A 72,089-nucleotide genomic window follows, 5' to 3' on the forward strand; every position below is an offset into this window, starting at 1 on the left:
TCCAAGGGTACATGCCTGTATCTGCTGGGTAGTTTCAAACTAGAAAAATCTGTGAGGACTACTCAGCAATCCTTCCGGTCTGGAAAGAATGTGGCAGAGGACTGGCAGTTTGCCCAGGCCGTTGGTAGAAACCTAGAGGCAGCTGGGCTTAGCAAAAGCTCTCCTGCAAGCTTAGAACAATGCCTGTAACGTGTGACCATGAAATTGTAACATCCCCCCTGGAGCCTGTGTGTCACTGGAAATCTCATTTAGAATGAAGTTGCATCTCCATCTAAGCCACAGAGAGACGGATGAATTGCTCAGCTGCCCTTTCATGCAGTTCCGGTTTCAGTAGCAACTGGGGGAGGAAAAAAAAAAACAAAACAAAACAGATTTTTCAGAGTGATTAAATGTTCAGTCCAGAATAAAGGAACCTAAAAGAGCAGCCAAAGAACAAGATTACAGAACAATGAGGCTACATGCTCCCAGATCTATTCTTTTTTTCCCGTGACCATCTTACTCCAAGTTCTAGTTGAGTTTTGAAACATCTCCCTCCCAAGGTAGATTCATTCAACCAACATGGTGCATTTTCTGTGAGCCAGGTGCCATGCCAAATACTTGGAATGAAAAAAAAAAAAAAAAAGCCAGATCCTACTCCTTGAGAATCACAATTGGGTGGAAGCTAGGCTATTGTCACAGTCAACTAATTTGATCCTTACAACCTCTCTGAGAGATAGGTGAATCAGGGACCATCACAACTCTCATCTCTCAAACTGGAAACTGGGATTCAGGAGAAGTTGAAAGAGATGCCCAAGGCCATATTGCCAGTAGGAAAGCTAAGATTTGAGTTCAGGTGTTATTTTGAGTTTCGTGCTCTTTCCAATATATGTTAAAGATGTATGTAAAATCGATATGATCCTTTCTCCACTGTCAATTCTTTAAGGTCTTGGGTCTGAAGAATGTTGGGAACTTGTAAACACAGAACTGACATGGAAAGAAAAGAACCAGGACCAGGCTGTACCTAGTCCTCAGGAAGATAAGTAGGCTTGTACACTCTGCATAGACATGGAGAGCTCAGGCTTGGCTCATCAGGTGTTCCATGTCCATAGACAAGTGACCAGATGAATGGAAGGTGCAGGTATTCACCCACTCGCACAAGCCCTTTGTGGAGCATTGACTCATTCACAGGGGCAGAATCTCATGACCTTAACAACATCCACAAGACCCATGTCCCAATACTGTTGCATTGGGAATTATATTTTAAATTCATGAATTTTGGGAAGGCACATTCAGACAACAGTACCAGGTATGTTAGCCAAGTTAATTAATTCCATGTATTATTGTCCACCAACAATGTCATCCTTAAGTCCCTGTGGGAGGCACATGAGGTTTGGCATGACAAGAAAAGCATCAGACTTCCAGTCATGTGGGAGAGCACTCAGGCTGGTTTCCATATCTATCTATCCAAGACCTTGGTTAAAAGCAACAGAATCAGACTCTGGCTCCATTAAGCAAATAATAATTTATGAAGGACATAGATGGCTCACAGATCTAATGAGAAGTTAAACAACCAGAAGGGGCAGGAACTAGTACAATTCTGAAGATTCCTATAATAAGGACACATGAAAAAATCTCTTCCAAGGGTCAGCTTCAACATTTTCTATCCTTTCCTCTTTCAACTAAGGTTTAATTTCCAAGGGAGAGAGAACCTGGTGAGCTTGATCCTCTTGCCTTCACTTTGGCAGGTAATGGAGAAGGTACCTGCAATAACAGTCACCAGAAAACTGCACTGAGTGAAGGCTTGATTCCTCAAAGGACAATCAGAATGCCATCAATGCTGCTTCCAGAAGAAGCAGTATGAATACTATGCCAGCAAAAAACTTGCAGGTCCAAGACAGGATCCAGAGGAAACTGAAAGCTCAGCCAGAGAAACAACCAGGAGGTATGGTCAAAGAATGAACAAGAGAAACAGTTCCTCATATCCCAGAACTCCCCACCTTACTCCAAACTCCAGGCAAATGACAGCAAATGCCTTCCTAAACTGTCATACGGTGCTGGGGGAAATGGAAAATTGTCCTGCTGCTTTCAGAAATAGTTTGGCAGTTCCTCAAAACATTAAGCAGAACTACCATGTGACCTCGAAGTTCCATTTCTAGGAATGTAATCAAAAGAACCAAGAACAGGTGTTCAAACAAAAACTTGCACATGAATGTCCATGACAGAACTATTCACAACAGCAAGAGGTAGAAACAATTCAAATGTCCATCAATGGATGAACAGGTAAAAAGGAGTGTGGTGTCTCTATGTAATGGAATATTATCCAGTCTTAAAGAGAATGAAGTACTGATACATGTCCCTGCATAAAATGAACCTCGAAAACATGATGGTAAGTGAAAGAAACAGATTCAAAGGATCACTTACTGTATGCTACTACTTACATGAAATGTCCAGAATGGGCAAATTCATAAAGGCAAGCAGATTAGTAGTTGTTGGTCCTGGGGAAGGGGGAATGGGGAGTGACTGCTTAACGGGGACGGGGTTTTCTTTTAAGATGATGAAAATAGCTTGGAACTGGATAGTGGTGATGGTCTCAGAGCATTGTGAATGTACAAAAGGCTTTTGAATTGTATGTTTTAAAACAGTAAATGTTATTTTATGTAATTTTCACCACTATTCAAAATAAAAACAATAGCTGGGGATATAGCTCAGTTGACAGAGTGCTTGCTTTGCATGCACAAGGTCCTGGGTTCAGTCCCCAGCACCAAAAAAAAAAAAAAAAAAACCTGGAGTGGTGGTGCATGCCTGCATGCCTGTAATTCCAGTGACTTGGGAAGCTGAGGCAGGAGTATCAAAAATTCAAGGCCAGCCTCCTCAATTTAGTGAGGCCCTAAGCAACTTAGTGAGACCCTATCTCAAAACAAAAATAGAAAGGATTGGGGATGGGCTCAGAGGTAAAGTGCCTCTGGATTCAATGCCTGGTACCAAAAAACAAAAACCAAGAAGACTACTTTAGTTTGTGTGACAACAAATCTTGGCACATGAACTCTCCCAGTGGTGAAAGTCTAAACTTTGCAACTACTTTAGAGAACAACCATCACACCAGGCAGAAGATTCCAACAAAACAGGCAAACAATACTCTGTCCCAGAGGCAAGGATTTTACTTTATCAACTGATAAAGCCTTTGGACTACCTGATATAGCTGCCTCCATGGTAACATGCAAAAATAATTACTGACTAAATGAGAAAATATGCCACTCTGGAAAAGGAGACAGTGAATCAAAGCACCTTCAGCCCTGGTTGTCACATTTGAACAACATCTTTATTTTTTTTTTTATTATTTTTATTTAGTTGTAGTTGGACACAATACCTTTATTTTATTTTTATGTGGTGATGAGAATCGAACCCAGGGCCTCGCACGTCCTAGGAGAGCACTCTACCACTGAACCACACCCCAGCCCAGAAAGACATCTTTAAAGTAGTATTATTTCAGGGTCTTCAACAATAGGAAATTCCAGAAAAGTCATGACTTGCTTAAAGTCACAAAACTAGTTAGTGGCAGAACATGTCCCAGAAGAGTCAATGTTCTGTTTCTTTTCACCACACCATGTTCGTAGTCAAGGAAATCCCATAAACATCTTTCAGGGCAGTTGAAACCTGAACATTTGCTAATTCAGGGAAGATTATATTTCCTCTGCCTATCCCCTAGGCTGCTCAAACACATGTACTGGAGAAACCTGCTATCTTCACTTTTAAAATCGCTTCTTCTGTATGCTCCAAATCTTGGTTTGTGTCACCACCCAAATTAGAAAGCTGGATTCTCAGGCACTCTCTCTCTACTTCACCCTCTGTGTTCCAGAAACCAGTGCCCCAACACGCCAATCCTAACTTGGGGGCAGTGAGCAAATTTGTCTTCACTGGTGTTCTCATTGTGGCTTCCTAATCTTTAATTTGGATTCTATAGATAATTTGGAAATATAGATAATTCTACATACTGTGACGGCCACTGTCCCCTTCAAGGACATGTTCACAGAGACCAGAAGACCTCCAATAGGCTATACTCCTTAAAAGTTTCATGACCTTCTGAGAGCGCCCCCTAAAGACCAAACTCTGAGCACGTGAACTCTTCTGGGACATGGAAGATCTGAACTGTAACAGGGAACACAGCTCTGGGTAATTTCCAGATGGTCTGCCAACCTCCATCTAAGATTAGCTATCACGCAGGTGAAGTGAAATCTGCCAAGCAAACACACTTCTAGGTGGTGGCCTCTCGCTGGTCCCAATGAAGATTGAAGAAAGACAAAAACAAACCCTGCCTCATTCATGCTGAGGACATGCTGGATATCTACTTCACTCATTTAGGGTATATCTTTATCACAGGGACAAAATCTGGGGGTAATAGCATTCTCTTCCTAAGGTCCAGTTTCAGATTAACAATAGAAGTAAAAAATGAGCTATAAAGGGTGAAAACATTTATAGGCTCTGAAGAGCAAGCAGAATATGAAATAAGCTATAAATAAGTTTAAAATACTCTTGACCTCCGCCACAGCAACTACAACCAAGTCTTGACCTTGTTTCTTCATATGCACAAAAAGCACTTTTGACTTAGTATTACAAATAACACTGGACTATTTGGTTTCCTTGGAAACCTGAAGTTCTGCCCTGTAGGTGACAATCTGAGACTGCAAAGGCATCAATTTCTTTCCAGCTCTAACAGTTCTCATTGTATGAATATCTGGAGCTGTAGAAAGCCTACTAAAGGGATATTGGTACAAAAAGTAAAACTATTGAACTATCAAACTTTAAGAAATAGAAGCAGAGTAAAAATGGATGTCAGGCTGGCAATGTTGCAGAACTCAGAGGAAAAAGACAGGTCAAGTTTTTTCCATGGGCATAATGTGCTCTCAGAAGTCCAAATTAATACTGTAAGAAGTCTAAGTGACGGTCGGGCCCACCTCGGTTAACCAAGGCAGAGTCATAAAAACATTTTGTTGAAAGCCTTTTTTTAAGGTGACTATGACCTATAAATTTCAAGGATGATCCACTTGTCATGTTTCTAAGAGCACATTCTTATCTAGAATTATTCTCTGATAAAGCATGATGAACTATTTTGCTGTACTGTTCAGGGCTTTGAGCACAGATATTGAGATGACAGGGCAGACATTTATGTCTGATCAATCCATCACCAACTGAAAGGACAGGAGAGAAATAAGAAAATTATTCAATTGGGCCTGAATGCCCTAGACACTGCCATGTCAGAGGTTGTTCTTCGTGAAGAACAAAGTGCACAATTACTGTGACAAATATTCTTGGGCAAGATAGGTTAAATGGTTGCTCCTGTTTCAATAAGATGTGTGCAGTTTCTTGCTATGAACGAATAAATGACATCCACCACCTCCTTGCTCACCTTTTTGTCCCTGTTAGTTTCTCTTTTGATACAAATGTCTCTATAAAGAATTTTGGAGAGATTTGTCCATCTATATCACAAATAAACCAAGAGACATTTGGGGTATATCTCTGCATGATCCTGGGTCAGGACATTGTCTTCCTTTGATAGAGACCGAACCTTGTCTATGGAGGGTTGGCCACACAGCATTGCACAGGGATTCCCATGAAGAGCAAGCCCCCAAGTTCTGAATAGAGAAGATACCAGACAGCTTTCTAAAAGTTACCTTTACTGCTGATGAAAGCTATTAATGTGTTAGCTTTTCATTATTCTAACAAATGCCTGAGGTTGTCAACTGACAAAGTGAAAAGGTTTATTTTGGCTCAGAGTTTTAGAGGTTTCCTTCCATAATTGGGCGTTGGTCCCATTGCTGGTGGCAAGGCAGCATATCATGGTGGGAGTGTATGGTGTAGCAAAGTGGCTCAGCTCATGACTGGGAAGTGAAAGAAAGCAAGAGTAAGGAGCTGGAGTTCCACTGTCCCCTTCAAGAACATGTCCACAGAGACCAGAAGACCTCCCACTAGGCTCCACTTCTTAAAAGTTCCACGATCTCCTGAGAGCACCCCCTAAGGACCAAATCCTGAGAATGTGGCTTCTTCTGGGACATGGAAGATCTGAACTGTAACAGGGAACACAGCTCTGGGTAATTTCCAGATGGTCTGCCAACCTCCATCTAAGATTAGCTATCACGCAGGTGAAGTGAAATCTGCCAAGCAAACACACTTCTAGGTGGTGGCCTCTCGCTGGTCCCAATGAAGATTGAAGAAAGACAAAAACAAACCCTGCCTCATCCATGCTGAGGATATGTTGGAGATCCAATGCACCCAATAAATGAGCATAGACCACAAATGTTACCCACCATCCAAGGACTCCGTCCCCCTTACACCAAAGAGGAAGGACTAGAGTGGGAGGTGGCTGTATGTAGGGGAATCCCTCACATCACTGCCTGGCTCACAGAGGAGAGGCAGCCCCTTGTTTTCCCAATCCTAAAATAAATGATGGTCATGAATCCTCATTAACTCTTGCCAGTTTAGAAAATAGGAATGTCTCAAATATTGGTAACCTGCCTGGCACACTTCAAGTTCTAAAGAATATTCACTTGCAAGATCCACTTCACCAAGACCCTAATCCCAAAAGTATGATGGGGATGGTAGTGCTAGGAACAAGAGGGAGCTCCCACACCTGGAGCACAGCATGTGCTTGGGTTTGGCTAGCTGCGCCTTTCCTTGTGCCGGTGTCCACTACAGCCTTGAGCGGTGGGCATTCTATTAAACACCACTCAGATGTGCCAGGGATAATGGTCTTCTTCCCAGTGTCCTGGCACTTGCTCCCATTCCAGCTCTTTCTGGGAGAGCACTGGTCCCTGAATCATTTCCCAGTGGGCTGGAGGTTCTCCCTCCCTCAGCCTGACTCCTTCCAGATCTTTTCCTGTCTATATTTCACCTCCCCTGCATTGTCCAGTACTCCTTAAATACCCAAAGACCCTGAGAACTACTGTTGCTGACCTTCCCTGCATCCCTCCCTTCCTCCTTGGATCTGTTGTTGAGACCAGGGTTCTCCCCCCGCCCCCCCCAGTACTGTTGGCACATTGCCTGTTGAGGCAAAGAAAACTGGCAGGAAATGGGCAAACCCCTTTCAGCAGGCATTGGCTTGGCATGGCTAGTTAGAATCAGTGGTGAAAACCTTTCAGGCCCTTTGTGCTCTGTCCCCTCTCTGTCGGTATTCCTCAGCATCCTCCTCCTTTAGACATCTTCCTTCATCTTCCTCTGACTCATTGCTTTTCTTTGTTCTCTCTCACTGTCTGCTTTCCTTCCAGTTTTTCTAGTTGGACTTCCCCCCTGCCTTTAGTTTTCTTCCACTTGTAGTTTCTTACCCTTTCCCACACACAGGGATAATCTAGTTGCTTCAGTTTGTAAAATAGCCTCCCCAAAATCTCTCTGCAGATGCAACTACCCCCTCTACTTCTTCCTCTCTGCTTTAGGCAGAGTAACCTCTTTATGTCCCTTTCTGATCAAAGAAATTGCACTTAGTTCCAAACACCCATAGAATAGAGCACAAACTCTAATATGGTGGACAGTACTCTGCATTGTTGCCTTGATGCCTGCCTTTCTTTCTTCCACTCAATATTGGTATCTTGATTCAACAAGTGAATTTATTTATTGGTTGTTTACCATGAGAAGGTATTACACAGGAATGAAGTTAAAATAAATGGAGAATGAATGCAAAAAAAAATTACTTTTGAAATGATAAGATATGTAGGATTTGTTCCCAAATAATCCAGGGGGTGAGGGCAGGGGAGTTGGCACAATGATAGAAATGTAGACAAAACATGACCATGAGTTGATGATTTTGGGATCTGGGTGACAGGTATGGGGGTTCTTTATATTAATTTCTCCTGTCAGTATGTTTGAAATTTTCCTGTTGAAAACATGATGGACGAACAGAACAAATTGCCTCTGGATCCCCTTCTCTTCACTGCTCTCCATGCCCTCTATGTCTCAGCTACATATGCCTTCGGTTCCTCTAAGAGTTCAGCATTTGACCCTCCAGGCTTTGCATACTCCTGCTGCTAAGAACCCTATTTCTTCCACTCTACCTACTCCTTCCTGCTCCCCCCCCCCCCCCCCCCCCCCCGTGCCTACCCCACTTCACCACCTCAACCCACCTCAGCCTCTCAGCCCAGTTCAAACAAACAGCCTTTTCTCTGGGAAACCCTTCCTGGCACCTCCAGACCAAGTGAAGGGTCCCTGCTTTGTGTCCCCACTGCGCCTTTACATAACACTGCTGTAATTTTCTGCAGTTGCTCGTGTTTATAGTCTGCCTTTCCCACTAGGCTATAAGCACACTGCAATCTCCAGAGCCTAGCCCATGGCAGGAGCTCAGGAAATTATTGCCAAATGAATGAATAGAATGAACTATGTGGTCTCTAGCAGAGCAGCCACCACCTTGCTCTATGGTCTGGTGCAGGATGGTGAGGAAGGGCAGGCACCACCTTGGCAGTAGCCAGGTGAGTACTGATGACATGGCCCATCACTCCTGGGGGTGTCAGGCACCCCCCATTCCCGCCCCAGGGCAGCAAGTTTGACACTCAGTCCACTTAGAGAACAATTCTAGAACTTTCCTGAGCATAGAAATTTTGAAGAAATTTATAAAATCTAAACTGATGACCTGATAATATTTTTTTTTCTGGGTTTTCAGTAATGCAGGTTCCAGAGTCAAGAATAACATTTATTGAAAGTTCCTTCTAAATAATACAACACCTGCATCCCTCCGTACTTAACACAGAGCATATAATTATAAATTATATGACTAGCATGGTTTATTATTTAACAAGAGAATGAAGGATAAGATTGGACCCTGTACCTCCTCTTTGTCTGCTGAACATGTATGGCTGGTCATACACAATTTTTTTGTCAGAGAGCATCCTTTCCTGGCCATTCTACCTTTAGCAGCCACATCCATCCAGTTTAGCTCTCTCCTGTTCAATTTTTGATTAACACTTATTATTACCTACAATCATGTATGGTTTACTTATGGATGGTCTGCCCCACCTTCATTCTTTAAAATATAGGCTTGTTTAATGTTAGCTTACCAACACAGAAAGCAAAGCTGAGTTACGTGGTAGGTGGTCAGTGGATGGATGGATGGATGGATGGATGGAGAATTTAGTACTATATAGCCCCCTCTGCAATAATAAAAGCAAACAACTTCTTCTTCTTCTTTTTTTTAATTTTGCAGTACTAGGGATTGAACCCAGGGGTACTGTACTACTGAGTCACATCTCAACGCTTCTTATTTTTTATTTTGAGACAGCCTATTATTATGTTTCTGAGGCTGACCTCAAATTTATAATCCTCCTGCCTCAACCTCTCAAGTCACGGGAATTATAGGCAAACACCACCATGTCCAGCTAAAAGCAAAAATTTAAAAAAACAGTCTTTGACCTCTGAATTCAGGCAATGAAAGAATCCTTTCTGAAAATATCTAAAGGTAATAAAACACTTCAGCAACATGAGATGAAATAAGAAAGAAAAAGACCTCTGTTACCCCACAATTTCACTCTGCAACCAAAAGAAGTTCTGAGTAACCCAGATAGCTTTAGACAGAAAATGTTGACAATGAAATCTCCTTTTATTTTTTAGTGGAGTATTTACGTAAGCAGGAATAAGACTCAAGTACTGTCAAACCAAGGAATAGTCTATACTATTTGTAAAAACAGAAATATCTTTGTGTGCCTTTCCAAATCCTCCACAACATATTTAATTACTTTGTTATGTTACTGTAGGATTTTTTTTTATTGTTGAACATTTATCACAATGTTGCATTATTTTAAGGACTCTTGCTATAAAAAATATTTGTATTAAGTTACATCTTCATGCAAATGATGATGTCTTTAGAACAAATCCCTTGAAAACATATTGTTAGACTGGAGGATATGAATATCCTTTTGTCACAGATTTATTTATCTGGAGAAGTTTATTTAGGAAAAGCAGATACATGACAGATTTATTTAGGAAAGCAGATACACATTCAAGGGAGAATGCAGGCTGTCTCCAGTGACGCATCTTTTGGGTTAAAGTAATAAATACACGTTCAGGTGAACATGTAGGTATCTTGACAGTGAGAAGCTTTTAGGGTAAAGCAAGGAATGTACATATTCAGGGGGAAATACAGCCCTCAATCAGATGGAGAGACAGCAGCCCCTTGACACGGGCATTAATATATATAAAGGGACAGTAGTTAGGGGCTGGGCTAGAGGTGGAGTCAGAGCAGAGAAATTCAATTTTGTGCAGGTTTTTCTAGCATTTGCACTTTGTCCTCCAGCTCCTTTTTGCACACAAGGGCTTGGATCAAGGGCTAAGGATCAGAGCGAAGGACATGGGCTAAGTTGCTCATGTAATGCTTGCTTTGCATTTCAAAAGTTCATGGGTGTTTCCTGCATTCCAATGGCTTGCGGGAACTTCTCTTTTCAGACTCAATCTTTCCTTTTCAGTATCCCCAAATGCCTAACTCATTTCAGATGTGAATATTTGTAGGGGATTGATAACTTCCCCCAGACGTCCTATTTCTGAGTCCTTGACCTATGAAATGGCCATGATCTTCAACTTCACTCTGCCTGGAGTTTGGAGTGCTGCCCTTTGCCCTGCCCAGTGGGTGGGGCTCTGACTCCGGAGAGCCTCCCATCCACCCACTTCCTCCCTGCCTCTGGCCTTGGCTTCCTCCACAGATTCCCTGTGCCACTGCTCCGCCCCTGAGATGGACTGTTTGGGGCCTTGTTCAGCCTTTTGCACAATAGACAGGTTCACTCCTGCCTATCCGGTGTCCAGAGTCCAGTCCTTCCTTTCCCTACTGCCTTCTGGTTTTGTGATTATTGTGGGACACACGCAGAGTAATTTTTATAATGACTCAGTTCTTATGGGCTATTTTTGGTCACCTCTGCAATTTACATAATATTGCTTCCTTGGTCAAATACTCTTTAAGTGTGACTCCCAATTCTAACATGTCCTTTAACATGATCTTCTTTATAATGATCAACTATATAGCATGGGTTCTAGGATGTCCTCGGAAAAAAACTAAAGAGACAACTACTACAACTCATTAAGACTAGCAATGCTAATTATCTAAATCACAAAATAATGGCATTTAACTTGTTTTTAAATTTTTTTTATTGTGCAAAAATATGCATAACTGGAAATTTGCCATTTTTAACTAATTTTTACTGAAAATTGAGTGGCATAAAGAAAATTTACAATGTCGTATAACCATCATTGCTGTTCATTTCCAAAACTCTTTCAACCTCAAACAGAAATTATAACCATTAAGCAATAACTTAATCTCTCAAACGTGGTAATGTCTATTTTGCTTTCTGTCTCTATGAACTCATGTGTTCTAAATACCTCATATAAGTGGAATTATACAATATCATCTTTTTGTGACTGGCTTATTTTACTTAACATAATGTTTTTAATGTTCATCCATGTTGTAGTATGTATCAAAATTTCATTGCTCTTTATGGCTGAATAATACTCCATTATAGGTATATGCCACCATTTATTTATCCATTCATTTATTGATGGACATTTGGCTTATTTCCTCCTTTTGGCTATTGTGAATAATGTTGCTTTTATTAAATGACTAGCGATTCTAATTACCCTAATTATAAAAGAATGGTATTTAACCTGTTCTTATGATTCATCTATTCTAAACATTTCCATTCTGAATAATCAGTGCTTTAAACAGCATACCAAACTAGTCGAATTTTTATTTGTGAGCTAGTCTCAGTGTGAGAATCATTTTAGGAGGTTTATAAAATACAAGAGAATCTGGGCTGGGGATGTGGCTCAAGTGGTAGCGCACTCACCTGGCATGCGTGCGGCCCGGGTTCGATCCTCAGCACCACATACAAACAAAGATGTTGTGTCCCCCGAAAACTAAAAAATAAATAAAAAAATAAAATACAAGAGAATCAAAATAGGTAAAGAGAGGGAAATGAAGAGAAAAACCAAGAGTAGCATTGTAGAACAAAGCCAAAGTTAACATATACAATAATGTTTAATGTACCAGAAATTCTTGAAAAGGAAATAGGTCACAATTTCTAGGCCTCCTAGTGATTGAATGGGGAGAAGATTAGCCACAAGTCACAGGGTTTATAAGACAAGCAAACAAGAAACTTTCAGTAGCTCAGGAGAAATAAGCAAAGATGCTCCCCACACTGAATTACAAGAGACTGGAGAGAACTATTTACTGTAATAGATTACAACTTTATTAGCTTTCTTACATGAATACAAACTAAGTTTCCTATGGCTATTTCTGATAGTGCTGCTCATGGGAAGGTAAAAGTGTAACATGAAGTAGAGTTCAAAAGAAACAGTTACCAAAAAGTGGCAAATGAAAGCTTTTCAGAAATTCAGCTCTCTATCCAGGGATAGAATCTGGATCTTAACAGAAATGAATAGGCTACATATTATCAAAGATGATTTCTTATTTATTTCTGGGGGTTTTTTTGTTATTGTTTTGTACCATAAACCCCCACCCCACCCCTGCCTTTTGAGACAGGGTGTCATTAAGTTGCTTAAGGCCTTGCTAAATTACTGAGGTGGCTTTGAACTTGCCATTGTCCTGCCTCCTCAGCCTGCCAAGCTGCTGGGATTACAGGTGTGCACCACTGCACCCTGTTCTTAAATATTTCTTAAAACAAAAATTTTTATGAATTGAGTAGTAGTGAAATTTAGATTTAGATTTCCTGAGAAGAACCTAGAAACCTTTTGCCCATGATATTTATTACGGAAAAATTGGTACATGGAGAAATCCTGTAAGTAGAAAATAGGCCTGGCACTCCTTTATTAAAATTAAAAGGACTAGACAATATCAAATGTAGGTAAGAATGAGGAGCAACAGGAATTTTTACACACTGGTATTAGGATGTACAACCACTTTGAAAAAAAAAGTTAGGGCATTTCTCAGAAACTAGACATTCATAAACCATATGACCTATGTATTTCACTCTTATTTATTTACCCAAGATAAATAAATATAGATACTCAAAAATGGACTCGCACAAAAAGTGCATAGCATCATTATCGTAGTAATTAAAAAATGGAAAAAATTTGTTTTCCATCAATAGGATCCTAGGTAAATAAACTATGGTATAGCTATACAACAGAAATCTATTTAACAATAAAAAGACTAACCAACACAACCTCAAAATGTAAATATGAATCTCAAAAACATTATGCTGATAAAAATTTGGTAGAGTAGGGAAATAACAGGAAAATTTAAAAGCTGGAGTTAAGTCAGGATGTGTATTCTTGTCCAGTTTCATAGCCCAAGACATGCTACCTCAGCTTCGCCTCAAGGAAAATGAGAATAATAATCCTTGCTGTGAGAGTCAAAAATGCATAGATGTGATTTTATTTAGAATTTTTCATCTAGATTATCATGTATGTCTTTCTGTAACTTTTGTTGGTTTGAGAGCGTTTGGTAAAGATCACTGTGGAACAAATACTATCATTTGTCAAAACAAAAAAGATAACAGTTGGCAAAAGGTGAGAAAATATGATTTAAAGAGGGTATTGTGTAAAAAATGTTTTATGTTGTTCCAAAAAAAAAAAAGATTTTGCTGAGTGAAAGAAGCCTTACCAAAGAGTTCATGTTATAGGATTTCATGTAGAGACATTTCAAGGAGAGACAAAGCCAATCAACAAAGAATAAACTAGAATGATGGGTCCCTTTGGTGGGGGTGGGGTAAAGATGAATTGTGCAGGGAAAGGCAAGCTTGCTGGGATAATGCTAACATACTATATTTCATAGGCTGTTAAAAGAGACCAAAATTCATCAAATGGTACTTAAGATCTGAGCATCTCACTGTATGAATATTTTAGCTCAAAAGATAGTACAAATAAATATCAAGCTCTTATTACTGAAGGGCATTTAGAGGGAAATACACTAATGTCTATAAATTTAAAACTCATTAAAAACATAAAGGCGTGGGCTGGGGATGTGGCTCAAGCCGTAGCGCGCTCACCTGGCATGGTGCGGCCAGGGTTCAATCCTCAGCACCACATACAAACAAAGATGTTGTGTCCGCCGAAAACTAAAAAATAAATATTAAAAAATTTTCTCTCTTTCTCTCTCTCTCTCTCTCTCTCTCTCTCTCTCTCTCTCTCTCTCTCTCTGTCTCTCTTCCCTCTTTAAAAAAAAAAAAGGCGAACAGAGGGATAAGTATGTGGGTAACTGATAATAAAGCAAGTAAAGTGCAATGCTAATTGTAGAATCTAGGGGTGAATTTATGGCCACGTACTCTAAAATTCTTCCAACTTTCCTGAATGCTTCAAAGTTTTTGCATTTAACAAATCCAAAAGAAATTAGAAGTCTTAATCAAAATTCCTGTCCAAAATATAGAAATGGACATAAGTATGCCCATAGATATGTACATAGAAATGGGTATAATTTTTAAAATAATTTAATAATAAAAACTGTTTTTGAAAAATTGTAAAAGTGACCTAGATGTCCTTGATAATAATAATGTCCTAATAATAATTTTTATTATTAACCTATGGTGGACTTTAAAAGTGTTTGTTAATAGTGTGTGCCAATTCTTTGAAAAAATTCAAAAGAGGTAATTCCAAACCATATAAACATCGGCTGATCTATTCAACTCAGGACATCACTACTGCAATTTTAAGTAAAATCCACAGGGTGGCAGAGAAAAGGAATCACAGAAGATGTGCACATTTCTAAAATGAATAATAGAAAATATTTTATTGACTCTGTTAACAGATTTTCAGACTTTAACATGAAATTCACTATACAGAACACACGAACAAAATTTGCCATCCAAGTCTCAACTCCGATTTTAACCTAGGATTTTTGTTTATATGAAAAATGATGAAGGGCTGGGTATGTTATAGCTCAGTTGGTAGAGTGCTTTTCTTGCATGCACAAAGCCCTGGGTTCAAACCCCAGTACCACCAAAAAAAAAAAAAAAGAAAGAAAGAAAGAAAGAAAAAAAATGAGGAGGATGACGACCTGCTATGCTTGTCCACTCAATTCTATTCCCTTTTGAAGGTTAGATGAGTGACTGACTTTCAGTGACCCCTCTCATTGCTCACATGATGCATCTATCACCCTCCATAGTTCTCAGTGATCCCAGTCTCTCCAGCTCCTGTGGGAACCAGAAGCCACCAAGCTTCTAAACCCTTGGTCAAGCACTTGCTTCACACTGTTAACAGATATAATAGCACCCTTCCTCTCACTTTAAGCAAATGCTTTTCTGACTTGATAAAGATTGAAAGCATCAGTAGAAGTAAATGATGTAAAGAAAAAAAAAATCCCTACAATGTAATTACAAAGAGGCTAGCTAATAAATGATTAGGCTAGACATATTTGAGTTATTCATAGAAATCAACATATGTTTTATACATAAGATTAACCTCATGATTATTCTGTTTGAGCAGGCCTTGATTTGTCTCCTCTCATTAAAGCCAGAATTAAAGACAGGTAATCAGAACAGAGGCCAATTTGGGTCTGGGAAGTTGGAGAGGGATTGCAATGCTAATACCTTCAGAGCCCTTCCTCCACCCTTATCAAGATAACCTGTCCCTGCTCCAACCTGTGGTTAAGGTATCCTGTCCCAGGGATTGTCCCTCCCTACAGGGAGTTATAAAAGTTGTTAATTATGTCCCCTTCCTCCCCAGATCACTCTACCATGGCCCCTCCAGCCCATCTGCTTCTCACCTTTTGGCCATCCCACTGAGCATCCCCTTTTTAAATAAACCCAGCTTTATATTCTTGCCTCTACCTGATTCTCTAATGTTATACTTGACATGTGAGGGAGCAGAACTTGTCACTGGTAACCAGTGGTATCATCATTTTCCAAAGTGATTCCTAAATTAAGCCAGTCCCTCTCTAGTTCCCTTCTTTGATATGTGCTTTGGGATGGCAATCAAGCAATGATGATTTAAGAAAATATCAGTAGTTATCTGGTTTATTTTGTTTGGAAGGAGGAAGAAGATGAATGAGAAAATAAATATCAAATCTTTGAAGGCAGAGTTTCTCTTGCCAATAGAGGGCATATTTTTGGGCCATTGGAAATGACTGTCCATGTAGTAATTCTGCAGGTGCATCATGCTATTGGAACTCTCCAGAGGTGATTAATGCAAAGGAATCAGGGACATGACACATACAGCATTCAGGTATGAGAGAGAGAAAAAAAAAAAAAAAAGCGGATGGCTGTTCTCAGACACTAACCACTGAAAATACCAACCCCTGATTTAACATGAAGATCCCATGGTCTGTGTTACATTGTGCTGAAAAGCAAATTCCTTGACGATTCCCTCCCTTCCTCCTTCCTTGCTTCTCTTCTTTCTCCCCTTAACCTGACAAATGCCACCCTATGGGAACATGACATGAGAACTCTCACAATTTCAGACTCTTCATGTTTGTCTCTGCTGGACTTGTCTAGCAAGTTGACTCACCCTTTTGCTACTAGGCAGCACAGATAAACTGGTGTCATTTAGAAGCACACCCTTCTCTAAATGCTTATTCAGCTGCATTTCCAATAATTTGGACCTGCTGCCTTCATTACATTTCAATACCTATTTATGACCTGAAGTTTTCATTTTGCCACTTTGTGATCACAATTCAAGTCAGCACTTTATATTATGAAAGCGGGAAATGCTGTGCCAGCTGAAAGATACACTCTCTTAATTGTAATAATAATAAAACCAGATAGTTTGTCTGAAAGAACTCAGAATCCATCATGTTATAACAAATATGTGTTTTACTGAATAGCAAGAAAAATCATAATAAAATATGTATTTCCCCAAAATCTTTTTGGTCAAAAATAGGGAAAATCTCTATTTCTCTTTCTTTTCCCCATGTTAAATTGTTCCTCAAAGTGAAAAAATACAATTTTTCAATTAATTATAGTTACTTTGTAGTTGATATCATAGTTCTTAATGTTGTATACTGTCTTTCCCTCCAATTAATTGGGTTATTTCAGAAATAAGTCAACTACTTGCAGGCAGTCCTCTACACGGTAAAATATACTATTGGGCAAAATGTTGGCTTAGATTATCCCCGTGGGTAAATGTCAAAGCTGAGACACAGTAAGATAGCATGACTTGCCCAGATGATGCAAAAATTTCACATCTCCTGGACTGAATGGTCGGTTAGGATAGCTGAGCAGACTCTAGGGCTAATTGGTCAAATGCTTGGGGTCTAACTCCCAATGGAACAGATAATAACACACTATTATGGTCACAGATTCTAGCAAGTCAAACATTTGATGCATTTAAGCCAGGGGTCAAAAGATGGATCTGTTGAGAGGATCTGTGTATATCTATTCATCCCCACAAACAGACTTGGCTGAAGCACAAGTCCAGCAGAGGCCAATCAATGGTGAAATTAACCACTCAGATTGGCATACATACACACATCTATCTTGGGAATTTTAACTATACCAAGTATGTAGGAACATCCTGATGGCTATATTGGATGAATCCATACGTCATGCTACATTTCCCCCAAATGACACATCACCTGTTTATTAAAGACATCCTTCATTTATTCATACTTTAAATTCCAAGCCACTAAAAATAGTTCTCTTTAAGGTTAAACAATTCATGTTTACTGTTGACTTTCTGAAATCATATAAAAAAAGGATAAAATGTCAGTTAAATAAAACTCACATTTAGGTATTTGAGGACTCTGGTTAAGAAGAAATAAGAAGGGTATAAACAATAAATTTCTCATACATTATACTTAGCAAAGTTAAGATAATTCAAATTGTTGTAAAAGAAATTTACTGCAAAACCTTAATTTTATGATTAAGAAACAAGAGCCAGAGGTAATGAGATTTCCTTGTACAGCCCAGAAAGGTAGCTGGGTGTGTTTATGACAATAAAAAGAAATTTGGCACCCATGGTTGATCATCTTAAGTCTGATACCTAGTATCAGCCATTCACAGCCAAAGACTGTGAAGACTCCACATTGGCATTCATTTCCAGGCAGCATGCCATGGGGGGAAAGAAATCAGGATTTAGAATCAGACAGTTCTGAATTCTCAATACTGGCTCCTTTACTTACTGGCCACCTATCTTGTAGTTATATGACAAGAAAACTCTTGTAATTGTAGTTTCTTTATCAATAAATTGGGAGTCATCAGACCTGTTCTGATGTAAGGGTTAGGGATACCAACAAGTGCACCAATAAATTGTAGCTGTTACTATTATCCTAAAGAGGCTTTTATATAGAAAGAGGCTATTAAGGACTTAGCCTCAGAAAAGCATGTTCTATGACTAATTATTTTAGAAGAAACAAGTAATAGCTACAGTGGCTATCTCTCATTCTCCATCTTTATCCCCAGATACCTTTGGCACCTTATCTTTAGGATTGAAGTCATTTATTTTGAGGCATCTGGCCTAGTCTAGAGGTTTCATGTGTGATCATGAAATATTGGAAAGCAGCATGGCCTTCACAGGGCCTGAGTTGAATGATTGGGATATCAGAAGATGTCCTGAGCAAGAGAACCAACCCTCTGTAACTGTAAAAATAATAGGAAACAGTCTACACAGACAACTGAAACTGAGCACAGGTCATTGTTCCATTGTACTCATGGGATTTTATATTGTGGAGGTGACTGAGTGATGACACAAGAAGGCCAATGCCATTGAAAGAATTTATTGCTTGTATTTCCTAGAGAAGGAGGCATGCCAAGCCACACAGGGCCATATGGGGAGCACTAAGTCTGGTCAGGAGGCAGAAGCAGGAAAGAGGAGTCTAGGCCAGAGCCTTTGCCAGGGCTTCCCAGAGAAGGCCAGGGAAGTCCGGGTAAACAGCTTAGGGCTGGCCAGTGTGAATAACTTCAGGAGGCTTGGGGCAATCAGAGTGGTCTCTATTGCTGGATATCTGGCCCTGGGATGACTTAGCAGGTTAGAAATATTGACATGGGTGCTTTGGCTCTCTGGGTAAAGATGTCAGAACACGGTTATAGCTTTTCGCTGACTATATTCAGTTGAGGTGAAACATCGTACCCAATGTAAGAAAATCATCATTGAAGAATTTTTTTTTTAATTATTAAAAAAAAATAAGGGAAGAATTCTGGTTTGGCCACTTTCTTAAGGATCAGTAATACCCCATTTAGTTGTCCTATCTGACTATTGAGGGGAGCCCATCTGATAAACTTGTCCAAATTGAATATGCTTTGGCTACTGTAACTGGAGGAGCCCCTTCAGTGGGAATTAAAGCTGCAAACTGTGTGGTATTAGCAACTGAGAAGAAACAGAAATCCATTCTGTATAATAAGTGAAGTGCTTACAAGCTGGAACCAATTACCAAACATAGAGCTTTGGTCTATAGTGCCACAGGCCCAGATTACAGAATGTTTGTGCACAGAGCTCGAAAACTTGCTCAGCAATACTATCTTGTTTTCTAAGAATCCATTCCCACAGTTAGCTGGTACAGAAAGCAGCTTCTGTGATGCAAGAAAATACCCAGACATGTGGTGTTTGTCCATTTGGAGTTTCTTATTTGTGGATGGAAGGAGGGACAACCATATTTATTTCAGTCAGATCCATCTAGAGCTCACTTTTCCTAAAAAGAAAGAACTATGTGAATGAGAAAATATTGCTTAAGAAAAGATATAATGAAGATTTGGAAGTTGAAGATGCCATTCATACAGCCATCTTAACCCTAAAGGAAAGTCTTGAAGGGCAGATGACAGAAGATAACATAAAAGTTGGAATCTGCAATGAAGCTGGATTTAGGCAGTTTACTCCAACTGAAGTTAAGGATTACTTGGTCGCCATAGCAGAATAACGAAATGACTGAACAATCCAGAATTTCAGATAATCTATCTACCAAAACATGTTTAAAAAATGTTTTGTTTTTCAGACTTTTGCATACTTATTTCTACATGGTTTACTAGACTGATGTTTTTAAAAATGACACTTATAAATCATAAAAACTATTATATAAAAATGTTGACATGGCATATAGATATAGGAGGTGGTTGTGAGTAGACTTCGACTTGGTTGATTGGGATATGAAAGTTATCCTTAAGCAATTTGTTTTATCTTTAGGAATTAGCTAGCCCCAGGAGCGAGAGTCTCTCTTGAGGGCTATAAGCACCGACCCCCATGGCAGATCATAAGATATAGAAAAAATGTCATGATTAGCATCAGAGTTCCAACAAGTATTTCCCCTTAGTTCATGTTATTTTCTATTTATCCCTCAACTGTCTAGTCCTCCTCTGTGGAATACAGAAATTTCTTTCTTTTTAACTATGTAAAAATAAGCAGCTTTGTTTTAAATTTCCATTCAGATGGAGTTTGGAGTGACTTTTACTCTGCCTAAATAAGGTTCACTTAAAATCTGTGAATTCTGTTGAGTCATCAAGTCACAGAAGTTCAAGGACTAAAGGGGTCTTGGAAGTCACTCAGTTCAACTCTTTCATTTTCCATCTGGGGAATCAGTCATTAAACATTCTTTTGAGGTTTAATGGCTTCAGTACTATTAAAAATCACACTTAAAATATAATTAAGCATGTGATTAAAAGAACTAATAACCACACCCTGCCAAAAAGTGCAACTAAAATTTTTTTCTTTTATTGCCTTCCCTTCTCCAAAGTTATACTTCAAAGTGGAAATATTTTTGTCAAGTCTTTGCAAATCAGTGGAAGTGAGGAAAAACTACAGGAGCCATTTTCAGGTCATACTTCCTGCTGTCATCGATGCAATAAACAGACCTCAAACAGTCGAGAACACCCATCAGACCAAGATAGCTGCATGGCTAAAAGATACAAGCCCTCTCCCAGTAGACACCTATTTGAATTCTTGCCTGGAGAAGAATGAATAACACCAATCTTGATTTTCTTGTTTACTTCTGTTCCCTATCTGCCTGCTTCAAAGTAATAATGGAAAGAAAGCAAGAATGGCTTCATTAAATTTGTACTCTCTTCTTCCTAGAGCATTCAGCTGCCTGAAAGTCTAATAATAAGGATCGTATGCAGGGAACTAGAAAAACAGAATGAAGGAACATGAAGCATGTCTTTCTGGAATGAAAAATAGAAACTCTAATTGCAGGGAGATGCCAAGGGTACCAATAATACCTGGTCTGATTAAAATACCTGAACTTAGATACCCTTCTGAAGTCCAGAGTACTGTGAAGACATACATACTACCAAAAACAAAACAAAAATATGGTGAGAAGTCTATTAAAAATAAAACTCATGGGGCTGGGGATGTGGCTCAAGTGGTAGCGCGCTCGCCTGGCATGCATGCGGCCCAGGTTCAATCCTCAGCACCATACAATCAAAGATGTTGTGTCCACCGAAAACTAAAAAATAAATATTACAATTCTCTCTCTCTAAAAAAAAAAAAATCCCCCTGTTCTTCTGGACAGGCAGAATCACACCTCTGGGATGGGAGTCCCCTATGTTTCTCCTTTGCTAGCAAAGCAATAAAACTTCTTTAAAAAAATAAAACTCATGTCTTTAGTTTTTGTAAAAATATCTATAGGTTAAAAATTCAAGTAGTCCTAATAATGTTATGAAAAAAAAAAAAAAAAAGCAGTTTCCCACCTGCCAAATTTCCTCTTCTCAGCAGCTACTTACAATTTCGGTCTTTAGATATTTACGTGTCTAAATCTATACTGTATTTCTTGAATTCCACCCCAGCCCCAATTTTAGGCATTTTCTATAGACTTCCCACTACAACAAATGACAATGTAGCTCTCTTTCAGCTCCTCCCCGCTAAGACACATGCTAGGCCCCACCACATGTACAGACTTTATCTTCCTTTATACTCTCAATAAATTTTTATTCCTAGGTAGAAATGTGGTTAGATCTGTATTTACATTATTCTCACTATGTTAATGCTATTCATTGCTGAGTTATGGGATACACTATGATGAACTTGTCTTTCTTGCATAACTTTTAATCTTCCAAGTAAATGATCATTGTCTTGCTTATTCTTGGCTTTTTTGCCCAATGTGCTTATTACAATGAAATCCAAGTTGTGCAATCTCTCTATAAGTTCACACTCATAAGGCAATCTATTAATTTCATTTGCTTAAAGTTTCTCCTGCACTGAACTATACTGGTTGGTCTGTAGGATTCTGCAGGCTGCCATCTTGAGCTCTTCATTCTCTTCTTGCATGTTTCCTTCATCTTACCAGTGAGCTGGACTCCTATTTCCCGGATCCTACATCACTTGCTTTCCCTGTTTACTCCCTTACTTTGGTTGAACTCTCCTGCTTATAAACTCAGCAAGGAAACATGCATACAAGGGAAATATGTTGTATTTCTTTCTCTATTGTTTTCTAATGTTCAATATGACTGTTAAGAAGTCCAATACCTTTCTGTTTTGTTTGTTTTGGCAGTGCTGGGGACTGAATCCAGGGCTTTGTTTAGGCTAGACAAGCACTCTACCACTGACCTATGTCCCCAGCTCACCATTCTTGTTCTTAATTCTTTGAAGAAACTATTTTACTTTTCCCTTTCTGGAATTTTAGAGACTTTTCTCTTTGTTCCCAGTGTTGTGAAATTTCATTTTATGTGCCTTGGTGTGGGTTTTCCCTATCCATTGTGCCAGCACTTGTTGTAAAGATTTTGGTCATGCAGATTTATTCCTATTTTTTCCTCTAAGGATTTTTAGTTTTAGGACTTTGACCCATTTTGAGCTTTTTTTTTTTTTTTTTTTACATGACATACAGTTGGGATCCGACTTCATTTTTTTTTTTTTTAACATGTGGATATACAGTTGTCCCAGCACCATTTATTGAAAATATTATTCCTTACCCTTATTGAAATTTTTGACGCTTATATACAAACCAACTGACTAGATGTGAAGGTTTATTTGTAGATTCTCAATTCTATTCCACTAATGTATATGTCTATTCTTATGCCAATACCCACAGTCTTAATTACTTACTATAGTTTTGTAGTAGTTTTGAAATTTGAAAGTGTCTTTCAACGTTGTTCTTCATTTCAAGATTATTTTTGGCTATTCTGAGTTCCTTGAATTTCCATATGAATTTTAGAATAGGTTTGTTGATTTGTATAAAGATGCCATCTGGAATTTTGATAGGGATTTCACAAAATCTATAGGTAAATTTGGGGATGTTTTCATCTTTATAATAGTAAGTCTTCTGATCCTTTGAAGTTAGGATGTCTTTTCATTTACTTAAGTTTTCTTTAATATCTTCCAGGAATGTTGTTTAGTGTTCAGAATAAAAATTTTGCACTTCTCTGGTAAAGCCATTTCTAATTATTTTATTCTTATGGATGCTATTCCAATAAATCACATCAGTTTTTAAACCTACATTGACTTCTCTGAAACCTATAGTGTTTTAGTATTATAGTTTAGTTTTTTAATTTTAGTGGACATACATGTGACTTACAATCAACATCTTCTTCAATTCAATACAATATGGTATTAGATGTGAAATGTCTATAAAACATCAAAGTGGAGATGAGCACTAGGCACTTGGATATATCAATAGGGAACCCAGAAGAACTACAGGCAGAAATGTGGGGGTCATCTTAAGTTTGATATATATATTTTTTTTAATATTTATTTTTTTAGTTCTCAGCGGACATAACATCTTTGGTTGTATGTGGTGCTAAGGATCGAACCCGGGCCGCACGCATGCCAGGTGAGCGCGCTACCGCTTGAGCCACATCCCCAGCCCTTAAGTTTGATATTTAAAGCCACAACAATTAAGACTCTTTGAGGGAAAAGAGCACAGAGAAGACAAGAGGACCCAACCCCAAGGTTGCAGCCCAAGAAATTTATCTCAGCAAACAGAAGCTTAGTAGAAGAGAAGTAACCAGCAAAGGAAATGTTTTTGGGCTTATTGTCCTTATTGACAGAAGGCTCTACAGGGACAGGAGAGCCTTTTGCTCTCTAATAAACCCTCAAGTTGAATAGCTCACTACATTTAGATATTAACCTACATGCCAAAGATAAAGTAGAAAAAGTCATTCAGAATATGTTTACTTGGAAAATGATATATTGATTCCTCACCAGCTCTTTTACCTCAGAAAATCCTACATGAATACAAATAAATAAAGCAACCTTTCAGGTCTTTAGAGAAGCATTTTAATCTGATTTTGATTGTGGACAGAAACTAAGCAAGTGCTTATTGCTCAATAACTTAGAGTAATTATATAAAGGCGGAAGAGAAAAACCAGTTAGAAGTACTGTGGCACTCACAATTAAAACCAGAAATGTGTACAAAAATCTCCTAAGGCATTCATATTCCATTTGCTGTCACGTTTCTATAACATAAGCAGGCAACATAAGCAGGAAGGACATCAACTTGTAGTCATGCTAATTCATCTGCCTTTCATTTACCATTCATCACTTCACAGATGTGGAATTTTACCATTTCTATCCATCATTTAAAGTACCATATCCTCTAGGCAGTGGTTTTCAACCAGGGGAAATTCTAACCCCAGAGAACATTTGAAAACATCTAAAGACATATTTTTAGTCACAACTGAAGATGGGATGATACCAGCATCCAGTGGGTAGAAAGTAGGGATGTTGCTAAACATCCAACCATCCCCAGAACAGACTCCCACAACAAAGCATCATCCAACCCAAGTATCTGTGGTAACCCCACCTATAGGGGTAAGACTGTGAAAACCCACCTATAGGGGTAAGTTTTAATGTATATTTATATGTACATGAACTTTCTGGGGGCAAAGTCTATAACTTGTACTAAGTTCTCAAAGGAGATATAACTTATACACTGACTTTTATGACTACTTCATCTTGGCCATGGTTAAAAAAAATGACATATTAATCCCACTTTAAAAACAGAAGTCACCTAATTAACAGAATTGACAGAAGGCTCTACAGGGATAGAATCTTGTCCCTTTTGCTCGCTAATAAACCCTCAAGTTGAATAGTTCACTACATTTAGATATTAACCTACATGCCAGAGATAAATTAGAAATTAAGACATTTATGCCAGCCAGATTTCACTGTCCCTTTCCACTGTCCACTGTTATTCATGATTTCCTATCTCTAGGTCCTCCAAGTAACCCATCCCTCAATTAGTAGGACCAAAACAACGATTGTGATTATGGTGACTAATGACTAAGCTACAGCTTCATGATATGACATAATTCATTCAATCAAAATCCATTTATTCAACCACACTGCTAGTCACTGGGCATATGGTGATGAAAATGGATTTACAACTTAGTACCAGAAAGATATTAACAAAACTAAAACGAATAATTTAAAGCCAATAAGGCAGAATGTGAAAAGTGAGGGCGAGAGGCTGAATGGATGAGCAGAGGGGACTGCACATTCAAGATCACCGCGTACCATATTTCATTCAGTATTTTATCCACTTAAAATTCAATAGGCAACTAATTCCTTCCTGGCTAGTTTAAACAAGTCTGTGGCATCTATATGCCACTCCAGGTAATTTATAATATACTCTTATTCAACTAACATTTCCTAAATACTGACATATTTGGGAGACTCAAGACTAGGGACCAAGTGAGAACATCAAAAGCAAAAGCTTCCTTTGGGGAGAAGGCCTATTTATGAATCTAATTAGAAACCAAAGTGGTAAAGGGTTAAGACTAAAGTACATTTCAAAAATGCCATTCTGATCATCAGCAGATGTAAATAATTACAATTGCTACCAATAAGATATTCGAAATGTACTGTCATTGCTTGTAAATCAGGGCGGGGGCAGGTAAACTTTCCTCTCTACTCTCCTCCAACTCCAAATTAGCTACTCAGTAAATTTTAGGAATCAGTCTAAATCGGCCAAGGAGGCCTGGCTAGCAATTTTTAACGCGGCTGTCAGTCTTAAATCTCGAACTCACTAAAAGCCCCAGGTTGGTAAAAATACTGGGGGTTTCCGTGGGAATGAGGTAAAAGGCGACTGGTGAGAGAACAAAGGCGGCGCGTCCCCGTAAAAGGCCGTCCGGCCCCGGCCTTACGAAAGACGGGGGCCGCGGGTGGAGGGTGTCCGGGTGGGTGCCCTATGCCGCGCGGCCCCGGCGCTCTTCTGCGGGGCCCGCCCCGGCCAGGCACCTCAGCTGGTGCACGGGAGGGTGCAACCGAGTCGGGCACGCCAGACGGGAAGGCGCATGAGAAGGGACGCGGGGGCCGAGGCCGGGCTGCTGGCCGAGTGAGTGAGCGGGTGGGAGACTTGCGAAACACGCTGCGGCCTCGTCCCCGGACAGGACCGAAATCACGTGGCTGCCAGGGCCAGGAGTAGAAGCCGCCCAGAAAGAGCACGCGGGAAGGGAGGAGCGCCTAGGGACAGCGGGCGACATCCCCTGCAGTTCCCTTCCGCGAGGCCCCGCCCCTCTCGCTTATGTAATAGGGGCGCGCTGCCATTGGCCCTCGCGACCGGAAGGGTGCAGGCGTGCGAGAGGGGTGGAGCGGGAGGCCGCCGCAGGAAGGCGAGGGGGCGGGGCCGCAAGGCGCTGGCGGCGCTGGGGTGACTGGGAGCGCGGCGCGGCGTGCGCGGGCACGAGGCCGAGTGGCCTGCCTAAGGCTCAGGCGGCTTCGGGCGCGCGCGGCGGCGGGTGTGCGAGGCGCGGGCTGTTGTGTTCCCGGCTCTCCTCTTTCCCCTCTTTGGCGGGTGGAGGAGGCCGAAGCGGTGCTGGGTGCGCTCCCCCTTCCTTCCCTCCGCGACTTTCCCCGGCCCTCTCGCGCTGCGCGGTCTCTCCGACGCAAGACTGTCCCGGCCCGGGTGAGCGGCGGCAGGGGCGGCGCTGACGCCGCAGGACGCCCGGGAATCAGGGTGGGGGAAGCCGGCGAGGGGCGGCTGGGACCGTGGGGCGCGTGGGGCGCGGGGGCGCCGGCCTCCCGGGAGGCGGCGGGGCCCGTCCCGGCGCGGGCCCCGGAAAGGAAGGGAAGCTCGGGTGCCTGCCAGGCCCTGCAGGTGGCCGGGTCGCAGGCCGGCCGCGGGAGCAGCGGTAACTTTACCCGCTGGCGACAGCAGCTGGTCGGTATCTCGAGGCCGGGCTCTCGGCGACCCAAGGGGCCGGGTTTCGTACAACCAAGGCCTCCAGCTGACAAATCTCGGGCCAGGGTCCTTGAGGACTGGCGGGTAGGTGAGGGTTATGTGGTCTTTGGTGGCTGGAAGGAGGAGGGGGCTCACTGAGGCGGGAGAAGACCTGGGAAAGGTGCTGCAGGCTGCAGCTGGGTTATTGGAGTGTTGAGTGAAGGCGCCCTTACTCTAGTGATTTCTCCCGCCCTTCTCCCCAGATGGTTGTAGTTTAAAAAGCTAGGGTCAGGATGTTGAACACTACTGCCTGGGCTTCTTCCTTTCAGATGGTTACGGATAATCAGCCTACTTCCTGAATCCAGAATCTTTTTCTTAATTCTTGGTTTGCTTTTAAAAGGATCTTTGGAACAGGGCTTACTTGTTGCCTCCTGCGAAAGCTCCTCATTTTAAAAGAACTCGTCCGTTCTACACTTCCCTTTTTGCAGTCCCCTCGGAAAAGCACACTAAATAAGAGTTACATTAAAAACCAGCTTTTAGGTTATTTGTAAACGATTTCTTGCCCTTCCATTTGTCATATTTAATCAGGGAGAAGTTATGCATACGATTTTGCAGAAAATTCGATTGGTTTGAGAACAAATCTTAAGTTGAGCTGTCCAAAAGCAGGTGGTTTGTTCGTTTGCATTTTGGCTTTCAGAAAGGAAATCAATGCAGTGTGCTGTCAGAAGTTAGGGGCCTACCCCATGCTGTTAGCCTGTTTGATAAAATTTCTTTTGCCTAGTTTTCTGTCTCAAAAATAAGAACAAAGGACAACTCCCTTTTTTTAAAGTTCTTATGACTTTTTGTTACTGTTGCTAGGTGGCAATGAAAAATGGGTTAATCTGTCATATAATTTTTATTTTGTTCATCTTATGATATTGTACAGATCACTGCATGAACATGTCATCAAAATAGTTAATAGCTTCTAGATAGCAAGGAAACTTATGGAATTAGTGGTCTGCCATTGTGTAAGATTTTTCTTCAGTGTTAACGATTAGGATTTTAATTGTTAAGAATTGTTTAAAACAATTTTATCCACAAAAGCAGTGTATTAACATACATAAAATACATTATGTTTAAGAGTTAAGATTAAGATAAAAGAGATAACTGGAGTATTCTAACATAGGTTCTGATACTAAGACATTGAGAATGTTACAAAACATTGGTGTACATAAATATTGAACACCTGACTGCTCTCATCCGAATATACTTTAAGTATTCTTTTGAAAAAAATGATGCATTTGGCTTAAAATTAATAAGGTTTAATAAAAAATTGAAGCATAGTTGTAGGAACTAACAGCTGGTAGTAGCCACCATTATTTGGTAGGAATTGGGTTCTGGTATTAAGCTGGCATACTAAACATTTTTATAATTGGTAAGATCTTCAGCTGGCTTTGAAGAAGAAAAAAAGAAAACCATTGATCCTCTTCTGAAATTATGACTTTAAATTCACAATGCTAGTGGGAGCTTGTCCATCAGTGTATTTACTTATTGTGTCCCCACATCCCCTTTTTTGGAGGTGGGACGGGGAGTTAGTTGTTTTTATGAAATGCTTAGACTTTACAATCATTATCTAATTAGGGTTCCCATCAGAAAAACCAGCACTCTTGAACATTTTTAACTTGTTTAATAGAAGTCTTTAATTTTAATGAGAAAGTAAAAGTAACTTTTCTCAATGACAATTATTTTTAATTAACTCACATATGTTCACTTTTGACCACCAATAACAAAAAAAGTGGTACCTTTCAACTTTGTAAGGGTGTCCCTACCCTTAAATTAGGTTCATTCTCTCAACTGGGAACTAATTAAATCTCATAATGACCATTTAGAAAAAATTAGAATGGCACAGTAATTTCATGAAACCTAAGTATTTAAGAGAATAATTCCCCTTTGGTGGCATAATCTCCTTTAGAAGGACTAGTTAATAGCTCTTACTTGTCTTAAACGGTTAAGAATTGCAAGTCACAACTGTAAATACCAGAAAGGGAAAGTTACTTTGCAAAGTAACCAAATAAATGTTAGGGGGAAGCTAAACTTTTGGGGAAAGCTTTTGAAGATTATATAAAGTGAACAATCTTAGGTATATAGCTCAGAACCAAGGGGAACCATTCCTGACTTAAATGATTATAATTGCTGGGCACACTGGCACATTCTTATAATTCCAGTGATGTGGAAGGCTGAGACAGGAGGATCTCAAGTTCCAGACCACCCTGGGTAACTTAGTGGGGCCCTATCTCAAAATAAAATATAAACTTACATCCAGTGAGGTTAAAGCGCTCCTAGCAATAATTCCTTACAGTATAGGAAAAAAAAAAAAGTTAAAAAAATTAGGTATATAGCTCAATGAATTTTTACAAATAAACATACTGTGTAACCATTACCTCGTTCAAGATACAGAACATTTTTAGCACCCCATAATTTCCTCTCTTGTCCTCTCTTCCCAAATCATTGCTCCATAAACCCCAATGTCACCTCTTTCACTTTAGAGCGTTGCTCTGGCCCCCACAGTGCTAGGTTTGGAACCCAGGACCTAGCACCGGTTAGGTTGATGCTCAAGCACAGCTTCATACCCCAGCCTCCTTTGCCTCTTTTGAATTTTATATAATGTATATTCTTTGTAACTGATTTATTTAACATTCAGATACAAACTTGGTGTCACTTGAAACAATAATTATTTTAGAATGCTGCTTAGTATTTCATTGTATGTATTGTGTTTGTGTGCACATTGATGTATCCATTTTACAGTTGTTGAGCAGTTGGATTGTTCCTAGTTTTGAAACAGGTTTTCTGAACTTTCTTGTATTTATCTTGTGTGTATATATTTTTATTTTTGTTGAATATATACCAACAGAGGTCATAGACAACTGCCAACCAGTTTTATTTCCTCCTCAGTGGTTGATTCTACCAGTTTATAATCCAGTAGCATTGTCTGTGAGAGTTTAAAACCCATACATTTTGATTGCCTAAAGTTTCTATAAAATTTAAGGCTTTAACTCTGAGATGGTTATTTAGATTACTCAATATTAGAATAATTAAGTCACTCTAATGCCTTAACTTCTGTTTTTAGATATGGCTCGTGGACAGCAGAAGATTCAGTCTCAGCAAAAAAATGCCAAAAAGCAGGCTGGACAAAAGAAGAAACAAGGACACGACCAAAAGGCTGCTGCCAAAGCTGCCTTAATATATACCTGCACTGTCTGTAGGGTAAGAGGGCTTGAAAAACGTTGCTTGGTGGACAATTCTTTCATTGTAAATTGATTTGTATAGGTTAATATTTTGTAACGCTAGCAAAATAGATGGTTTGTTTGAAATAGTAGATTTGACAGCTGGTTGTTTTAGGAATTTGTCTTCATGTACCCATTTACAAAGCTTTGTGCATGGCTTCTTTGGCCAGATGCAGATTTCTATGATCTGAGGAACAAAGAATGAAACAAGACTTTTTCTTTATGTAGGATAAAGATGTTTTTATGAGGGAATGTAATATACCTTGAACTTTGTAAGAAACTTAGGTCTACATTCTTGATATAGATTTGACTAAACTTTGTTACTATGCTAGTAAAAATACTTCTGATTATGAATATGTCTTTTAATTTGTTTTCTTTCACTAAAATCCAGAGTTAGAGTGTATAGTAAAACCATATAGAATGTATTCATGTTGAAGGCTATTATTAGAATTAATTTGTTTTTATAAATTTAAAGAATTGAGCAACAAACAGCATCTGTGGCGTGCTTACCGTGTGTCAGACATACAGTCACACGTTTAGCCCACATAACAATCCTAACATAATCACACACCTAGCTCTCCAGCCCCCTTACCTGAGTGGAATTGATGGTATGGACGGCAAAGATTTTTTGTTGTTGTTTTTTTCTTTTTACTATTATTATTATTGTAGATGGACACAATACCGTTATTTATTTTTATGTGGTGCTGAAGATCCAACCCAGGGCCTCATGTGTGAGGCAAGCACTCTACCACTGAGCCACAACCCTAGCCCATGGCAAAGGATCTTGATAAGACATGATTCCTGGACTGAAGTTTGTCATCTATTTGAGTTATAACAAATAAAAAAGAAGTTTTTAACTACACAAGAATTCTTATTAGTAGCAGGGCATAGCAGAGCTTGTCTGTAATCCTACCGGGCTTAGGAGATTGAGGCAGGAAGATCACAAGTTCAAAGCCAGCTCAAGAACTCAGCAAGACACTGTCTCAAAATAAAAACAAAGGGCTGGGGGCATGGCTCAGGGGTTAAGTATCTCTTGAGTTCAATCCCTGGTAACCTTCCCTCTCCCCAGGGGAAAAAAATTTAGAGGGAACCTATTACATTAAATACCTTGTTCACATTGAGCTTTGATACACTCAAAATGATGGAATTGAGCAGCTTCTGATTCTGTTTGAAAAGAGGGTGAAAATAAATTTTACTAGGTTAATGATGAAGAAATACCTTGACCTAAAAGTACAAGAATTAGTTCACATATTTAAAAACTCAAAACCTTTTATTTTATGTTTTATATATTTGAGCATATTAAAGAGTAAATGAATTAAGGTCTTTGCCAAAGGAATTCATTGTTATGTAGTGTGTTATTTGAGAGCTGAAATGCCTAGCATTGGGTTAAAAACAGGTCTTAGGCAAAGTAAATTCTGGGGTTTAGTTTCCTTAGCATGTAGAACAAGAATGATAGTAGAAGCTAGAGATTACTGTGGAAGTTTGTGAAAAATTAAGGTAAAATATTTGACGCAATAAGATGTCAGTAAACATTACCTGTTGTTTGCTATTAATGAGATAAACAAATACTTTTCTATGTGACTTTCCCCTTTTTTGTTAAATGTAAGAATGAGGGTTTTTTTGGGGGGGGGGCAAGGTTCCTCTTCATATGCTAGCTGCTAAGTTGTTGTAGCTTAAAGGCAATTTGTGATAATTGTCTATTATAAACAAGTTCAGGGTTTTAAAAGGTAACATGTTTTTTATTTCATACATGAAGTCCATTTCTTCTTTTTTGTATAATTTTTAAATTAGACACAAATGCCAGACCCTAAGACCTTCAAGCAGCACTTTGAAAGCAAGCATCCTAAGACTCCACTTCCTCCAGAATTGGCCGATGTTCAGGCATAAAGTTGTTTACAGGTAATTGACCTTTTTTTTTTTGTCTGTCAATGTCAGACTTAAATACAAGAGCAAAACTAACTTCTTTAAGTGTGAGGTTAATTTCTGATTTCTGAGTCTTTATTACTACTTCTTTTTAATGTTTAACTTCGTTACTAGAACCTAACAATTGTACTTATAGTTTACTAGAATGTTTTATAATTATCAAAAGTTTTTTTCCTCAGATCACTTCCTTTGAAACATCCCAAGTTTTTACTACTGTACCAAAATGGGGTCGGGGGTGGGGGAATGAGTGAATATTGGCCATCTCTAGCTCAAGAATGAAAGACTTATCAGCTGCAAGAAAATAGTTATTTCTAAGGTTTTTAAGGGCCTTCCTCCCAAAAATGATGCAAACCAATTTCCTGAGCACATTTTTACAGTTATTTTTATTTAATAGTGCTTAGCAGAGCTTCTAAATATTAAATATAGTATAAAATGTAGGCATACACTAAAACCTTTTTTGAAAATAATCAGTTTACACTTTTTATGTGCTTGGATTTTTTACCCCTAAATGGTGTGTGTGGGCTTTCATTTTAGACATTTGAAATGCATTATTAACTTGGATTTGTACAATGGGTATGTTCACTGAAATTTTCCTTATGTTTTATAGGTGAATTCATGACACCTTTGACTCTTCTACTGTCTCAGACCTTAGGTAACAAACCTGCAGCTGCTTTTCTAACAAACTGTTGATCAGCAAAAATAAAGGGGCTACAGAAACACTCATTTTTATGCTGTTCCCTTTTGGGCTTCATGCAAAGACAATTCTGTGTAAATGTACAGTTGACTCTGATTTGGAAATCTGAAAATCAGTCCATCCTTGTTATAAAAATTTTTTTATAATTGTAATTATATTGATGTTCATATTGTGTAAAATAACTCATCTAATAAAGTAGTACTTTGATTTTACAACATCACAGGATAAATGGTTCTACAGATTCTGTTCTAACTTTCCTTATTTGCCTTATAAAAATCTAATGAATTCAGCAGCTAGAATTACAAACGCAACTTTTATCTCCCTTTCTCAGCTCAGTGCAGGTTCCTTAAACTAAAGCAGACTCATTCATTTAAATTGTGCATGTAATTTTGTTGGCAGCTGATGATTTAGGTAAAGAATGACTTTATCTGCTGCCTTAGAATATTGTAGTTAAGTATCATGCCCCCAATGATCATTTCACATGTTTAGAATTGACAAATTTAAATTTCCTGTATGAATTGATTGGGTATAGCTACCAGTCAGGGGTACCCTGTAGAAAACTAATACATTTGTAAAAACAATTGGATTATCAGTGAGCCCTTCTAAAAAATAAGTTTCTGAAGTATATGTCAAAACAAAAATAATCATTAGTCCTATTGTTTAATAGAAAATATGATGGAACAAATGTGAACTGGTAAAAAGATTTTTTTATAAATTATAGTGGATTTATTTGCAAATTGTTCAAGCTCTTTAATTTGAAATTGAAGCATAATTTTTGAAGGAGTTTTAGGAAGTTATTAATTATTTGGCCAATTTTATGAATGAATTTTTGCATTAACAGGAATTGGAATTATTTGTGATTGGTTAATTCCCAGAATCCTCTCTATTGAAACGTTGAATTTAGGAATTAGCATTCTGGTTGTTCCTAAAATCAGACCATGTATTATAGTATGACTTCCATTCAAACTAGAAAAGTATTAAAATCAACCAGTATGCTCAATCTTGGGGATTAAGGATGGGAGGTGCTTTTGTTCAGTTGGATAAAGTAAATGCTACCCAGTTAAGGAAAACTCAACTTTAGTGTTCTTTTAATTTGCTTTTGTTGACTATTAACTTGTACAAATGAAACTGCTGTAACTCAGTTTAAATTTTAAAATTAACATAATAGGAAGAACACTAAAATATTTACTGCTAACTGCTTAGAGCCGCATATCTGATCCTGTGGATTACAAAATGCATTCCCTCCTTCTGCTGTAACTCATTGCTGCATTTGTTTTGTAGCTCCACATACTCTGCCCACCTTGTTTGTCTTCACTGTAAGTTTAAAATAAGATGTTTGCAAGGAAAAGCTCCAGTGCTGATAGTTTCTTAGCAACTCCTATTCTTAGACCCTTATTTTTAAAATACAGTTCTTTTGTTTCATGTATTTAATTTCCTAAGTTTCAGACTTAATGTTGTTTCCTAATATGTCAATTGCCAGAACATTAGTTCTACCTAATTTCTTGTGGTGGTTATTGTAGAAGTTCTGGTTAAATTACAATTTATAAGTTTTTGAAAGTGCTTTGAGCATATGTGTGTTTATTTTTAGTAACAAATCATTTAAAACCCATTCACAAATTTTGGTTTAAATTTTTTTTCATTTGTTTTACTGACTGTAATTCAGAATAAAATTTTTTGTTCTTGTATTTAACCCTTTTTTTTTATAAGCAGCTGAAGACACCATATTTAACTCTCTATCTCAGTGATAGGGAAATAGTCGGATTGATCTTATATAAGACATTAATTCTCAATATGGGGATTATTAATACAATCCCCTTTTTGTGTTTTTGGTTAAATCTGCTATAAGAAAAAAAATTCCAAGTCTTAAATATCTTTGTTTATTTAATTTGAAGATTCTTTAACAGATAACAGCAAAGTTTATTTAAAAACTGTTATGGTGTCTTCAAAGACTTGATAAAATACACTGAGAGAATTGCCATTCTGTATTTACATTAGTTGCCAAAAGAAACGGGGTTAAGATTAAACTTGTTTCCATTCTCTTCAAATGGATATCCCCATGTTTAATTGACACACTGGGGCCTCAGTTGTGTGCTGTAATGTCTTATTAAAGAAGATATTAAAGAAAACTAAACTAGTCTAATTTCTTTTAACATTTTAAGAGGTTTTGATATTGCCTCTTTTTTTTCTTCCTTTCTAAACTTAGAAGAATTGTCTCTTGAGTGTAGCTTGAGTTCTAAGAACGACAAGAGATGTCTTTCATTTTTCATTGTTTTTCTTACATTCTTTTGTGTATTTGGGGTCTGTAGAATACTTAAGAATGAACAGAAAGAGTTTATCATTCTGAAACCTTGCAAGTTAGAATAAGTGAGTTGTTGGAAGGGGGACGTAATTACTGTTAACATAAAGATAATACAAAACAAAAAATACTTAGATCAATTAATTGAACTAGATGGATAAGTCCTTGATGACCTTGATTTCCATTTTAAGATAATACTTTTGGTTTTGTATTAAAGACACTACATAGATAATAATCACATCATAATTCAAACCTGAGATGCAGCATGAATAAGGTAAAATTTACAAACATTACTCCCCCCCCCCCCCATTCCTTATTTTTCATTCTTGTAATACTTGGAACATACTTGGCCTATAATTCCAGGGACTTTGGAGGCTGAGGCAAGAGATTGCAAGTTCAAAACAACTTAGGCCCTAAGCAGCTTAGTGAGACCATGTCTCAAAAAAGGGATGTGGGTATGTGGCTAAGTGGTTAAGTGCTCCTGGGTTCAATTCCTAGTACCAAATAATAATGTGGCTGGTGTAAAGGACTGTTCCCTAATACGTGATCAATCACACTCCAAACTATAATTGAAATGTTATATTTAAACCACTCAGTCTGAAATGATTTGTACTAGATTTCTAGTTTGGGGGTTTGTTTAAGAGTGTATGGTAATAAAGATCAACACTAGGGGGTTGTGTTTACTGTGACTTTGCACTCTGAAATAGTTCAAAGTAGCTTAATTTTCATAGAAATTTTAAAAATATAAGACCATTCATTGTGCAGATTTGATAAAACATCTATTTGAAAGAATAGATGTTTTATTAAGAAAAGTTCATCCTGTCATTAATTGTGTATTACCATGTTAAACTGAAAATGTCTTTTTCATTTTAAATGTTCTTTTGGTAAGTTGTTTACTGAATTACTTTTTTTTTTTTTTAAAACCACCAGTCTTTAGTTTCAATTCTTTGCATAGAGTGTAATAGTATGATTCCAAATTTAAAATTTTGTATCTGCAGAGACAGATTTCAGTCATTTATTATTTGTATTCATATGGGTATGTTTTCAGTATGAATTATATTAAAATCATACTACTCTTTAGTCATTTTTACGTACATAGCATCATTATCTTTAATGGCTTAGTTTTTGTAGACCAAATAAGTATCGCACTTTATCACTACTTCTGTATTATAAATTTCAAATGGGACTTGCATTTTGGATTCTACTTTATTAAAATCCTAATTACCGGGAAGGACACCATCATATTTCCAATGTCAGCCAGTTTCTGGGTCACATGTATCAAACAACTGAGGTATTTTTTTCAGATATAGAATCTTTTTTAAGCTCTTTACCAGAATTTTTTACTCATTAAATGGGAACATGGCAAGCTTTGTTTATTAATACGCTACTTTAAAAATAAATAAATAATCATATTGAGACTTCAGTATCTCGTAAAATGAATTAGATTATGAAAATTTGAAATACCTTTTTTCAGAGGTATTCATATAAACTTTATATTATAGTTTGTACCAAGTTCAGACTATTGTTCCCTCATAATCCTTTTGCCAGGAAGAGTTACAGACAGTGGCCTTTTGGGCTGAGAATACTGCTTGTTGATGCAGGACACTTTTGCAGAGAAATCAGCTGTAATTTAGATGACCTTTGAACTAATGGTTTTGAAAATTATGTCAAGTCTTATTTTTGACATAGAAGACATGTATTTTTTAAATCTGGATCTCTTCAACTTTTTTTTTTTTTTTTTTTTTTGAAAAAATACCTAGTTTGGGGATAATTTAGACTTACAGAAAAATTGTAGTACGAGAGCATTCTCGTACACCGCTCACCCAATTTTAGTTTCCCCTAATATAATAACATTACTGTGGTATGTTTGTCAAAACTAAGAAAACAGCATTGGTATGTTTCTTTTAACCGGTTTTTGTGTTATTGACCTTTTTCTGTTCCAGGATTCAATTCAGGGCACCCTATTGCTCTTGGTTTGTCTTTTCTCCTTAGTCTCTGATCTGTGACAGTTTCTGTCTCCCCTGGGGTTTCATGACATTGACAATTTTCTACATGGGTTAACTATGATGTAGAGGGTTCCTCATTTTGGATTTGCCTGACATTTGCCTCTTCGTTTCCCTGGGATAACAGATTATTGGAAAGAAGGCACAGAGGTACAGTGCCCTTCTCATCACATCATCTTAGATATACAGTGTTAGCAAAGGTGATGTTACCCTTCATTACTTGATTAAAGTAGTGTCCGCCAGGTTTCTCTATTGGGAACTTATTATGTTTTCCTTTCCATGGACAACTTTTGGGAAGTCCAGCCCTTCCTGAAAGGGAATGGGGATTTAGTTCTCACCTGTTGGAGGGGTAATGTGCGTGCGTGTGTGTTTATTATTTGGAGTCCTGATCTGACATTTCTGTATGTGGGAGAGAAAGATGGGGATCAAACCCAGGGCCATGTTCTTGTTAGGTAAGTACTCTACCACTGAGCTACATTCCCAATCCTAAAGGTCTTATAGAATTCTATATTTGTTTATTTTCCACATTTACTTGTTAAGGCACTTATTTATATTTATGGACTCATAATTCAATGAGTAATTCATATTTATTTTGTTATTCACATTTTTTAAGCTTTGGGTTTGGGGAGCTTTTTCAGTTGGCTTCTGTTTCTTTTGATATGCTTCATCTTTTTGGTGTGGTGGTGGTGGTTTTGTTTTTTGGTTTCAAGAATGTCCTTAAGTATTAAAAGTATAAGATGCTTCAGGCTCATCTAGTACTTTCCCAACCTTAGAATGAGCCATTTCTCTAAGAAAACTTGAGTTTTTGATTGGAGAATGATATTTAGAAACCCAGATCTGGGTGCTAAGTGTGAAATGATCTTTTGGTGTTTTGTTTGTTTTAATTATGAAATGTTGATCATTTTTCTATCATTAGGTAATATTTGAAGATGATTGGAAGAATATCCTTATCACAGATTTTTTGAGTGATAAGTTCTTTGAGTTTTCTATATACATTACTGAAGCCTTTTTAAGTCACTAAATATAGTTATAAATAATATATGTGAAGTTGCTTTCTGAGTTATAAAGCTTTATAGAAGCAAATGTATTGTATAAAGAAATAGTAAAAGTTCTTAATCTTTAGAAATTAAAATACCTTTTGGAGATAATGCATATATTTATTTTTGTATAATTTTAGGCTAGATGGTTAGGTGCTTGGTGTCTTCTGTAACTGATAGCATCTATAGGAATATGGAGGAGGGACAGTAGATACTGGGGGAGATGGCTTGTGAGTTAAAGAAGTCAGTGTCTGCCTGGGAAGATGGACAGGGGGGGCGGGGGGGGGTAGGAAAAGCAGGGTGTGGGTGGCTGAGTGAGCAAAAGCTTGGGCAAATACATAATGTTTCTTTGAGAGAAAGTGAGTGGGCCAGTCAGAGCTTAAGTCTTGTGAATGAAATCCTTTGAGCCCATGGATGAGAGTAGGGAGAAATTATGAGAATGGGACCAGATTGTGCAATGTGTGCACACTACAGTAAATTGTTCAAATTACTCTTGACACTGGGAACCCATTCAAGTTGTGGGTATAGGAGAATGGTTTGATGCAAGTATGTTAGATTTATCAGTGGAAAACTGTTGGTACTGCTTTAATAGGGATCTTTTTACATTCTTCCATACCTTTCCTTGTTTATTAACAGAATATAGTGTTCAGAATTTAATTTTATTTTTAATGTAATTATGAATATAGATTAACAGGCAAGAATTATCTACTTCAATATAAAAGTAATACATTTTGAAATACATTTCATTTTTTTTTTTTAGAAATTTGGAGAATGTAGTAAGGTAGAATTTTTTAAATTCTTAAGTATAAAGCCTTTTGGAATAGTAGAATATCTCTGTCTCACATGGGTCCACACATGTGTGCATAGATACTTTTAAAGTTAAGGCATACTTACAAATGTTGTAATCATTTTTGCATATTTTGTCTTTGTACTTTACTCTTGTTTAACATTATAGCAAGTGGAGTTTTCTTTATGCTATAAACTTTGTGTGAGTAGAATATTTGTGGCTACCTTATGAAACATAGGTTATGAAGCGATAGACTTTTTTCCAACCATTTTTATTATACCTGTTAGCCAGATATAGTTCCTATTTTGTGAATTGTCCATTTTAAATTGCTCACTTATTCGTTGGGGTCTTCTAACTACCCAATCTGTTATTCACAACAAACTAACAAGAACTGAATGTTGCTAGGGAACATTAAATAACCAGGGTTATGAAATCCCATAACCCATTTTACACAAAGTACAGAATTGTAGGTTCTGTCTGCTCTGCTTGCTGGAAATCTTAACTGCCAGGTGACTGAAGTATAAAACTGCCATTCAGATTTAAGGCATAATTTTTATTTAAGACTAATAAAATTTTCATTGATACCTGCCTACTGGGAAGAAACAGGAAAAGTAATTTTAATTACATTGTTAATTTAGCAAGTTACAATAAGAAAATAACTTTGGGGTTTCTAGATCTTATTTCTAATCTTTTTGTTAGGTTCTATGATTTCATATTTATGTATATGAGTTTCCATAGTAACAAAATAAATGTATTTAAGCTTTGTTTTGAAGAGGCATAAATATTTCTGGTAGGAACAGTGTTCCTCACTGAAGTAGGGTGGAAGATTGTAAAACGAGAATTTAAAGCTGTGATTGAGTGATCCATTGAGAACACTAGAAAACATCCAAGTTCAAATCTGGTTCTGCCTCTTCCTAGGTGAGCTTGAACAGTTTACCTCACCTTTCTGCAGTTTCTTTATTCACCTTTTAAAATGTAGAAACAAATACCTGCCTCCAAGTCTTCTAATAACTTAATAAGTGAAATGAGCAGAAGAGCCTATGCAGTCATTGGTGCTCAGTAACTGTTAGCTTTCTTCCCCTTGTCTTCATTTTCCTTCTTCTACTGAAATTTAGTATGTGTCTTTATGATGTATACCTTTCTAATTTTTGTTTAAGCTTTTCCTTAGGATTAAAGTGTATTCTTTTCTCACCACCCAGTCCAACTTCTTCCTATAGAAATGCTGCCCATTCTTGGGCTGGGGATGTGGCTCAAGCGGTAGCGCGCTCGCCTGGCATGCGTGCAGCCCAGGTTTGATCCTCAGCACCACATACAAACAAAGATGTTGTGTCCGCCGAAAACTAAAAAATAAATATTAAAAGAATTCTCTCTCTTTCTCTCTAAAAAATTCTCTCTCAATTCTCTCTCTCTCTCTCTCTGTCTCTTTAAAAAAAAGAAATGCTGCCCATTCTTTAGGGCTTAACTCAAATAGTGATGTTTTTCATGAAGCTCAGCACTTTAAAAAGTTGCTCTAAATGTGGGGAATAGATAAGTAAGGATGAAACAAGACAGCAAACTCTACCCTCATAGTATTCAGAGACTAAATTTTAGAAGGTTCTTAACAAATAATGAATGTTAGGTAGCACTGACATAGTAACTCCTTTTGGTATTAACCATAGGATTGAACTCAGGGACGTCAACCATTGAGGCCACATCCCCCAGCCCTATTTTGTATTTTATTTAGAGACAGGGTCTCACTGAGTTGCTTAGTGCCTTACTTTACTCGTGACCCTCTTGGCTCAGTGCCTGGCAGTAACACCTTTTTATTTGCCTTGTATTTTATAAAACTCTCATCATAAAAATGAAACAAACCCAGTTTGATGAAATACTAAGAGGATGTGATTTCATTAGGTTTTTAACTTGGCCTTAAATTAATTACAACTCAAACCACCATACAAGTTGGAGAATCTGACATCAAGTCTGCACCAAAGATAGGAAGGTATCCGGAAGAATAGATAAGTAATTTGTGTCATGTTTATTAAAAGCACAAGAGAAAATACTGAAAAAAGTACAGAATAAATTTGCTCTTGGTCTCTAGGTAAATACATATTTTATTGTAAACCATTTTTAAACTTCTGTACTGAGATGTTTGGTAGATTTGTATTAACTTGATGAGTTCCACTTAGGTCTGTCCTATCTGCTTAAGTGTGTGTGTGTATGTGTGGGGTGTGTGTGTGTGTTATCAGTTTGTAGATGACACAAAGTATGAAGAGAAAACTAATAAATAATTACAGCTCAAAGATTTCAGGAATGCCATAGTAAAACCAACAAGAAGTAGTTGAAGTGGAATAAATGTAAACCCATTTAAAGTTTATGAAAATTGCATTGCATGAGTCCAAAATATGGACAGCAATCTGTCTTGGCATTTTTTCCACATAAGAACCAATGTGTTTATTGCAGGCTTACTATATGAGCCAAGCATAACTTCTCTTGCTTTAAAAGATGGGAATGTAACCTTAGTTTAGAAGAACATATATCTTAATCACACAAAGTCATCTTTATTCTTTGATAAATAGCTTTCTCCTAAAATTGTTCAGTGCTGGGGGTCTTTATTTTGGATTTCTTTTTTTTTTCAGTGAAACTTTGCTTGGCAGGATTCCATGCAGAGGTCAAGAATGGTGAATAGAGTAAACTATGCTTACAAGAGAGACACTTGGAAAATTGCTGTTTTATTATTCCTGGGGCACTTTAATGTAAGAAATACTGTTACAGTGCCTAGATCTGTCCAGTATCGGAATGGCTTGCCTTAGGGAATAAGTGTCTCTTCCCTAAGTTCTTAGCAAAGAGTGTCCCTTCCCTAAGTTCTAAAAATCATTGGGAAGTCAGCTAGATAGGCACTGAGATCGCTTCTCCTTTGGGATCCTTAAGGAATCCTTTGACATCAAGTTATTCATGTTCCTGTAAACCCATAGTTAGTTCTGTACTTTAAACAAGTTTTGTCAACTAAGAAGAATTACTCTTATATGGACTTATTTTAACATACAAACTGCTTGATCTTTTTTTGTTCTCATCTTTCTCTGATGCTTATAAATTTTAAATGGGAAGAATATTGTATCAGAATAGGAGTCAGGATATCTTTATCATTCTTGGACTTGAGGTATACTTCTGACTAGATATTTGTGTTCTACATTTTTTAAAGCTCCTTGATGTTACATTTAGTTTATAACAGCTTCTTATCACTTAGCAAGTGGTATTGTAATAATATAATGTAGATCAAGATCATTCTTCGTGTCAATAAACTCCATAATTAAACCACAAAATTCCATCAATTAATTTTTTTTTTTTTACTGTAGACTACCAATTAAATTGTGTGTGTGTGCTTCAGTTGTAATTATAGAGCATTCACTGGATGGTATGAAATAATATTGTAATAATTTCTATATCCCAGTAGATCATCTTCTATTGCCTCCTGGGATACACATGTCTCATTTTGAAAACCATTGTTTTTTTGGTCATAAAACTGGGAACCTTTTTTCCCATTTGTTTTTAAAGAGTTTTTAGCAGCTCACAGAAACAGATATTTATAAATCCATAAAAGCAAATATAATAAGGCTTCATACTGTATATAAAATATTCTGCAAATCATTTTAAAAAATGCAAGGCACAGTAAGCTCTTGAAAAACTACATTTGTAAAGGGTACATGGCAATATTGGGAGGGGCCGTGTGCATGCTAGGCAAGCACTGTACCACTGAGCCACATTGTCAGCCCATGGCATTATTTTTTGAGCATTTAACGTGTAGTTTGAACATGATACTGGGACTTAATTTAGGACTGAAGAGAGGTTTGCATAAATATGCATAAAGATGAAGACTTTAGAAACAGATGACATCTTTAAGGCAAAATGTAGTCAAAAGAACAAACAAGCCAAGATTAAAACTTTGGAAAGCTCTCACTTTTAGGGGATGGGTAGAAAAGGAGTGAGGAAGTAACTGAAAGAGCATTCGGGAGTGAAGAGGACTAGAATGATACAGGTTCAAAGAGAAAATGTGAGTTGAGTTTGGGCAAAAACAGGGTAGGAACCAAGGGCCAGAATAGTGGCTGTGCATGGGTTAAATGCACTCTCAGCCACAGTGCTCAGCAATCCCAGCACTTTGCTGAGGTGGAGAGAGCATGGCTTCAAGGAAGGAGGAGTGGATGTCCAGCCATGCCTCCAAATGCAGGTAGCGTCACATATGTGGGATCAGGGCTTCTGAACTGGGGGCTGCAGCACTGATAACCAACCACATCTGCCTGCCATCTGGCAGAAGGACTCAGAACTCAAAATATAGTGTGACCAGCCCACTTCTTTAAGCACAGTAAGCTTAATTAATATTCAAAATGTTGGCAAAATATTTAGACATATGCATATTTAAATATAACATCTTAACCTATGCCCTTTGGTGTTTTTTCCCCTAAATGATTATTTTTTCTATGTACATATGATATACTGGTCTTTAATAGTAGCTTGAAACCAGAACTTCCCAGAGCTATTCACTGTGGTTTGAATAGAGAAATAAATACCATTGACCTCATGATATCCTTTTCCACCAACAGTTTAAGCCCTGAGGTTCATCTTATTCTCTTAAGTCAAAAAAAAAAAAAAAAAGTAATAGTGGTTATTTTCTTGAAAAGATTCCTGGAAGTAAAACTTCTGGATGAGAAGTATGCGTAGAGCTTTCATACTGGCCGTCCTTTGACCTAGGTTAGAAAGCCAGGTTTGGCATGAAAAGTAGTGGAGGGCCATTCAAAAAGCCTGTTTGATAGGCAGCAAGAAACTGCAGTTGTGTCTGAGGCCTAGCTTCCTCACCTCTAAATCCATCTTTTCTCACACCCCACAGCACTGTGAGGAGCATTCTTCCTAAGGATGTGGAAGTCCTTTATGTTAAATGAGATATGGTGGTTCTCCAAGGCAGTGTGTTGGTATGTGGGTTCCAGCTATGGAAAGCAAGGTGTCAGCTAGCAATGAGAATAGATTCAGGGTTTTCCCCATAAGAAAATTATTCCATAGCAATTCAGGGTACTTTTTGAGAAAAAGGAGAAGAGCTCAAGTTACAGCCAGCTGGTCAAGAGTCATGTCTGACTCTAGATATTCCTGTTTGTGTGTCAAACATGTAAAATGGCACATGTGTCATAGAAGGAAGAAAATATTTTAGAATCATTGCAGTAGAGGAAATAGCAAAGACTTTCCTAGCCAGGTAAACCTAAGTTCAAATAATCACTGCCACTTAGAATCTGACCTTGAGTAATAGCAACTTCAAGTCCCTGAACCTCACTGTCCTCAGCTCTAAAGTGAGGACAGTTGCTTGCTTTATTGAATCATGAGAATTTAGCTCTGTAGCTGCATGACAGAAGATGAAGCAGGTCTTTGTTAGCCATTTCAAGGGCAGCCCTCCCTGGATAGAATGGTGGTAGAAATATATTGCTGGGTATCTAGTCTGGGTAGGTAAAAGTGTTCAAGATATTTTAGTTTAAGTTCCTTACTTTTCTATATCCGTACCATAAAACTGGATCTCCTTTTGTTTTAGTTTTGATTGGTTTGTTGGCTAATATGTTGATTAATTTGGGATTTGTTTTTCAGATTTAAAATAATGCTTCCCTTATTTTCCTTCCCCCTTTTTTTCAGATATTGCCTGTATTGTCTTTTTTTTTTTGTACCAGGGATTGAACTCCGGCGCACTCAACCACTGAGCCATATGGCATCCCCAACCATATTTTATACTTTATTTAGAGACAGTGTCTCACTGAGTTGCTTAGCACCTTGCAGTTGCTGAGGCTGGCTTTGAACTTTCAATCCTCCTGTCTCAGCCTTCCAAGTTGCTGGGATTGCAGGTGTGCGCCATGGTACCCAGTGCCTGTATTGTCTAAAGGGAAAAAACAACCCTGTGATCAGTGGTCATCCTAGTGACAAACACTGCTCTTGAACCAAGCTGGGCCTCTGTGATTTAGAACACCTCAGCAGCTCCAACTACAGAGCTCACCAACTCTATAAAACCAGAATTTAATTGAGCTGTGTTATGAAAGGCTCTAATAATAGAGCATGCCACTTGAAGGAGATGCCACAGCCCACTGGTACTGCAGAAGCTCCCTGTGTGAGGGAGGCCTGCAGCTTGATGTCACAGCTCAACACTTCATTTACGTAAGGCATATTTGATCGCATGATTATGTAATGAGGTTTGCTAATGTTTTCTTGTTTAGTTCTTGAAAGTCCATAGGCCTAAAAATAAATGTTTTCTGTGATTGTTTCGATGACCCTCAGAGTCCATGGCAAAGAGAGATTAAAAGGGGGAAAAAAAAAAATGAGTTTCAAATAAAATTACTTTAATGCCCCAGGACAGTGAAGTGAACTTTATGTCAAAATATAGAGGCTAGTCTCTCTTATGCTAAGATGGCTATTTAGTTTCATCTTAATTAAAATAAAGAAAAAGCTGAGTGTCAAACATTTTCACATAAAGGGTTGAAATTCGTACCCAGCTGACCTGTATCTAGAGCTGATTTAAAGTTGTAACAGCTTACATGGCCTCTGCTAGTGACCATGTTGAAATACTTGTAGCCTGCCAGGAATATCACCAGCATGCACACCCTTCAGCCACCCATTCCCCACCCAACAACTAAAGAGGCAACCCCACAGAGTAGGGTCTTGCTGGACTCTGCCAAGCAGTGTAGCCCAAGGTCTCGTCTGATTAGGTAGAGCCCTGCTAGTTGTTAAATTTCTTAATTCGAGCGTTCATCCTTATCTGCAGCTAAAGTGGCCAAATGGCACAGTAATAGATCATCTAAAATCCACATTGGATATTTTTTCTTTTACTTAATACCAAATTTAGGAATGTGATAGATGAATTAAATGGCCAAATGTAAAACTGTTGAGAGCACCAAACCTGGGGAAAGCATCCCCTGCTTGCTTAACTCTCCTAACACTATGATCCCCCATCGCTCTTTCTTGTACACACAAATTTTCTTTTATTGCATTCTGAGAAGACACAGCCCCATTTTATTTTGTCCTTTTGTCTAATTAAAATGTGTTCCTTACGTCTTTAACAGAACATTGTCAATGTTGTTCTCCTTCCTGCAGTACTGTCTTAACACCAAGGTCCTTGTTCTTTTCTTTTTTCTTTTAAAACAATGGAATTCTGCCTGTGGCTTACTACTACTATCAGATTTGTTTTATTGAGCTTTTACTAGGCTCTTGAAGGTATAACAACATTCTGTAAAAAAGTTCTGGTGGTTTAGGGGCATGCTTGTTTCATTTGAAATGAGGCAACCTATTTGTCTTGACCCTAGCAGATATGCTTCTTTAATATTTGATGGCTGAATTATTGGAGAGCACGAAGTGACCTTGGAAAAGTCACTTGTTCTGAATTTCAGGATAATGAAAATACCTACCTCCCATGGATGTTTTGAAGCTTAAATGAAATCATTTGACAGCACCTGTGTATAGCACAATTTGTTCAACACAAAATTATTTTATACCTTCTGTGGGGTATAACAGTGGACAAAATAGATGATTTTGGTATTCGTGGAGTAGGAATAAATACATATTGATTTTGATGGGAGAAGAGAAGGAAATGCTACACTGCACAATTAAAATCAGAATGCAGACCTCCCTCTGCACAGAACAGGTGTTGTCCACAAAATTAATTATCTCACTGGTACCAAGAGGAATATTAGCAGTTGCTGGCTGGTTGCTAAAGGATTTATAGAACCCCAAGTATGAATTTAAGGTTGTATTTTTGTGAAACCCTGAAATATGCTAAAATCTGTGTTTGCCAATGGCTGCCCATTCTGTTAACTACTGTGGGGACAAATGTTTAATGAAGTCTGGGTCATAGGTGGCAAACCAAAGGCTCTGGACACAGGTGGGTTTTTTGTTTTTTTGTTTTTAATCTCTTCCACTTGACGACCAAGTCTGGAAGAGGTATGGGAACTAAAGAGATGGTTTTATCCATTGTATCTGATGAGAGTTATAGTATGAATATTTCAAGGTTCCAAAGAGGACCCTGAGGAACTGATGCCACACACAACTGGATTAGAAGCGTAACAGGTGAGATGCCTATAAAAAGGGAGAGGGACAAAGCAGGAGTAGGCTAGGGCAACCTCCGTACCACCATGCAGTTCTGTCACCTGTGAAGAGACAAGGGTGACAAGGAAGCATTGGGTAGTAAAGGCCTAAGATTGTGGCACAGTTCTGAGAGAGCTGCTGACAGATCAGGGATCCCACACAAGCAGAAGTTGCCCAGGAGAAAAATTTCCAGGGAGGGCAGGGACAGGCCAGCACTGGACCTGCTATGCTAGGTCACTGACTGGAAGCACCCTGGGAGGGCACAGTGACCCCAATTTGCATACCTTCTAGCTCACCTTTCTGTATTGATCTAGGTGAGTAGCACCTGGCTTCGACCCTAAGCATGATTTAAAAAGGACCCTTCATGTCATTCCTTCTCTATGGAGGCAGACTGGAGGGTACTGTGAGAGTAGACAGGGTGCTCATCAAATACTCCTCTGGGGATCAGAGTACCTGGGCTTGCAGGCTGTAGGAACAGCAGTACTGAGGCCCAGAGGTGGGAAAGCACTTCATCCATTGTAGCAGTGGGAAGAGCACCCATGTGCTGGAGCAAAGGGTACACTCCAGGGGACAAAAAAGATAGGGTGAAATCTAGAGATTAACAGAAAACCAGATGGTGCAAGGCTTTGTCAGCCATGGCCAGGCTTTTGGACTTTGTTTCAGCACAATGGGAGAAACTGGAAATGCTCAGGCAGGGAGGAGGGAAATGGCTGATCTGATGTATGTTTGGCAAAGAGCACTCTACCTGCTGTGTGCAGGATCATTTGAAAAGGAATGAGTGTAATTGTAGGAGACAGATCAGGAATAATCTGTAATGACAGTAATCCAAGCAAAGTCACGGATCTGGCTGGAAATACCTAGAGGTGGAGCCATCAGCTCTACTGTATAGAAGGAGGGAAGAGGAAGAACCAAGCTACTCAGGTTTCTGGCTTAATCAGCTATGTGGATGGTGATGCCCTGTGCTGACAAGATGGGGAAGATGAGGAAGGAACAGATTGGGAGCAGTGTGTGAGGAAATGAGAAGAGCACAGTTTTGGACATGAATTAGGGATGCCCCTTAGCCAAGTGGCAGTGCCAAATATGCTGTACTTGCAGGATGTTTGTCAGAGATACTTGATTCTGGGAAAGATATTGCCTGGAGGTACAAATTCCAGAGTTTACCACATGTAGAATGTTTTTAAAGCCATAGAATTAGCAGAAGTTATTCAGGATCATAGATGAAAAAGAGAAGATCAAACCAAAGAGAGGATCAAACCCTGAGGAACTCCAACATTCAGAGATGCAGTAGAGGAATAGGAGGAAGGTTCCACTAGGGAGAGACAGGGCCCAGAAGCTCAGGGAAGGGCAGCCATCTTGGAGAGGAGTAAGGAGGAGAAAAAAGTCTCAGCAACCTAAGGACATGGTGGTCATTTTTAATAGATGTGAAGGATGGAAGCCAAATTAGTGGGTTGAAGACATGGGATGTGGGAAAGCAGAAACAGCATGTGTAGGCTCTTTTCAAGAGTTCTTTTGTGAAAGAGAACTGAGAGGTGGTTTCATCACAGGAAGATGTGGATTTAAAGGAGTAGAATATTTTTATTCATTTGTTTTAGAATAGAAGTTGTAAAAAGAACAATGGGACTAATAGTTTTCATCCCACTGGCTAGGAGAACAAGAAGGGAAGGCACAAGCTGCCCTGTGGTCAGGGTGGACAGCACCCAGTTGAGCAGGGACCTCCCTGGTCAGCAAGGTTGGTGACTGAGAGACAGGCTTCCTGCAGGCAGGTGGGAACCGTGGGAGGTTGGTCCTGGGTGGGGTCACTCCAATGTCTTTGACATAGCCCTCTGGTAATGAGTCTGCAACTCCTATAAGAAAACTGAATGACAACAGAAACCAGGCTGGCCCCAGGGCTCAGTAACAGAGCCATAGGAAGAAGAGGCTTCTCCCACCGCCAAGGATAGCAGCCACAGGAAGGACAAGGACAGCCTTTGGGCCTTAGGCACATTAAGACTAACCCTGAAATAATTAACAAGGTCTGATTCTGAGGTACAGCAGCACCACTTACTCCCAATTCAGGAGGTGGGACAGAAAGCATCACTGCGTACCAGCAGCACAAAAAGGCCCCAAAAGCATTGATTGGCATTAATTTTGTAAGGGTTTCCCAAACTCTTTTTTTATTTTTTTTTTAATTTTTTAATATTTATTTTTTAGTTCTCGGCGGACACAACATCTTTGTATGTGGTGCTGAGGATCGAACCCGGGCCGCATGCATGCCAGGCGAGCGTGCTACCGCTTGAGCCACATCCCCAGCCCCGGTTTCCCAAACTCTTGATTGCAAACAGATGACCTGGGGGATGAATGGTATGACAGAATGACGGACTCCTAACAAGGGCCTAAGTTTGCCCTATGAAGTCTGGAACGAATGTGCTTGTAGAGATTCAGTAACCTCACCTAGAAGAATTTAAACTCATATTTGAGAGATTGGAAAAACGGCTTCTGTGAAAACATCAACATTGGTTATTTATAAGAGATCATGTCATATGGACACAGAGCAATTGGAGAATCCCTGAATTTGCATGGAAGAACAGCGGGAGGAAAAGGTGAGGAATGAACTGGCCAATTTCAAGTTAGGAGAGTGAACATGAAACCAAGGGAACTTAAAATGTTAGCACCTAGAAGAAATAACATTTCCTTTACACACAGGCCTCTGACTAGAATTCAGAAGCCCTGTCAAAAGGGGCAGCAGAGAAGCAGTATATATCAAATGCTAGCAAGTACACAGCCAGAAATCTGTGTGAAGAAACATGATGGAGAATATTTTGGGTGGAAATGAAAGGCAAAAGAGTCAAGTGATTTTTGCCATGGGGGCATTTTCAAATTTACCAGCAGCTGTAGCCCATGGTCTCCTAATTCTACTTCCAAACCAAGTAGGACAAATGTAGTACAAACCTAGGTCCTGCCAGCTTTTGCTAGAATGTTTGATCTGCCCAATGAGTGCATTCAGTAAATTTCTGACTTGTCATAGCTGAGAAGACAAATGAAAATGTGAAGCTCAACAATCTGGATCTAATTTTTACCAAGAAGGAAAATTGTGTCATTGTAGATTTCTCAATTATAAGTAGAAAAAGTATTGAGACTATCAGAAGAAAAGTGGTGTGAAAAATTAAACAAAAAAGAACAAAAACTGCCCATGTGGTGGTATGGAGACTCTGTGGTCTAGGAGACCTAGTTAATGAGATACAGATTGTAAAAAGTGTAGACAACTTTTGGTATTCCATGACCAGAAGACAAAAGAGATTGTGGTACAAGAAGAATAGAGCCCTAAAACAGTTCTATCACAGCATCACATGATTGACAGGAGAAGATTGCACGGGTATACCCGAAGAGGCCCTGGGCTACCGTACCCAGCTCTAATGGAAGTGACATGTCAGCAGACATTGCAAAACACAAGCCAGGAAAATCAGACCAGAACTCCATTGTGTTGGAGAAAGATTGGTTTAAAAAAAAAACAGAAATGGCAGAACCTTCTAGAAAACAGCTTTGTCGGCATCTGATTCTCTGGTCTAAGATTTTCTATTTATTTATTTATTTATTTGATACCAGGGATTGAACCCAGGGAGCTTATCCACTGAGCCTCATCCCCAGCCCTTTTTTAAAATTCTGAGACAGGGTCTCTAGGTTGTTTGCAGCCTTGCTAAGTTGCTGAGACTAGCTTTGAACCTGTGATCCTCTTGCCTCAGCCTCCCAAGCTGATGGGATTACAGGTGTGTACCACCATGCTCATCAAGGGTTTCCTTTTAGATCTGATAGTCAAGAGGTAGAGCTGAGCTCTTAGCCAGCCTGGTCAGTGAGGATCTTGCCCATTTAACACCTAAGACTGAAAAGCTCTACTTTGAACACACCAAGCCTTGATCAAGGTATTGTTTCCAGGGTTCCTTAAGGCAACATGCTGTAGTCTCAGACTGTGGTCTGGGAGTGGGGCAGCAGCTCAGAATCACCAGGCCTGCATGTTAGGACTGCAGGTTCCCATCTCCCTCCTCTGCCTTGTGTTCCCCAAAAATTTGGAATTCAGGAGGGTTAAGGAGTTGGCTCCAGGAATCTGCATTTTAAATACTTTCCTCAGGTGGATATGCAAAAATAGCATTTCAGCACCACCTACCTAGGTCAGCCAGAGCCTCTGGTTGCTCAGGCCCCATGAGTAAATGGGCTACAGCCCAAAAATACATTTTATCAAGGCTTGACTGCAGCCTGACTTACGGGACAATAAACAAATTTCCTATGGAAGCAAGCCTTTAAAAAAAAAAAGAAGAAGAAGAAGAAGAAGAAGAAGAAGAGGAGGAGGAGGAGGAGGAGGAGGAGGAGAAGGAAGAAAAAGAAGGTAGAGGAGGAGGAGAAGGAGAAAGGAGAAAGAAATACTCTACTTTTCTAGTGGTTAGGTTTGCAGTGATTCATAGCTCTGCATGTTAGACTCACCTAGAAACGTCTAAAAAAAAAGATGCATGTGCCTACCCCAGACCAATTAAATCAGGATTTCTAGAGTGGGGACCAGGCATGGTTGATTGGTTGCTTTAAAATTTACAGGTGGCTCTGATGTGTGACTAGGGTCAAGAAATTTTGGAACCTTTTAAAAAGGCTCTGTTTATTCTATATGATACCTATTTTCTTTTCATACCATATAAGATTTTTTTTCATTTCTTCTCTATCAAAGACTACCTTATAAAATTAAAAAGGATGAAACAAAACATGGTTAAAAGAAAACATTCTATAGAGTAGGTGTACAAAATATATTTATGTCTCTAGGCCCTAAAATCTTCCTTTCAGCTCACTGAAAGTATATATTTGCAGACATAACTGAATAAGTAAATTCTTAAAGCTTATGGTAAATGACAATGGCCATAAGACAGAAATCAAGGAAATATCCAAAAGGCAATTCATGGACAAAACAAGCCAATAAGTTTGAGTCTGTTTCCTGGAAAAATTACAGAATACTTAATTAAAAAGAAAATTCACAAGACTTGACAAAGGAATCAGCAAAAAAGAGTAGCCCATCCCTGTCTGGGTCCATCAGGGAGTGCTGGCCATAGAAGTACTAAATCACTCAAAATAGCTTCACATTATATGATGGGGAAATGTAGGCCAAGTTATTGCCCAGTTTAGGTGAATTTATAGCTGTTGAATAACCAATCAAAACCCCACTGATAATGGAATAATGTTTAACCTAGAAGAAGGGGGAGTCTCTAGACTTCTGTCTAGTTCTGAGACTCTTTGAAAGCTGTAGTTGTGAACCTTTTATTTATGGAAGCAAATTTTAATATGAAGGATCTTGTCCAAAGTGAGGTTATATTCCAGTCCAGGAGCAGATCTATGTATAGGCTTGGAACTGCCCAACACAGATCCTGCTATACTGTTCCTCTCCAAAATCTCTCCCTCTCCCTATAGTACATGAAAAAATACACAACAGCCTTGGCTTTGGCTGTTGGTCTCTCAGTCCACCCTCAGCTGTTGTTTTCCAGCTTTCACTTTGGTGACTCACTGATGCTCAGTTCTGATCCAGACAATAGAGAACCATTTTAGCAAGAAAGCTGAACTGACTTTTTATTACCCTGTAGCCGTCCCAAGCCCAACCCACTGTCACACCATGCACATCCACATTCTCTGCATCCGCAAGCTTTGCTGGCCAAGTTCACCACCTCTAAATGGATAAGACATGCACTATGTGCATTCTGCACACATAGCTGAAGACTAAGTTTTGAAGGTGTTTGCTTTTCAAAGAGCCCCATTTTTATCCTTTTAGTACAGTTTTCCAATCACATGAATTTTCTGGAATATTTTTGGAGAGAACCAGATTTTTTAAAATGCTGCTGAGTCCTTTAAACTGTCTTTGCTGCAGATGTAGACAAAGTTAAATTTATTCTTTGAATATAAATCATCAGTGTAAGAAGGTACAATTTAGATAAGAAGGTGCATTTGTAGGACCACAGGTTCATCTGTGTGCAACAGAGACCTAAAGTATGAATGACTTAACAAATATGGAAGTTTGTTTCTCTTGCTTAATAGTTTGAGGGTCTGTAGCCCAGGCCTGGTATAAGGGTTGTATGGTGTCAGGGACCAATGCTCTTGTCTTATTGCTTCATCATCTCTCATGGATGGCCCTTTCTGTAGAGTCCAGATGGCCCACAGCCTCTACATCCTCAGTCCAGGTAGGAGAGAGGAGGAAGGGAATGCTCTTCCCCAGAGGCTGCACCCAGTACTTACCCCTCACACACACACATTCACACCAGCTGCGAAGAAGTCTGGGAAATGCCTTTATTTTGGGCAACTAATAAAAACAGATTCTATGGAGACAGAAGAGGACAGACATTTATGAACAATGAGTAGTTTTTCCAGCACATTCCTGGAAAATATAAAATCTCAGAAGGAGCAGTGGGTGGTCCAGGGAGGGAAGAGTATTATTTCATCCAAAGAATGACATCGGGCTTCTAGCAGCTAAGCACCATCAAAAGAGGCTTGTATTCCTTTGGTATTGCTTTAGAGGGCCATCGGTCAGGCTGGAGGGAAGGCACCTGGATCCTGGAAGTGGCCTTGAGCCGGAGTTCCCCGCCCCCACCAGAGCTGGCCCCAGCCTCATTAGCACATCACACGCACTGCACACGGGATTCTGGGCCGAAGAGCTAGTCAGAGAGTGGAGAGAATGGGTCCTGCCCACCCGCAGCAGAGCTAATTAAAAGGAGAAACCTGTTTTCCACATGTGCCTCTTCAATATGCACACATAGTGCTTTCTTGTCATTACATGCCTCCCTTGTCACCAAAGCATTTTCAATCAATTCTGGCATTTTTTTTCTTATACCTTTCGATTTAGCACATTCTTTCCTTAATGCTCCTCCCCTTTATTCCTTCAGCTGCTTCAAACAATTTTCTCCAGCATTCGAACAAACCCACATACATTCCCCTTCCCTTATTTTTCTTTTTTAAACAAAGAGAATGCTGCTTTCTGTTGGGGGCTGGGGGAAGCACCAGAGACAATTTCATTCTTTGGGTCCACATGGTGAATCTTGAGTGGAATGTTCTTTTTTCACCTGTGTAGAACTTTAATTAGTACAAGTGGGAGGTCCATGCCAAGAAACGGGGCACCACATCACAGTTGCTACTGCAGAGCAGATTCCTTCCCTTAATAATGCCGTTTCCAACTGAATCCTGCTTGCAGCCCTGATACGGAAAGCGTGTGCATTAGACACTGGTTCCTGATGCTTTCAGGTTGCCTTGGCCCTGAGCTTCTCTACAGCCAGTACAGTGCAACCCCAGGTTTCCTGTGCAATACGATCCACAAAGCATTTCACATGTATCTGTCTCATGTCAGCCACACGCGTACCCTGTTAGGAAACAGGTAACGTCACCCCCATTTTGGTGATAAAAAAATTGAGGCTCAGAATGAGTAAATGACAGAGAATGAACTAAAACTGGGCCAAATCTGTCTTTGTGTTGCTAATGTAAAATGTCCAAGAGCTGTCTACGGTTAAAGAGAATATCTATTTTTAACAATGTGCTAAAATGTTCCTTTCTTCTTTCCATAGTCCAAGATTGTCCTAAACTTTGATTTGATAGAATTATTTTCTACAATCCTCTAAGTCGGGCTCTGCCATTCTTTTCTATCCCTGGGTCTTGCTTTGTTTGAGGTCAGGGTGGCAGGCAAAGATGCTACTTTCTTCATTTCCAGTTCTGATATTTTAGTCCTTTACCTGAAGATTTGTGGAGTCATTGGAATGTGGCCCAGGAAGGAAAACGATTCTCCTCCATGATATTTAAGTTAAGATAGATGGTTAAGATTAAAGGAACTATCTACAAATTATTGTGTTCCAGAAGCCTTCTGAATATTTCATTTCTAATGGAAGTGCTGGGTGGTTTTAAGCAACATTATCCATCATAAAACAATTTGAAAAGACGGGGGGAATCCCATGGGGTAACAAAAACTGTTTTTCATCAGAAGTAGCCAGTTTTCACAAAAAGTGCTAGAAATTTTTATATTAAAAATAGCTAAGCACACAGTCATGGTTACAAAGATGCTTTGGAATGAGAGTAAATGTTGAATCTTTTAAACATTTATCCGTGTGTGTATCTGGATGAGCTTTTTTGAAGAAAAATTACAAGTTTTAGAAAATCTCAGAAACTTTAAAACGGTGTCATTTATAATGTAAAATTAAAGCAGTTGAAATTCAGTGGCTGACTCATAGTTCCCACATCCATCGTCAGCTCTCCCGAGCTCAGATGGTTTTCTTTAAAAATTAGTGATATCAGCTAAGTGGGACTATTTCCCACTCCTACCCACAGAGAAAAGTGCTTTTGTGAACATGTCAACTCTGTTCCATTATATGCCATCGTGGAGTGAGGCAGAAGCAAGCTGGCTGTTCCTACTTGATCACCAATACAATATAGGAGCCAAGTCCAAATAAGAAAACCCTAAAATGTCCATCCCCTTATTTTATGTGCATAAGCTACTTGGTTAGAACAGAAGGATTTTAGATCTAGATGAGATCTTTGAAGGCTTTTCAGTCCAGCCTCTTTATTTTGTACATGTAGAAACTAAAGCACAGAGAGGTTCAGCAACTTGCCCAGCCAGGTCATGCAGCTGGTAAAATAAAATAGTAGGCTGAGACTAGAACCCAGGACTGCGTGACCCTGTCTGTGCTCCTTTCACTCCATCGTTTCATAGAGAGATGATCTGCCCTGAATCACTCCACACTTGCTCTTTCCACAGCTCCACACCACTGCCACTCAGCAGTGCCTTCCATTGGTATCACACTAAAGTTAATTGGGAGGCAATTTGTCCCTCCAGCGATGTGAAGCCAGCCATCTGTCTCCCCCCATATCTGAACTTCACTCTGCAATCAATCAGTTCAGATTGCTCTAGACTCAGCAGTTCATTCATTTCTTCCTGTGATTTACTTTCTATTTTTCTCCTTCTGGACACATTTCATTTTCAACAAAATCCACCCAAGATGGCGCTCCACCAGCTTCTTCCTCGTCCTTGGATTCCCATATGCATTAATCTCACTGCTGTCCTTCTTGTCTCCCGGCCCTAAAATTCTGGTCATTGTTGGTCTCCTCCTTCCCTGAACCCTGTACTTATCCATAACTAACCCTCTCTGAATTTCACTGTTGGATAATTTTTTTCTTAACTGTGGGAAGGGCCACTTAATGGGATTCCTTGAATCGAGTCTGTCTTGAGATGCTTTCCTAATAGTCACAGAAAGTCTAACTAGACCTAGAAGCACCATCCTAGCTCCTGGGTTGGCTGGACCGCATCATCTCTGTGGCTTTATTAAATCACTTGAACCTGAGAAACTGATGTGACTCCATTTTTGAGAAACCGGCCTCTACCTCAGAGCAAAGCCTGACCAAGGAAAGGGGCATGACCCTTGCCCTTGGAAAAACCCACAGAGCACTCCTAAGTACATTCCCACCTTGATGATTGTTTGTGTATAAATAACAAGAGAGATCTGCGGTGCCAGGTGTCCCTGACTCAGTTAGGCTAAGTGAGGACTCATAGCAACCCCCTAGCAACCATAAATCAGCATGAGACAGGGACAATACCTGGGATGCTAGATGACCCCCCTAATGGGTGGTTGAAACCATGTAGTTCATCACGTACTCCCCTCGTGGCTTAAACCAATCAATTCAAACAAATCCCCTTCTTGTACTAACCAATCACCCTTACCCAACTTGTTCCCACCAGTGAATGTGCTAATCAATGTTAAGAGTTGTTGTTTGATTTTCCCGTGGTATGGAATGATTTGCTGTGTGATGTTGTGACGCATAGAGTATCCCCCCAAAACCTATAAAATCTCACTGAACAAAGGACCAGGACTCACTCCCTGGGACCGCTGCATCTGGAACGGTTGTGAGTCCAGGCTTGAACTTGCAATAAAGACTCTTGTGTGATTGCATCAGATTCGTCTCCTGGAGGTCTATTGGGATCCTACGAATCTGGCATTACAAATCTTCAGCTGCAGCTTATCCACTTATGAAATAAAGTGGAGCACAAGAACCATTGATCTCTAAAAAGATGCTTCCAAGTTAACAATTCTCATTCTCTGTCTCTCATTCCACTCTGTTCCACAGATTGCTTCCAGAGAAACCTTCCTAAATCACTGACCATTCTCCTCTCCCCCACTGCAAAATCCTTCAGTTCCTGCTCCTTTCACATGAATTCCAATCTCCTTAGCCTGGCACTAGAGACCCACTACAGATTGGCACCAAATGCTTTTTTCTGGCTCCTCCTGCCTGCTCTTCTCCACAAGCCCACTCTCCAGCTAACACTGACTACTCTCTTCTCAAAACACACATGCCAAGTTTCACATCGTTTTGCTCTAAGAGCACCAAATGCTTTCCACCTTGTGCAATAGGTGGAGTATATGCCACATCTGTGTGAGCTGCTTGCAAGCAGGGGACACACCTTTTTCATACACCCAGCACCTAGGAGGTCCCCAGTAAATAATTCTTGAATCCATGTATTCAGCCCAGAATCCCACTGGAATTTTTCAGCTAGTATATCTCATTCTTGATTCATACTGGGCTTCCCAACCAAATCCCTACACCTTTTTAATATAATCTTTAGCTAAGCAAGTTTTCTTTCAAAAGTCAAAAGTTGCCTTTTGCCTATTTTTGAACTAATATTTAGAACATTATGATTAGAGTTTAATTTTTACCCATTTTTCTTATCTGTATAGGTCTTTTTGGATTCCTAAGTCTCTTATCTAGTTTATTGACTTCTCATTGTGTTATTCACAAGGAAATGTGTATATTGACCATGTTTCATTGACATTATTGATGCAGGAGAAAAAACAGATGTTTGCCATCTTGGCACCTCATCCTTGACAATAATCTCTTACCTATTAGTCTTCTGATACAGTTGTTTAGCCATCTATGACTAGCCCCTTTTTCTGGTAATTCTTTGTGCACACAGAGAACAAAGAGTAATCTTACTAACTCATTCAGTCCCTTTACTGAGAACCAATTATGTACAGAGCATAATCATTTGATATGATAATCATATCAAATAATGATTAAGATTTGGTCCCCATTCCTCTTTGAACTTTAAAGAGAAAACAGGACAAATTCACAGACAAATGGAGTGCCCGGGCAACGGGAGGCAAATCATAAGAGGTAGATCAGAGGGAGTTTCCAAGGAAAGCGAGGTGGGTCCTAGCTAGGATTCTCCCTGAATGTTTTTTTCATAAGTGGGATGAAGCACAGGCTCAGGTGCTAAGCTGCTGTGACAAAGACAGTCCAAATTCAGAGCTTTGCCACAAAGGCTGTTCATTTTTTTCTCTTCCCGGTCAAGATAGGCAGGTAGTCCAAGTCCAGTGGCACTGCCCTCCTCAAAAGGAGGCTGAAACGTGGGTGTTCAAGGTGACTGCTTCACCATCTCCCAGTCAGAAGGAAGGGAGACACCAAGAGGGCAGTCATTTTAAGAATATTCAGGAAACTGCATCCATGGCTTCCCTTCTTAATCACACTGGCCTGAGGGTAGTCACGTGACTAAGCCCAGACGAAAGGGAGTCTGGGAAATGTAGTCTTACCCTGGATAGCTCCCTGCCCAGCTAAAACTCGATGGCATTGGAAGAAGAGGGAAACAGAACAGGCCACTGGGAAGACAACTGGCAGCCTGCCACGAGGAGAAGGAGAAATCCACGTGAGGAGAAAAGCTGCAGGAGAGGGAGCTGATTAATTATATCTCAGCTGAGTGGATGTTACCAGGAACATAGATTTGGATTTCATAGGAAAAAAATTAGAATCCTGAAAGAAGGAATGGGCTATCTTGAGCTTTAGCCTTCTTGGCTTCCAAAAAACGATCTAGAAAAAAATGGTCAGAAGAACTGATGCTTGGAGGGATGTTGGAGAAGTGTACCTGGGTGGTCGGCCTTGAGGGTGGGATGGGAAGAGAGGCCCTGGAAATGAACCACAGCCCCAGCTCTGATGGAAGCCGGGAGGACCAACCAGGAGGAAAGGGTGAGGAGAGACCTCAGGATCAGAGAATAAGCCCAACGTGCGGCTCAGCACATGCGGCTTGGGTGTGTCTGTCAGAAGGCAGCAGGGCACAGGGGAAGGCAGATCTGGGAAGTGCATTTGATGGGCCAGGGCAGAGATGATGAAGGTCAATCCAGGGAGCCTCCTTCTCTGGGGTCAGGAGTGGGTGGTGCAGCATCTTTCCAAGCCCAGGAAACAGAGCCGGTTCTTTCTCTATAGAACAAGGAGCATCACAGTCGGTTCTGCTCATGAGAAGGCGTTTTGTTCATGCAAAAGTGTTTTTTTCTCACTCTGTCCTGATTTTCGTCTCTGTTCAAAATTCAGTAAAAGCATTACGGAATTTTAAAATAATGCAGCTCATTCTCCCCCACTCTTAAGTTCAACGAAGGTATTTCATCTGTTTGTTCTTAAAGTGCAACTCTTCTCTGGATTTATATGTGCTCTGATAGGAAATGCTTTGTGTATAAAAAACTATTCCCTTTGGAGGATGCTGTTGTTGCTTTGTGTCTCATCCAAGAATATATTTCACATCTGCTAAATAGTAGCATTTTCCCCACTAAGCAAATTCTAAACCAAGAGAGTCAAAGCCTGCAACTCTTACCAGCCGTCACGTTTAAAGAATGAACTGTCAATGGACATTCTCGTCAAGTGGCCCCTGTGGATCCCTTCTTCCCATTCTGTTGTCTGGAATATGGATGTGATATCTGGCATTCTAGCTGCCCTTTTGGATCATGAGGATGAGTGGAGTGGACACTCTAAGGATAACGGAGCTGTGGGGGATGGAGAAGTAAATGGAAGGGGCCTGGTGATGATCCTATTGCCCCCAAGTGTGCATGTGTCTGGAAGGCAGGGGTGTCCCTGATGTTAGAATCATCCTACTTCCTCCTCCAATTTAATATTTGCTTCATGCAAGGCTCTGGCCTAAGGATTTACATGCATGATTCCATTTGCATCTCTTTAGGGCTAGTTCCCTATTTTTTCCCATTTTATAGATGAGGCAACTGAGCACAGAGAGTTTTAGTGGCTTGGGCAAGGTGGCCCAGGACTGAATCTCCCTCTGTGGGATTCCAGAGCCCAGACAGTCAATCATGGCGTGGTTTTCCTCAGAGGAGCTGATAGTGCAGAAAGACTTGGTCTCTACCCTTCAGGCCTCCAAAGCCAAGAAATGAGGTAACCACCGGAGGACTCTGTGGAGGTCACAGGAACCAGGAACAGGCAGGGCATGAACCTGGACCTGAAGTTTGGTGGAAGATTCAGAATCAAGCTTTTGTGGGGAAGAGAAAGAAGACATGGGGTAAAGCATGGCTGAGGCGACACAGGCAGTTCCAGACCCCAAGTGGGCCAGACTCACTCCCATGTGGCCTAAGAATAAACAGCACAGGCTCTGGAGCCAGGTCACCTGAGTTCACCCTAGCTGCATGACCCTGGCCAAGGTAGTTAGTGCTTCTGTGCCTCAGTTTCCCTGTATGCAACCAAAACATAAAAACAGTGTCTGTCTCAGGGGAGTGTCTTGAGGATTGCTGGATATCTCTGAGACAGAGGCTATTTTCCTATATTACCTTCTATCTTCTTTTTTCTCTAGTAATAAGCTCTTCTGTTTAACTATGCACATGACCACTCAGAATAAACACTCTATTTCCCACCCTTCCTTGCAGACATATAAGTGTCTTGCCAATGAAATATAAGCAGATGCTATGTAGCAACTACTGAGGAAGGGTTGCTGGCATATACCCTTGCTTCCTTTTTCTTCTTTGTTCCTTCTTCCCCTTCTGCTGCCTGGGATGTGGATGTAATATCTGGCATTCTAGCTGCCATTTTGGACCATGAAGATGAGTGTTGTAGACACTCTAAGGATGGATGGTGGAGCTGAGGGCTGGAAGAAGCCTGTGTGTGTACCTGAAAACTTCATGAGCAAAGTCATCACACCAGTCCTCTGGGACCTAGTCCTGTACTTTCACACGAAAGAGAAATAAACAACTCTCTATTCAAGCTATGTTATTTGGGGGCCTTTGTTACTTGTGGTTAAATGTAATCTTACCTGTACAATATGCCAAACACATAAGGTGATGTCTGGCACACAGTGGGCAATTCAATAAGAATTGAATTGTGTTATTATTTTGTGCAAATAATGGATGAAGTGAAGTCAAATTATGGAAGGGCTTCAAAATCAAGAGGAGAGTTTTGACCTTGATGTAAGGCAAAGCTTATATCTGTTGTTTCTAAAATTTAATTTGAGAATAACTAAACCTAAATGACCCACAATCAACAGGACAATCCCTTAAAGATAAAGGCAAGAGCTATGGAAAACAGGGGAGAGAATTCTATCAGAACCCTGGCTAAGGGTGGTTATTAAAACTGTGCATTCAATTTAGCTCTGAATTCAATTTAGCTCTGAATTGCCTGGTTATTTGGGTTCTGAAAAGATAAAGACTTTCCAGGCTTTTGAGCAGAGGTTTCCTGTTATGCAAGGTCTTTGGAAAGCAGTTGAGTCTGGAACTTCCTAATACAGACGGGTGGGGAAAAAATAGGAGTTTGCTAAGGAAGCCATTGCAGGATCCCAGCTACCAAGTAAGGATGGGTGGGCATAGCAGAATAGAAATCAGGGAACACATACAGAAGACAATTTGAAGGAGCTTCAGTGGACATAACAAGGAACCACTGATGATACCAAGATGACTGGTATCACATCTGAGCAATTTCATCAGTCAGGTGTTGGCTACTGGAGTGCTGTGTAACAAATAATCCCACGCATCCAGCACATTACAATAAGCACTTGCTGATTGCTTAAGGGTGTGTAGCTCAGCTGTGACTCTAAAGGGTAGTGGACCAGGATGCTAATTGTGTTTAGGTCTTTTTCAATTATCTCTTCATTCTGGGGACAGAGGCCACCAATGCAAATTCACCTTGAGGCAAACAACAGAAATGCAAGAGTGTAAACCAAGCCACAAAAGCACATGGAAAAACTCTGCTGACTTCACTTCCAGGAAGGTTCCTATCAGTCAAAGCAAGTCACATGGTTAAGTCCAAAACTGAAGAGGCCAAAGGTATTGGACAACTCTCCCAAGAGGCATCCCAAGGTCACATCATGGAAAGAGTAACAATATTGCACACTAACCCATTCTATTAATTGAGCAACTAAAGAGTGCTGGCCTAGACATGGAAATGAGGAGTGGAGTGGAGTGAGATGCTGGGTTTCCTAGTCATCTGCACCTGTGATGTGACAGGCATCTGGGCTCCAGATCTAAATCTGGGCCACCCTCAGCTTTTCTCTTGCTGCTATCTTTCTGTCAAAGATGTGGCATCAAGACTATCAAGTAGAACTTATTCCTGCTTCTAGGTTTCTTACCCTTTTCCCTTTCTCTTCCCCTTGACTAGAATCCTGCTGTATAGTAGCTCCTCCAAACCACCTTGCAAATGACCGCCAGTGGATCTCCCATAAAAACAGCTGTCCAAATTGGACATGCTATCAATGAAAAGGCTAGAAGGAAATATTTCAAAATGTCACTTTGAGGGATGGGACTTCTGGCTATTTTTGTGTCTTTCTGAGTTTTTCAAACTTTCCACAATATATGAAAATAAATTTTATTATTTCAAATATTTTAAAAATATCTTTATTAGTTGTTGATGGGCATTTATTTTATTTATTTATTTACATGCGGTGCCGAGAATCAAACCCAGTGCCTCACATACGCTAGGCAAGCACTCTACCACTGAGCCACAACCCCAGCCCTATTTCAAGTATTTTTTTTATGATTAAAAATAAATAAATAAATCATGTCATTGGCTCCATTCTATTCTCATCCATCTTTTGCCAGGAAATATCGGAAGACAAATTCTATCTAGGAAGCATTAGTCAGCCTAGAAGACCTGCCATACCATGACTTCCTGAAAAGACACAGGGGCAGGTATTGTTCTACTAAAACTAATTTCAAAGGTGTGGGGAAGGGACTTTTCACATGAATACAAAAGGAAACACATACAGAAGACATTCAGTGGAGCTTCAGTGGATATGACAAGGAACCACTCTGGAGATAAAGCAAATAGACATTTTCCTCTTTTTCTTCACTTAGTTGTCTTGGTTTGAACTTGTCTAGGAGCTAAGTCAGGCATGAAGCAGCACAAGAGATCTCCCAGTTGATTTGCTTTCAAAATTCTCATCAGTTCCTTTGATGCCGAGTCATGGCACCGCCATCTTATGTCTGATGGCAGGCAAAGTTCCAACCTGGAAAGATCCTCCACATACCGGGGGTTATTTTTACCATCCCAATCCTGACTCTCTGTTTTATATGGAAAATTTTGGAGTCAGGCTAGTTATGATTAGTGTTACTTGTATAGATCCTTCCTGGATCTGACCTCTCTCCCTCTCCACAGCCATTAAGTTTCTTCTATCTCATTTAAAACTCCCCCAAGTTACCATTTTCACTTCCTCCTTTTGGATGCACTTTGCTGCCCCTGCCCACATGGCCTCACTCTGTTTTACTTCTTTAATGATACCGCTCTGTGGTCATCAACCACTTACCTGCCAAGTCCAAGTGCAGCCCCTCTCAGCTATGCATGAGATCTTCAATTATTCATTCATTCTTCAAACCCTTATTCTCTTGGCTTCTGTGAAATCGTGCTCTTCTGGTTCTCCTTGGCTCCCCCTTGTCATTTTAATTCCTACTTCTGTTTTTTCCTCCCTTCAGCCTGTACGTGCTGTGGGGTTCCATCCTCTGCCCATTGTAACTCTCACCCCGTGCTCTCTCCGTGGTCTGATTATTTCTTGGTTTAACTGCAATTCATGTGCTGATAACCCCAGCCCAGATTTTCTTTCCCCTCTGATTCATAATTCCTGGAAATGCTGGCTACTACATGGCCACCATATCCAAAGCAGGGCTCCTCATCTCTCCATTATTTGGTTAGAACAGTAAGCAAAAGAACTGTTTCTGCATCGCTTATGCACAACGACATAAACTGGAATGACTACAAGGTGGTTTCTGGAATCAAGGGGGCCACTGAACAACCTGGTGTCTGGGGGACAAGAACTAGGTCACTCTAGAGATTCCCAGGAGCAAATTCAACATGCCCAGTGTGGATCATGCTCCACTTCTTGGCATCTGTTATCAGAATAGTGAAGTATTTAACATCCCAGATGACAAGACGAGAGCTACCAGGCTTTCCAAATCTGCTGTTACTTCTACAATCTCCATCTTGGTAGCTCTGCCATCCATCCATCTACCCTAGTACTTCTTCCCCTGGTCTCTCTCATTCTCTCTAAGGTTAATCATCATGTAATCCTAAGATTTTACTCTTAAAGTAATTCTTCAAAACAGTTGTCCCTTCTCCATCATTTGGACCTAGTTTGGGGTTTTATTGTTCCTTCTCCTGATGACTATCAAGCCTCCTACAAAGACTCTCTGTGTCCAGCCTTGTCTACTTCAAATTCATTCACCACTTGAGAGCAGGATGGTCTATCTAAACCCAAATCTGATCATGTGACTCTCCTGTTTAAACCCTTTTCTAGAGAGTGAGCTATGGGGCTTATAGTCTCAGTTTCTTGATATAAAAGACAAATTCAGCCAGGGTATTGCCCTTACCACCCTACTCCCAACCTCTGGCTATTATCAGATCCTCTTTATAGCTCATTGAGACCTCACCTCCCCAGGCTTTCTTCCCTTCAGTCTTCCCTGACAGCTCATGTTTACTTGAGACGCCCCCCCCCCCCCCCCCGCCCATGTTTCCACGATGCTGTGGTCACATTATCATTACTGCCCATTTTTGGTTAAGTGTCTGATGCTGTCTTTTCCATTATTTGTCAGTTCTTGAAAAGCAGGTACAGGAGAAGGTATATGGCAGGTGCTCAATGGATATTTTTGAATTATTACTGATTTTGGTAAATCATATTAACTCTGAGTTTTAGCTTCTTCATGGCAAAAAGGAGATAATTACCTCCCTTGTGCTGTGAAATTAAATAAGATTTACAAACAAAATTCCTTGCTTTGACCAGGAGTGGTGTCACACACCTGTAATCCCAGTGGGACTGAAGGCTGAAGCAGGAGGATCACAAGTTCAAAGCCAGCCTCAGCAACTTAGCAAAGCCCTAAGCAACTTACTGAGAGTCTGTCTTAAAATTAAAAGGGGGGGGGGGCGCTTTGAGGATGTACTTAGTGGTTAAACACCCTGGTTCAATACTTGGTAACTAATTAATTAATTAATGCCTTGTTCTGGGTCTGGCTCATAGTAAGGACTCAATTAAAAGTTACTTTCCAAATTATCATTTATCCTCCTAGAACAATTTTAGCTAAAAGGGGAAGTTACCCTTTGTTTAAATGTGTATCTCTCCTGTCTGACCACAGCTCACTGAGAAAAGAAGGCCATGTCTATAATATCCAGCTCAACTTTTTGCACATGACAGGTGCTTTATATATTCTTAGTATAAATGAACAACTTCTGTATATGCTTATTTGATCGTTAATTTGCATCTTCAATTTTCTTTATGTTTTTTTTTCCTTTTTCCCATTATATAAATTACTAATTTCAATTTATTTGACATGTACTGCTTCCTATTATCAACCAACCAAAGCTGGAGAAAAAATGGAGGCTGGGCTATGGGACAAGACATAAAAATTATGTAGTCAGGGTGTTTCCTGGCCACATTGTAGCTCTAGAGAGGCCATCTGCAAATGCCACTTCTACCTGCTAAGCATAAGAAGCCCATGATTTACATGTAAAGGCACATTTCATCCCCAACTGCACTAGAGGTAGGTAGGTGCTGTGTCCAACTATACCAGGCAGGATCGAGCAGGGCACAGATCAGCATGCTCAAGCTGGAAAACCGAGGAGAGTTTAGCAGAGGACTTTGAGGGTGAACAAGGAAAGGAGTCCTACAAAGAATGGTATGATACTCCAGGGCCAGCAACATTTGGGGGTCTTCATCCCTGCAGCGGTGAGGAAGAGCCAACCCTCAGCCATCCAGGAGGGAAGGAGCCAGGAGACTAAAACCCTGACCTCCCAGAGTACTCCAATGACCAGATGAACCAGAAGATGAAGGGCAAAGAAGCCTACTGATGGGGTCCATATGGATGAGCAGAGAGTGACTTTGGAAGCATCAAAAGGATGTATACAGCCAGAGCAGAGAGTGCGAGTTTTTACAATCCAGGTAGCCTAGGTTTTGCCCCGTGGCTTTGCTCTTTGTCTTCCACAACAGTGTCAAATGACTCTATTTCTCTGGCTTTGGATGCTCACTAACTGTTCTTTTATTGTCACCCTTGAAACCAGGCCAGACACAGCAATCCAGGATGAGCTAGTTTTCCACAAGGACTCTAGTAGGTGGTCATGTCAGCACAGGACAAATGAGTGACCTCAAAGTAAAGCAGAAAAACAGCCACTCTTTATAAACACACACACACACACACACACACACACACACACACACCCCACATACTATGCTGCTCTATTAGCTCCTGGGGAACTACCTGGCAACTTTCTTCTAACAGCACAGAGCCTATTTCAAATGGCACAAAACAATGTCCCAGCCGTGGGTTAGGAGCCTAGACTTGGGAATCAGACTGGACAGGACTAGATCCCAATTCTGTCACTGGCTAGATGAACTTAGGCCTCATCTGCAAAATGGAAATTATAATACCAATGAGGATGTTGTTAGGATTCAATGAAATATGACATTTGTTTCTCACTCTGTTAGCTCAAAGAGTGCTGTGGTGGCTTCTGCAGTTCTGCATTGACATAACTTTTTTCTTTTTCTAAAAAATATATATATTTGTAGATGGACACAATACCTTTTTATTTATTTATTTTTATGGGGTGCTGAGGATCGAACCCAGTGCCTCACATTTACTAGGCAAGTGCTTTACCACTAAGCCACACCCCTAACCCTTCTTTACATTTTATTTAGAGACAGGATCTCACTGAGTTACTTAGGGCCTCACAAAATTGCTGAGGATGGTTTTGAACTCGTGATCCTCTTGCCTCAGTCTCCTGAGCTGCTGGGAGTACAGGCATGAGCTACCATGCCTGGCCTGACATAACTTTTTTTCTTTTTTTTTAAAGATGGACACAATATCTTTATTTATTGTATTTATTTTTATGTGGTGCTGAACATCGAACTCAGTGCCTCACATGCGCAAGGCAAGCACTCTACTGCTGAGCTGTAACCCCAGCCCCAACTTCTTGATTTACTCATCCTAACTCCTTGAATCCTTTAGGAGGAGATTTCACAACTAAGAAGGATAATGATACCTTGTAACAATTTATAGTTTTGAAGTGCTTTTTCTACATTATCAGATATGATTGTTGCCAAAGCCCAGTCAGAAAGGCTACACAAATGCTACTCTATTTTAAAGGTGAAGAAACTGTCACTTGAAGAGATTCAGTGATTACTGGGAGAGACTAAGTGACTGATTCAAGGGCAGAAAATGCAGCACAGGGCGGAGTCAGTAATGGCATCCCACTAAAAAGGCAGCACCTGCCTTGCTCATCTGTACTGGGCCGGTTGACCCCGGTGCGTGCCCAGACGTTGCTCTGTGGCAGTCACTTGTATGCTGGGTACTGGATCACTTAACAATTTGAGTTTCACCAAATTTTAATTACGTCCTTCATTTCTAACAAAGAATATCTGAGCCACTTCCTCTAGCTACATCTGCGATCAGGGGGGTTGGTGTGTCTGTCTTCCCTCCTGCAACCCACTTCTCTGCAATGTTATTTTTGTTTTTGGTACCAAGGATTGGACCCAGGGGCACTTTACCACTAAGCCACATTTCCAGCCCTTTTTAATATTTTATTTAGAGACAGGGTCTTGCTGAGTTGCTCAGGGCCTTGCTAAGTTGCTGAGGCTGGCTTTGAACTCATGAACCTCCTGCCTCAGCGCCCCCCAACCCCCCGGCCCCTGGGATTACAGGCAGGCAATACTGTGCCTGACTCTCTGCAGCTTCTCATGGAAGACAGCAGTGTGCTAACCCTGCTGGCTTTCTTGAGTGCTTTCTCTTGTGGTCAGGGAGAGCAGCACTGGCTTCCAGATCTGAGTTGCTAGGGGTGGATGTTTTACAATAAGAAGCCCATCTCTGAGCACAGAATGCACACAAGCATCAGCTCCTTTTGAGAGAGCTATTTTTGTCTTTCATCTTCAGAGACTGTGTTCCAAAATAGGGAGACAAGTATCAGGAGGAGAAAAAAAAATAGCCAATGGCTCCAGCTCAGAAGAAAGCAAATCACTGCCATTTCACCACCAGTAGCAGCAGCAATTGCCTCCATGGTCCTGGACGACAGCCTGAGTGGGAGGTCAGCAGCCCTTGGGCAAAGCACCATGCCCTGCGCTGTGATCTTTCTGTGGGATTTCTCACCATATATTTCATGAAACAGGGTTTGTTGCCATGGTTACTAGCAAATCACATGACAGCCTGGCTACTTAGAAGTGTAGGAGAACAGATCAGACTGTGATGGGGGATAGAAGGTGTCTCTCCTCCCTGCTCAGTCCCATTTCCTTAGCTGGCCTGGATAACCTCATAGTCTTCCCCATATGTGACCTGCCCATACTCAGGGTTAAGGGCCAGTCATACATTGCTTTCAAAATGAGATCATGGCAAGTTTTCAGTAAGGGCCTCTCCTTTTGGTTTCAGGAGCCCCTCTCTCCCTGCCCAGCCCCTTCCTTCCTAGACACACACACACACACACACACACACACACACACACACACACTGTCATTAAATAGCCGAGTAGGTGGGAGGGGGAGGAGCCGTCAGCCTACACCACATCTCTACAATCTGAGGACGGCATGAGTCAGGGAATTTTGAAGCTGTGATACAATCAGTTCATGGATGCCTCCCGGGGGTGGAGGGAGGGAGTATGGACTTGCCCAGATCCTAAAGAGACCCAGCAGGGTCTGCTGTCCCAGGCACAGCCTTGGTGGGGGTCTGCAGAGACCTTTAGCCTCAGAATCATGGAATTGTGTCCATGCTTACAATCCCTGCTGGAGTGTGGTGGGCCTCACCTCACAGATACCACCTTCCAAGGGAGAGGCCTGGAGAAAGCTTTCAGAAAAGGAAGCTCTCAGCCTCTCCCCTCCCCCTCCTCCCCAACTGTGTCAGGCCTGGTTAGCACAGCCATGTGCCAGGAGCTCCTGAGTGGGTGCACCTCAGCAGCAGCAGCAGCACTGGCTCCACAACACATCTGTTCTCTGTCAATTACAGATTGCCCACCTCTTTGGGTTCAGATCATATCCCGTCTTTCCAACTCCATCAGTTAGTTTCTCCTCTTCTTTCTCCATGGCAAAATTCTAGGTGATGGAAATAGACCCAGGAGAGTCAATAAAAGGGGGGGTCTTGCAAGTGATTCTTCCCTGGCTATGCCAGATGGTTCAGAAAACTTACTCTTTTTTTTTTTTTTTTGGTACTTGGGATTTAATTCAGGGTTGGGAAGGGGCTTAATCTCTAAGCCCCATCCCCAGTCTTTATATTTTATATTTTTCACAGAGTCTTGCTAAGTTGCTTAGTGCCTCACTGAGTTGTAGAGGCTGTCTTTGAACTTGAGACCTTCCTGCCTCAGCCTCCCAAACCTCTGGGATTACAGGCGTGTGCCACTGTGCTTGGCCAGAGAATTTTCTTCAGAGCCTCTGCCTTAAAAAGTGAAGTATATATTATGGGGGAAAGAAGCCAACAGCTTCCCAAATGTAAGGAGCTCCGTGGCAGCCCCACAGAGTAAGGGCCATGGAGTGTGTGAGAGCAAGCCTCTGCCAGGTTAGCAGAGCCCTGGGTACCTGCTGTCTTCCTGGTTTGCAGGGCCAGTGAGTAGTCTCTTCTTGTTGGTATGTTATTTTTATTTTTTACTTAACTCTGGGTTATTCAACATGCCAACATTAGACTTTAATTAGTGCTTCCCCGCTAAACCACCCCTACCTCTCCTAGTGGAGATTTTCAAAGGCAGAGACCGTGTCTCACTTGTTCAATTGTCCAGCACCTATCTCAGTGCCTGGCATTTGCTGATAATTTATTAAATGCTTGATAGGTGGAAGAGTGAGTGCTATTTGAGCAGACCTGAGGGGCTGAACACTTGGAATCTGGCACAAGACACACTCATATGCACAACCCACTAATTAACTACATTCTTTCATGCAGGCAGGCACTCATTCCTTGATTCAGATATTTGAGTTGAGTTCCCATGATATTCCAGACACTGAACTCACAGTTTGTTGTGGAACCTAAATGCATTTAGGCACTTAGCATAGTGCCGACTGCATCGAAAGCACTTAAGATATATTAGCTTTTGTTTTCGATCAGGGGGTTATGCTGCAGAAAGGAAATGAAGGTAAGGCCACACAGGCTCTCTGCAATTACCACTTCCTTCCCTGAGTTATCCCAAGCCATCTGTTCAATAATCCATTCAAGAATGTTTCTGAGGGCTGGGCTTGTGGCTCAGTGATAGAGTGCTCTCCTTGCACATGTGAGACACTGCATTTGATCCTCAACACCACATAAAAATAAAATAAAATAAATGTGCTGTGTCTATCTAAAAGTAAAAAAACAGAATGTTCCTGAGCACCTGCCTCCGTCTTTCTTGCCTAGACTCTTTTGAAAGTAAAGGTAAATGCCTCGTAAGATCGACAGGGAGCACTCAAGTGAACTGCTGCTGGTGGGCTCTTCGTGTTTCTGGACACCTCCATGCTGGCTGTGTGAGCAAGCACACCATCCGGTTTGCTAAGGACCTTCTTAAAATGGGGCCAGTGTAACTGAAGGTGGAACTTGGAGCAGGCTCTGGCAGAGCTGGGACTGGCCTGAAGCCCACGGACCGAAGGCAGCCTCACAACTAGGCGACAGGTTAGCTGCCCAAGAAAACCAGAGTCAAATGCAAGTCTGCTACCTTCCCATCCTCCAGGTGCACCTGTGGTCTGGCAGATGAGAAGAGGTGTGTGGTGTGTCTCCAGAGTGAGAAGCTGCAGCTCAAGGAAATGCACGGCACCCTCAAGTCCAGCTTTATCTGTTGGGCCCATGGGAGGACCTTGCATTTGTAACAGGAACAAACAGAAAGATTCTAAGTATCTCAGAGATGAAAGCTTTACTGCAGTTCAAAGTCCTCTGTGCTTCCTCTGATAAAGGATGTGTGTGCGCACACATATGTACACACAAGATTTTCAGACCCTGGGTCACTGCCTCTGACAGACATGATTATTTCATGTGATCGTGTTTTTGAGTCTAGCCTTAAATGGCAAAATAAGCAGAAAGATGACCAGGCAAGGAGCAGAATAAGAGTTGAATTCAGGGACCTTTGTCCGACTAACATGCCAGTGATTTGCCTGGCAGAATGATTCAGCAGTAATCCTGCCAGGGTTCCCAAAGAAAGCCCAAATCTGGAATGACGTAATGTCTCTCCTCCTCTGACGCAGCCGTCTCTCCACCCCCACCACTCCACGCTTGCCATCTCAAGAGCCACCGTTCCATCTGTGGAGCCATCAGTTGCCATCTGCATTGTGATGAATATGTATTTTATTATTTCAGTGGTATTGCCAGGTTAATAATTTGATAGAGAAATGAAGACTGGAAAAAAATATCCTGGTCTCTGGTGAGTTAGGTCTCAACAAATCATGAGCGATGTCTGCAGGATGCCTCCAGTATCTCAAATTGGATATTTGATCTCTGCATCCCATGAATATTTATACTTTGAGGTAAAGTGATTGATTTAATTTATCAGTCGAAATTTGAAGTGACTGTCTAGACTTGCTATGTGGCCAGCATTGCAGGGAACATAAAGAGAAAAGGACCCTGTCCCTACTGGGATGTACCTCGTATGCGGCTGACAAGCACTTTGGCTGACCTACCCCCCACCCATCACTCTCTCTCTTTTTTCCTGACCCGGTAAAACCAAATGTGGTCACATGAGAAGGTGCTCTTGTCTTCGACTAAACTAAATTTGGTTTTTCTTGCTATTCCTGGCTAGGCATATCATTCATTTTATTTCAAAGAGCAAAGGAAAGAGATCTGGGGAGTTGGGAAGGTTCTAGGGGAAATTCTTTGCAGGTAAAAAGAAAATTAAAAAAATAAATAAATAGTTCCTTTTTTTTTCTGCTCCGAATATTGGTATGATGCAAGGAACTCATGCATCTGGTTTGCAAACC

At 40.1% G+C, this 72,089-nt stretch overlaps 1 protein-coding gene and 1 pseudogene across 2 annotated transcripts; both read left to right on the top strand.

Annotated features, from left to right (window-relative positions):
• The first annotated feature begins 18,897 nt into the window (after positions 1-18,897).
• On the top strand, positions 18,898-19,741 carry LOC114101794 (proteasome subunit alpha type-2 pseudogene; annotated as a pseudogene).
• Positions 19,742-26,435: 6,694 nt separating this feature from the next.
• Znf706 (zinc finger protein 706) lies at positions 26,436-33,008 on the top strand. 2 transcript variants are annotated; one of them, XM_027948882.2, is made up of 4 exons: positions 26,436-26,653; positions 30,015-30,151; positions 31,963-32,070; positions 32,702-33,008. In XM_027948882.2, the coding sequence occupies exons 2-3, from the start codon at positions 30,017-30,019 to the stop codon at positions 32,056-32,058; spliced, it is 231 nt and encodes a 76-aa protein (XP_027804683.1). In that variant the 5' UTR covers positions 26,436-26,653; positions 30,015-30,016; the 3' UTR covers positions 32,059-32,070; positions 32,702-33,008. The 2 variants fall into 2 exon arrangements, with proteins under 2 accessions (XP_027804683.1, XP_071458307.1); XM_071602206.1 differs by lacking the exon at positions 26,436-26,653 and adding an exon at positions 26,918-27,013.
• Positions 33,009-72,089: the final 39,081 nt, after the last annotated feature.

This window comes from Marmota flaviventris, chromosome 15 (assembly GCF_047511675.1).
Source record: "Marmota flaviventris isolate mMarFla1 chromosome 15, mMarFla1.hap1, whole genome shotgun sequence".
NCBI classification, from domain to species: Eukaryota; Metazoa; Chordata; class Mammalia; order Rodentia; family Sciuridae; genus Marmota; species Marmota flaviventris.

Bases quoted from the DNA above. Each gene is read 5' to 3' on its own strand.
- Znf706 (XM_027948882.2), top strand. From the start codon at position 30,017: ATGGCTCGTGGACAGCAGAAGATTCAGTCTCAGCAAAAAAATGCCAAA. The intron at 30,152-31,962 runs GTAAGAGGGCTT...TTTTTAAATTAG, and splicing joins ATACCTGCACTGTCTGTAGG to ACACAAATGCCAGACCCTAA.